Source organism: Apodemus sylvaticus, chromosome 13 (genome assembly GCF_947179515.1).
Source record: "Apodemus sylvaticus chromosome 13, mApoSyl1.1, whole genome shotgun sequence".
Classification (NCBI taxonomy): Eukaryota; Metazoa; Chordata; class Mammalia; order Rodentia; family Muridae; genus Apodemus; species Apodemus sylvaticus.
This window is the reverse complement of record NC_067484.1, coordinates 62,901,411-62,973,499: the sequence shown is the minus strand read 5'-3', so window position 1 is coordinate 62,973,499 and position 72,089 is coordinate 62,901,411. Positions and strand designations below refer to the sequence as shown.

Genomic DNA, 72,089 nt, shown 5'->3' with positions numbered 1-72,089 from the left:
TGCTTACAGGACGACAGAGAGCTCTGGCGAGCAGAGCCATAACAGGCATAGCCTGAAGCTAACAAACCGGGGGTCTAGGCCCCAAAAAGCCCAGGACTGACCCCAAGAACTGGGCGGCTTGGTGGGCCATCTGTGAGTCAACCCGCCCAGGAGGTTGTTAGCACAGCAGACTCTCCCGGCGCTTTTGGGGAGCGCGAGCGCGCACACCCACCATCCTGGTCACCTGGCAGACCTAATTAACAGTCATAGCCCTAGGGGAACTTTGCTCAGACCTTGGCCTCCCAGGCTTTTGCCTGGACTCAGGGCCTGGGCGGCCAGGCTAACCTTGTGTGCGCCAGCCCGGTTGGGGAATTGGCTGCCCAGCGGAGTGATCAGAACACAGGGGAGGTCCCGGCAGCATACACCGTCGGCGCTCCCTGGGGGTGCACACGGGCTCCATCTGGTCCACAGACACAATCTGGGGCAAGGCCTCAGGCGGGAGCCCTCAGCTCAACTCTCTCCGCTTCCGGATCCAGATCAGTCTGGGCGGCAGCACCACATCTCCAGGTCCTGCAAGAAGCTAGAGGGGCTTCCGGGCGGCCAGCTGGGAGAAGTCAGTGTGCTCCAGTGAATCCAGCGGGCCCTAGCAGGAGCCTTCGGGTGCCTGCTTCGGGATCTGAACAGCCTGGGCAGCAGCACCCTGTCTACAGGCAGAGCAGGAGGTAAGCTGTGCACCAGAGGCCAACTGGGAAGGGGCAGCTTGCACTGGTGAGTCCAGCACTGACAAGACAAACTAACACCAGTGAGAACTAGATGGCAAAAGGCAAACGCAGGAACGTCACTAACAGAAATCAAGGCAATATGGCAACATCTGAACCCAATTCTCCTCTACCAACATGTCCTGGATACCCCATCACACCAGTAAAACAAGATTTGGATTTAAAATCACTGGTCATGATGCTGGTACAGGAACACATGAAGGACATACTTAAAGAAATTCAGGAGAAAATGGATCAAAAGTTAGAAGCCCTTGCAAGGGAAACACAAAAATCATTGAAAGAAATCCAGGAGAATACAAAAGCCAATAATGAGGAAACGCAAAAAACACTTAAAGAAATACAGGAGAACTTTGGTCAACAGGCTGAGGTCATGAAAGAGGAAACACAAAAATGTCTTAAAGAACTACAGGAAAGCACAAACAAGCAAGTGAAGGAGCTAAACAAAACCATCCAGGATCTAAAATCAGAAGTAGAAACAACTAAGAAAACTCAAAGGGAGACAACTTTGGAGATAGAAAGCCTTGGGAAGAAATCAGGGGACAGAGATGCAAATATCAACAACAGAATTCAAGAGATAGAAGAAAGAATCTCAGATGCTGAAGATTCCATAGAAACCATGGACTCAACAGTTGAAGAAAATGCAAAATGCAAAAAGCTTGTAACCCAAAATATCCAGGAAATCCAGGACACAATGAGAAGACCAAACCTAAGGATTATAGGCATAGATGAGAGTGAAGATTTACAACTTAAAGGGCCAGCAAATATCTTCAATAAAATTATGGAAGAAAACTTCCCTAACCTAAAGAGAGAGATGCCCATGAATATACAAGAAGCCTACAGAACTCCAAACAGACTGGACCAGAACAGAAATACTTCCCGTCACATAATAATCAAAACACCAAATGTTCTAAACAAAGAAAGAATATTAAAGGCAGTAAGAGAAAAAGGCCAAGTAACATATAAAGGAAGACCTATCAGAATCACAGCAGACTTTTCACCTGAGACTATGAAGGCTAGAAGGTCCTGGGCAGATCTCATGCAGACTCTAAGAGAACACAAATGCCAACCAAAACTACTATATCCAGCAAAACTCTCAATCACCATAGATGGAGAAACTAAGATATTTCATGACAAAACCAAGTTTACCCAATATCTATCCACAAACCCAGCCCTACAAAGGATAATAGGAGGAAAACACCAATACAAGGAGGGAAACTTCACCCTGGAAAAAGCAAGATAGTAACCTTTCATCAAACCCAAAAGAAGTTAACCAATCAAATTTAAAAAATAACGTCAAAAATGATAGGAAGTAACAATCACTATTCCTTAATATCTCTTAACATCAATGGACTTAATGCCCCAATAAAAAGAAACAGACTAACTGACTGGATACACAAACAGGACCCTACATTTTGCTGCTTACAGGAAACACACCTAAGGGTCAAAGACAAACACTACCTTAGAGTAAAAGGCTGGAAGACAATTTTACAAGCAAATGGTCTCAGGAAACAAGCTGGAGTAGCCATTTTAATATCAGATAAAATTGACTTTCAACCCAAAGTCATCAAAAGAGACTCTGAGGGACACTTCTTGCTGGTCAAAGGAAAAATACAACAAGAAGAACTCTCAATCCTGAACATCTATGCTCCAAATGCAAGGAGTAAAAGAAACTTTATTAAAACTCAAAGCACACATTGCACCTAACACAATAATTGTGGGTGACTTCAACACTGCACTTTCCTCAATGGACCGATCAGGAAAACAGAAACTAAACAGGGACACAATGAAACTAATTGAAGCTTTGGACCAATTAGATTTAACAGATATATATAGAACATTCTATCCTAAAACAAAAGAATATACCTTTTTCTCAGCACCTCATGGTACCTTCTCCAAGATCGACCATATAATTGGTCACAAGACAGACCTCAACAAATATAAGAAGATCGAACTAATCCCATGCCTCCTATCAGATCGCTATGGAGTAAAAGTGGTCTTCAATAGCAACAAAAACAACAGAAAACCCACATACACGTGGAAACTGAACAATATTCTACTCAATGAAACCTTGGTCAAGGAAGAAATAAAGAAATTAAAGACTTTTTAGAACACAATGAAAATGAAAACACAACATACCCAAATCTATGGGACACAATGAAAGCAGTGCTAAGAGGAAAACTCGTAGCCCTGAGTGCCTCCAAAAAGAAAATGGAGAGAGCATACATTACCAGCTTAATGACACACCTGAAAACCCTGGAACATAAAGAAGCTATTTCACCCAGGAGGAGTAGAAGGCAGGAAATCATCAAACTCAGGGCCGAAATCAATCAAGTAGAAACAAAGAGAACCATACAAAAAAATCAACAAAACCAGGAGCTGGTTCTTTGAGAAAATCAACAAGATAGATAAACCCTTAGCCAGACTGACCAAAGGGCACAGAGAAAGTATCCAAATTAACAAACTTAGAAATGAAAAGGGAGATATAACAACGGAAACTGAGGAAATCCAAAAAATCATCAGATCCTACTACAAGAGACTGTACTCAACACAACTGGAGAATCTGGAGGAAATGGACAATTTCCTTGACAGATACCAAATACCAAAATTAAATCAGGACCAACTAGACCATCTAAACAGTCCCATAATGCCTAAAGAAATAGAAGGAGTCATAGAAAGTCTTCCAACCAAAAAAAGCACAGGACCAGATGGTTTCAGTGCAGAATTCTATCAGACCTTCAAAGAACAGTTAACACCAATACTCTTCAAACTATTCCACAAAATAGAAACAGAAGGAACACTACCCAATTCCTTCTACGAAGCCACAATTACGCTGATACCAAAACCACACAAAGATCCAACAAAGAAAGAGAACTTCAGACCAATTTCCCTTATGAACATCGATGCAAAAATACTCAATAAAATTCTTGCCAACCAAATCCAAGAACACATCAAAACGATAATCCACCATGATCAAGTAGGCTTTATCCCGGGAATGCAGGGTTGGTTCAATATACGGAAATCCATCAATGCAATCCACTACATAAACAAACTCAAAGAACAAAACCACATGGTCATTTCATTGGATGCTGAAAAAGCATTTGACAAAATTCAGCATCCTTTCATGCTTAAAGTCCTGGAGAGAACAGGAATTCAAGGCCCATACCTAAACATAGTAAAAGCAATATACAGCAAACCGGTAGCCAGCATCAAAGTAAATGGAGAGAAACTTGAAGCAATCCCACTGAAATCAGGGACCAGACAAGGCTGCCCACTTTCTCCTTATCTTTTCAATATTGTACTTGAGGTACTAGCTCGGGCAATTCGACAACATAAGGAGGTCAAAGGGATACAAATTGGAAAGGAAGAAGTCAAACTATCATTATTTGCAGACGACATGATAGTCTACCTAAGTGATCCAAAAAACTCCACTAGAGAGCTCCTACAGCTGATAAACAACTTCAGCAAAGTGGCAGGTTATAAAATCAACACAAGCAAATCAGTGGCCTTCCTATACTCAAAGGATAAGCAGGCTGAGAAAGAAATTAGGGAAATGACCCCCTTCACAATAGCCACAAACAGTATAAAGTATCTTGGGGTGACTCTTACCAAACATGTGAAAGATCTGTATGACAAGAACTTCAAGACTCTGAAGAAGGAAATGGAAGAAGACCTCAAAAAATGAGAAAACCTCCCATGCTCATGGATCGGTAGAATCAATATAGTTAAAATGGCCATTTTGCCAAAAGCAATATACAGATTCAATGCAATACCCATCAAAATCCCAACTCAATTCTTCACAGAGTTAGAAAGAGCAATTATCAAATTCATCTGGAACAACAAAAAACCCAGGATAGCTAAAACTATTCTCAGCAACAAAAGAAAATCTGGGGGAATCAGTATCCCTGACCTCAAACAATACTACCGAGCAATAGTGTTAAAAACTGCATGGTATTGTTACAGTGACAGGCAGGAGGATCAATGGAACAGGATTGAAGATCCAGAAATGAACCCACACACCTATGGCTACTTGATCCTCGACAAAGAGGCTGAAAACATCCAATGGAAAAAAGATAGCCTTTTCAACAAATGGTGCTGGTTCAACTGGAGGTCAGCATGTAGAAGAATGTGAATTGATCCATCCTTGTCTCCTTGTACTAAGCTCAAATCCAAATGGATCAAGGACCTCCACATAAAGCCAGACACTCTGAAGCTAATAGAAAAGAAACTGGGGAAGACCCTTGAGGGCATCGGTACTGGGAGAAATTTTCTGAACAGAACACCAATAGCGTATGCTCTAAGAGCAAGAATTGACAAATGGGACCTCATAAAATTACAAAGTTTCTGTAAGGCAAAGGACACCATCAAGAGGACAAATCGGCAACCAACAAATTGGGAAAAGATTTTCACCAATCCTACATCAGATAGAGGGCTAATATCCAATATATATAAAGAACTCAAGAAGTTAGACTCCAGAAAACCGAACAACCCTATTAAAAATGGGGTACAGAGTTAAACAAAGAATTCTCACCTGAAGAACTTCGGATGGCGGAGAAGCATCTTAAAAAATGCTCAACTTCATTAGTCATTAGGGAAATGCAAATCAAAACAACCCTGAGATTTCATCTTACACCAGTCAGAATGGCTAAGATTAAAAATTCAGGAGACAGCAGGTGTTGGAGAGGGTGTGGAGAAAGAGGAACTCTCCTCCACTGCTGGTGGGGTTGCAAATTGGTACAACCACTCTGGAACTCAATCTGGCGGTTCTTCCAAAAACTGGGCACCTCACTTCCAGAAGATCCTGCTACACCACTCCTGGGCATATACCCAGAGGATTCCCCACCATGTAATAAGGATACATGCTCTACTATGTTCATAGCAGCCCTATTTATAATTGCCAGATGCTGGAAAGAACCCAGGTATCCCTCAACAGAAGAGTGGATGCAAAAAATGTGGTATATCTACACAATGGAGTACTATTCAGCCATTAGAAACAATGAATTCATGAAATTCTTAGGCAAATGGATGGAGCTAGAGAACATCATACTAAGTGAGGTAACCCAGACTCAAAAGGTGAATCATGGTATGCACTCACTAATAAGTGGTTATTAACCTAGAAAACTGGAATACCCAAAACATAATCCACACATCAAATGAGGTACAAGAAGAAAGGAGGAGTGGCCCCTGGTTCTGGAAAGACTCAGTGAAGCAGTATTCAGTAAAACCAGAACGGGGAAGTGGGAAGGGGTGGATGGGAGGACAGGGGAAGAGAAGGGGGCTTACGGGAGTGGGGGGCTAGAAAAGGGGAAATCATTTGAAATGTAAATAAATTATATCGAATAAAAAAAAAGAATGCTCAGGGCTTTTCTTTGTCGGTAAAGGGGAAGGGGGCATAAGCAGACCATGTTTATGCTTGACTAGATCACTGTGGTTAAATAGAAGTGTGTGTGTGTGTGTGTGTGTGTATAAGAGAGAGAGAGAAAGGCAGAGAGAAAGGCAGAGAGAAACAAAGAGACAGATACAAAGAGATACACACAGAGACAGGGAGACAGAGACACAGAAGAAAGGACAGAGATGATCACTACACGCAGAGTTACAAACAGAAAGAGACATACACACAGACACAGAGACACCGAGACAGAAAGAGACAGACACAAAGAAAGCACTATATATACAGAGAGAGACTGAGAAAGTGAATGGCTGTTAAAGAACAGCTCCAGGCAGGAGAGCAGGTTCCTTAAACCAGAAATTAGGGGCTGGACTAGGGAACCCTGGAGAGAAAAAGCAGCAGGATTTGGTGGTTTGTGTTTGAATGGAATGTACAAAGGAAGAACACAAGTTTCTACTCCAATGAACAAGTCTACACTGTTCCTAGTCACTGACATAGAACACTGTTGGTAAGAAGGATCAGGGTACATGTGGTTTGGAGGCAACCAGACAAATTAAAGTCACACTGAAGCATTGATACACTGATAATTTTGGTCTAAGAGACTGAGAGCTGAGGTGGAGGTAACATTTAGTATCACTGGAGCACAGGGTGGTTAAAACAGTGGACTCACTCAAGGACAAAGTTGATGTCAGGGTTAGAGTTCCGGTGAACACAGCAATTACCACAGGGAAGAGGAACTCCACAGAGGAATTCCAAGAAGGGAAAAAATGAATTCGTTGACACTGTGGGAGTAGAGAATTTCAGGAGAGAGAAATTGATCGACAGTATCAGATGCAGTAGCAGTATAAAGCAAGACATGAACTAAAAAGTGTCTCTGAGATTTGGCAGAAGACATTTGAAATTGGGTTTAGTGCAAGAAGGAAAAACAAGATACCTTAATGTCTGCTTCTTGGAAAAGATGATGTCATGCTAACAGATGACAGAGTAAGAGAAGGCTCCAGCTTGTCTGTTGCTTATTTGTCTAAGTATGTGTGGGGGGAATCTCCATTTTGGAAAAGCAGAACCAATGTCACCAACACACAGACACAGAACCCAGTCAGAAAGCAGTAAGCATTATCAAAAAGGATGTCAATTGTGGTAAAAGCCTGGAGGTAAATAAAAGGAAAAGGAGTTCAGAAAAATATGTGTTCAAACATATAAAATGCTATTAATATTATACTACACAGGAACATTTATTCTGTATGACTTCAGAAGATAGAACAGTGAAGGATAAATGTTCAGAGGCAGAGTCACCTAATGATATGGGATGGCTCTCCGTCAACCAGGCGTGAGGTCTTTTTAGGCAGTAGCTTTTTTTTTTTCCCTTGGAAATCTTCACACTGATCTGTGAGCTGTATGGGATGTGACTTGGGTCATAGACTTACCTCCCTTTGAAAGGCATCATTTTAAAAGACATCTCATTTTTCTTTTTGTGATAAGAAAGCAAATTATAATTATTATCCCTGGATTATTTCTAAGGACCCTTCTAAGTGAGAAAAGTCATGGATCCAGAGTATAGAAACTATAGCAAATATTGATTGGTAGTGAAAAGAAATAGCCTAGCTGATTAAATTATTTGGAACCCCAAGAGGACAGAATCTGTAGCCTTCTTGAAGGGGGGTTGAATTAGACACCGTCCATGCTGTCTTGGGCTACCTGATTTATAGACAAATATTTAGTGATGTCCTCTTGATATCATACACAATGCTAAGTATGGTACTATGGATAAAGTATAAAGTGTGTCAAACCAGACCCTAGGCATACTCAGAACAGAAGGTAACACTGTTATAAAAGACTGTTTATCATGTCCCTTTAGGCCAGTAAAAATGAATTAGAATGATCAAAGGCATTAGCATTGAGTTCTTGCTTTGTATAGTTCAGCCTACAAATCAAATACTGCTCTCTGTTTATTACTGCGCGAACATAATTCACACAGGAAGGTTCAGAGAGGTCAGTATTTATGGCTACCCAAAGTGTTTCATTTGCAAAAATTATAAATGGAAAATCTGGCACTTAGTTAGAAATGTAGATCTCTCGATACATAAATTTGCCCCATTGATTTTTATGTATTTCTTAAACTGTGCACTGCTGCTTTCAATATTGCTATGGAGCAGATTGACCATAAATATTTGAATAACTGCTGTTCAACAATCAAAGCTACTCACAACAGTAGGTGAAGTTACAACTGTGATCTGTTGAGGTCAAGAAAAGCAAGATAAAATGGGAGCAATCCAGTCAATTATTGCTTAGCCTTGTTCCATCAGCTGAAACCAAAGAAGGTTCTTAAGGTCATGCTTGTAACTTGTAAGTGGAATTTATGCCACATGTTTACTATCAGCATGGAAATGGGAGATAAATAATTTTTAGTTTCCTAAACCTCTTTAAGGATAGACCCCCTAAGCCCTGATAATGTGAGTTTTAAGTGGTCAAATGGCTTTATTATGCTTTTTATTTTATTTTTAATTGGATATTTTATTTGCATTTTAAATGTTATCCCCTTTCCTGGTTACCCCCCCAGAGCCCCCTATCCCATGCCTCCTCCCCATGCTTCTATGAGGGTGTTCCCTTACCCATCCACCCAATCCCACCACCCCACCCAATCCCACCACCCCCACCATGGATGGCATTTCCCTACACTGGGGCATCAAGCTTTCACAGGACCAAGAACTGACAAGGCCATCCTCTGCTACATATGCATCTGGAGCCATGGGTCCCTCTATGTGTACTTTTTGGTTGGTGGTTTAGTCCCTGGGAGCGCTGGGAGGTCTGGTTGGTTGATATCGTTGTTCTTCTTATGGGGTTGCAAACCCCTGTGTAAATAAACTACATTGAAAGTACAGAGTGCTTTACATCAAGAGTCCTCTATAAAAATAGAGTAATGGTCTTACCTTGACAGCTTATCCAAATTTTTTTCATCTTGTGCTTTGAGCACCTAATTTCCCCCACTGCAGCATGCCGTGCAGTCATGTAAATTGTTTTGAATGGTCTTGGAGGAGCTATTTGCCACTTTCCAGAGCAGTTCTTATTGACCCATGCTTCAGCTTTGAGAGCACATGGCTCAGATCTGTCTTCAAGGGAATAGTACTGGTGGAGTGACATAACTTAATGTGGGTAATGGACCTGGTCATTCTTTATCCACAAAGGAGTTCTTTAGAAGGTTAACTGTTGCTCAAGGGCTCATCCAAAACCTGATGAAGACATTCTTAGAGCTATGATAATGAAGTCCCTGATAGGTTATTCAGTCCCAAGGGGCCATTCCTAAACAGAAGTACATATGGCTAACACTGAATGGACTCAGTGGGATATATGTGTATATGTCTGTGTGTGTGTTTGTGTGTGCATATGTGTATAGATATGTGTGTGTATATATATATATATATATATATATATATATATATATATATATATATAAAACTTCATTACTTTTTCTTTCATTCTTATTGATATGTATATATCAATTATATATGATATATATGATATATAATTGATATATACATATCAGTAAGAATGAAAGAAGAGGCAATGAAGTTGAGAAGGAGTAGAGGGCATGAGAAGAACTGAAAAGGGAAAGTAGGAGTAGAAATGATATAAATAAAAAACTCAAAAAAATTAAAACATAATTAAAAATAATTATTTTTCTACTCAATATTCCTTTATTCACTCTTACTTATAAATATGTAAGGTTTATATCATTTTCCATGGCTATCTCAGTTTTGGTTACTTTTTTTATATTTTCCCTTATTAAACATTGAGTTTCATTCAACTCTTTGTTGGCATTTGATCCTGGAGAGTCTAAGGCGGATAGAAAACTAGATGTAGTCTCATAGCACCTTCTACTCTTTCTTAAATGGACAAACACTTTATAATCTCATAAAATACAAAATATAGTTAACTTATATATTTATATAAGGTTCTGCTAAATGATCTCCTCCTATGAGAATTTGGATTTTTTTTTTAAATTGGAATCATATTTACTTCATCCCTAGAATCTATCTACTAAAAATTATAATTTATTTATCCAAATTTTATTGGTTGTGTAAATGAATGATAAAATAATGATATCCTATTTGATCTTATCATGGAAGGTTTTGGGTTTTCATCAAAGAAGACAGAACAAGCTAGCCACCATAGACTATCAATAGAAGGAAGGGAAGGGTGATCAAAGAGAAGGCAAGGGAAGCCAGTAGTGTCTGTAAGTTTACTTAGCTATAGCCTTCTGCTTAGGGGTTTTGTTCTGATTAATGAATAAACTGCCTGATATTACAAGGCTCTCAGAGCACAAAAAATTAAAATCTGAGGCTATTCTTAATACATTAATTTGAATGAGTAAAGTGCCAATGAGTCTAGTCAATATTAATCAAACCCACTAAATTGTACAGATATTTAAAAAAGAAAAAGATCCCCAAACTAACCAAGCAGATTCTATGAACACTGAGAGGTTAGGAAGCTCTTTGAGAAAAGCTGTGAATAATTGGTTTCTAGGGGACTGGAGCATCACATCTGATATATTGCAACCAATTTTTACATGCACTGTGAGGCTTGGGAGGTCTCTGATGGCCCACAAAGTTAGTAGGTCATAATTGTATATTATGGATATGAGATTTTCATGTGAAGGCTCATGTGTTGGAAGTGTGATACCCAATTGGTCGCTCTGTTGAGAGATCTGGCAAAGGACCATAAGGACATGGTAGTGATTTCTTAGTTCAATAGGCTATAAAAAGGTGAGGCCTCATTGGAGGAAAAGGCCTCATTGAAGATGTGTCTATAAAGTGTGGGTTTGTCCTGAGATCTTCCTTTTAGGCTCCTCTGCTTCTTGGCTACAGTGAAGTGTCCAGCTTTCCTCTACCAAGCCCTTCTGCCATGATGTCAAACCCATTAAGTCCATGTGATTATTGACTTGAGATGAGCAGTCCTCTCTGCCCACCCCCACATTCCTACTGTAATTTTAAACTGCTTCATCTTGGGCAGAATCTACAGGTACAGCCAACTTTGCTTGGATGCCTCTGAAACAGTGAGGCACGCTAAGCCAAGCCACCTTCCAGCTGTCTAATGTGTTTGTAGCAATGATGAAAATTGCTATTTTCAAAAAGTTGACAAACATATATGATCTCTGGAAAAGTATGTAGACATTGAACATAAGGAAATTGCTAGGGAGAAAATTAAAAATGGGCAGAAATATTATGCAAATAATAGCTAATCACAGATATTTTTCCATTCACTTCGTTTTTACACAGATATTTTTTAAAATTTAATAAAATAACATGAAACTATATAATTAGGAAATTCAATAAAATACACTTAGTATCAATTCAAGAAAACTTTATCATGCATATCATAGATTATTAAAAAATGGTTATAAAGAAATCAGGTTTTAAATATTCAGAAAAAGGCCAAGCAAAAGATTATTTAACAACTGTAAATTATTGAAATAATGAAAAAATCACCTCAAAACTATAATACTAGTGTCAATAAAAATATCCTCATGTCCTTCAAAATTTCTTCCAAAGTATAATAAAAGGTAAGTTAATTCACCATCACATATAATTTTTAGATGTAATTTCAGTTCTATGTGGAAGAACAGAAAATGGTAAATACATAAGTAAATATGGAAGAACTGTCTATTCAATTCATTTATGAATTTAAAATTATTTATTAAACTAAAATTAATGATAATGAATGTTACATTACAATAATACACTATTAAACATCATATATAAACAAAATGGTAAAAAGTCAGGCATGGAAACACTTAATTGCTGTTACATGCTAGAGAAGTGGTATAGTACTGTGATGTGTTATAGACACTAGCACAAACTCTAGAGAAACCACTAAGCACAAAACTAAGTGATATAGCTGATGAGTCAATACAGGAAAAATGCTAAAAATAGCCAATTAATACAAGCAAAGTGAGGAAACGTGGAAATAGGAGGGAAGAACAGATGGATAAACAGAAAAATAGCAATATGGTAAATTTAAAAATGGAATGAGCACACCAATTAAAAAGCAGAGATTGACAGACTGGATAAAATGTGGGGCCAAGCTAAGTACTGCCTGAAAATACTTTTAGTATAAAAGGATAGGTCAAAAGCAGAATGATAGAAAAAGAGAAGCCATGAGAACAGTGGCTAAGAGTGTGTGCTTCACACGAAGACCTACAGGAATATCTTGGCTGTGTTAGAGGGGGAAATTCATGCTGATTAACTTCATCTCTCAGCCTAATTGGTTAAAGTGTATTCAGGCAGCTGCGGGTATTCTCTCTCTCTCTCTCTCTCTCTCTCTCTCTCTCTCTCTCTCTCTCTCTCTCTCTCTCTCTCTCTCTCTGTGTGTGTGTGTGCAGTGACTTGGAAGAGGATGAAATTTGAATCCTCTTGGATTGGTCCTTACCAATATGGGTGGACACATGCCAGTCCTCCAGGGCAGGCAGAGCACAGTTGTGGACTAAAGATAAACTTACTGAGTTTTTAGGATATGGTTTATTATTCTCCTGTTTTCCAATGTCAGAGTCACAGGCCTTCAAAATGCAGGACTGACTGGTGGCCTCTTAATTTGCAGGTGATTGGTTTCTGATTAAGAATCCCACCACTTGCTGCCCTAGATCAAGCCGTTGTCTTCACATTTAATCCCCCACTAACCTTCCTGGTTCTGCAAATAGTGGACAGCATATAACAACATTCCTCAATCTTCATATTTGTGTGATTTCCGTATAATCTCTTTTTACATGTTCCAGGGTTCTGTTTGTTCAGAATACACTGGTTGAACACTGACAATGAGGTTACTATCTCAGAAAGACATACGACTACATTGGCCATAGGCCCTAGGGGAAAACTATTATTCTGCTAAAGCATTAAAGTATTATACAGACTCTTATTGACTCATTATTAGTAGATTAGTACATCTTTCAACCCTCATCCTAGAAACTTTTTTCAGTGGATGATGATTAATACAGATACCAATGACTGGTCAAGGTGCAGAAAATAAGAGACTGTAGAGAGCTTAGCCCTGACTGGAGTATCTGTATCACACTGCTCATCCCAAAGCTCAGGGAACATTGTGGAAGTGAGGGAGGAAAGATTGTAAGAGCAGGAAGTGGTGGACAACTTCAACAGTGTTTTTAGAGCAGGGTAACTGCACAGAGCAGGGTAACTCACAGCAGTTGTGTTACAAGTCCTGTGCAAACTCAATCTAGACAAAACCCCAGTGTGTGTGTGTGTGTGTTGGACAGCAAGCTTGATCTTTATCTAAAAAAACTCTTGGAAACAAATAGGTGCTGAGATTATCTTTTTTGTTTAGGGTGTAGCCCTTTGTAGATCAACCCCAAGGGAACGCCACATATCCAAGACTATATGGGCATGACAAGTTATATTTGATGGGTTGAGAACAGCAAACAACAGAAAATACACATTTGGGTTGGTAGTGAATAGGGGTGGATCCAAGAGGTTGGTTGGGGAAGGAGGTAAATATGATTAAAACATAGCATCTGGTTTTTCTAAGAACAAATAAAGTGGAGAAAAAGACCATAAACATATTAAATGTGCGTAGGCACTACAACATAGCTTTTAAAAACACAAATAAGAAACAACCCAGAAAGAAAATGAGAAATGACAAATTCGTTATCACAATTAGAAGTCTAAACGTTCTTCTCTCAGAAACTAAAAAAAAAAATCAATAAATCTGACGAAGGAAACAGCACCATCACCCAACTCTCACTTAACTGCCTCCAAGAAACACATGGATAGCTAAAATACCCACGCATCCTTTCTAATTGCACATGGATTATTCCCCAGAGGCCGTCATGTAGTGGGTTACAATACAATGTTCCATGAACTTAAAAAGTTGAATATTCTGTAGAGAATAAATTCTGGGTCCAACAAATTAAATTAGAAGTTAACAGTAAATGTAAGGCCAGAAGGCTCCTCAACATGAAGACGTAATTACTATGCTTTTAAATAATTCATGGCTTTAAGATGCCAGAAAAGATATCAACACAACATTTTTAGTTGAATAACACTGACAAAACATGCCCAAGTCAAGAAATTGCAGATAATAAAGCACTTAGAGGGAAATTCATAGCTTTAAAGTCTTGCATCAGAAAGTGTGAGAGTTTAAATGAATCTATCCATGATCCCACCTTTAGATCTACAGAAAGAAGCCTAAATAGACTTGCCTGAGGAATAAAACTGAAACTGGCAACAGAACAGACCATTTACATAGAAGCATGAAAGTTATCTGCCCGAAGTTGGGTTAATAAGTAGAGGGAGAGAGGCCAAATTAACAGTATCAGGAATGAAAGAACATTCATTATAGATCTTATAGACATTATAAGAAAAACAAGGCTGGTGAGGTAAGAGGGCTTAGGGGGTTCAAGTCTTTGGTCTGCAGTCCTGAGGATCCAAGTTTGATATGAGCAGTCACATAAAAAGTCAGGCATGGCTGCCTGTGCCTGTAGGTCCAGTGCTCTGGAACAGAGACAGGCAGATCCTAGGAGCTCACTAACAGGTAGCCTAGACCAGAATAGCAAGTTTGAGAGTTCTGCTAAATTGAGAGACTGTCCAAGATAGAGAGCTATATGAGATGATGTCTGACATCCTGTTCTGGCCTTAACATGTGCTCATACAAGCGTGCCACCTGTGCACTCTCATGAATATAAGACACACAAACACATGCACATGTGTGTGCATACATGCACAGGCACATACACATATACACATACTGCACAACATAAAAAAAGATGTTATTTTATGTGCATGACTGTTTTGCTATGAAGATGAAACTGGAATTGTGGATTGTTGTGAGCTGCCATAGAGGTGCTGGGCAAAGACCATGGCTCCTCCAGAAAAACCAGAGCTCTTACATTTTTTTAAAAAAAAAGTCCGTTTCTTGGGTCTGGAGACATGGTTAGGGGGTTAAGAGCACTAGATAATCTTCTAGAGGACCCTGGTTCAGTTCCCAGCACCCATATGGCCATTTGCCATGGTCTGTATCTCCAGTTCTTGGGGATCTGATGCCCTTTCTTCCCTCCACAGATATTAGGCATACAAGTACATAGACATCTATGAAGATAAAAGGCCCAGATAAATCATTCACCACTCAACTCACTCACTCAATCACTTACTCGCTCGCTCACTCGCTCACTCACTCACTCACTCAATCTAATGCAGTGTGTGTGTGTGTGTGTGTGTGTGTGTGCGTCTGAGAATACCAGAAGAGAATATTGGTTTCCTGGAAGTGGAGTTGCAGGTAAGCTACCTAATGTGGGTGCAGGGAACTAAATTCGAATTCTACTCCTTTATGAGAACAACACATGGTTAACTGCTGAGCCACTTCTTAAGTCCCAAGAAACTGAATTTCAAAAAAAAAAAAAAAAAAAAAAAAAAAAAAACTCAAATTGTGAGTCTGAATTTTAATAAGAAACCATTCTAAAATGTTGGTCCATGTGGTTACCATGATAAAGTCTATCAAATACTAAAGTCTCAATCTTAGGCAAGGCTTCTCAGGAAATGCAAGAGGAGTAAACAGGACATCACGTGCATCCACATTCTCTGACACTGAGAACAGAAGGGAAAACTCATTATAACCTTGAGCCGGGCAGAGGGTTTAGGTAGAGCGGTACCTTATGCTCTATGATGCAGACACTCGACTCCATCAAAACTGAAATCTTCCACTTCAAAAGGATAATGTTAAAATGCAAAGAGACTAACCAGAAAGTATTTGCAAATCATGTACCCAATAAAGGACACATCTGTAAAATAAAGAACTTTCAACAATCACTTACAAGGAGGCAAATGATGTAAATTTAAAAAAAAAAATGCAGGCAAACATTTCACCAAGAAAGATACACAGGAAATAAATTGCAGAGCAGGCATGCCAAGTCAGCACAGGTCAGTAAGAACAGGAGATGAGGAGTACTCATGTATTCCTAGCTCTGAAGTTTCCTCCCTATGAGCTCAGTGTACATTCACCATTTCACCTTGTTAAAATAATGGCTGCGCTACAAAGCACAACATACATCTATTAATTAAAATTTAATTTATATTGAATGTCAGAAATCACTTCCTGTTCGGTCTCACAGGCCTATGCAGAAATGAGCTCAAGCTGAACTTCAGAAGGATTTCTGGGGGTTAGATAAAAAGCCAGTATTCCCCAGGAACTTTCTGTGAGATGGGCGTTCCATATGGCTCCCCAATTTACATATATACCTGTGGCACCTACCAGCACATCAAACCCCATGCTGGCCTGGAGGCTCCCTCAGTATCACAAATAATATTTTACATTTTAAACTCCATACATTTTACATTTTAAACACCCCGGCTCTTCCCTCCCCCAAGCTACTCACCCTCTTATGACCCAGATGATTTGTATACCTCTCTGTTTCTGTCTGTCTGTCTGTCTATCTGTCATGTGTGTTTCTGTGCATGTGTGTCTATGTATGTGTATATGTGTGCATATTTATGTATGTCTGCATGTATGTATGTTTGTGCATGTGTGTGTGTGTGTGTGTGTGTGTGTGTGCACATTACTGGAGATTGAAGCCAAGGCTTCGCCATGCTAGGCAGAGTACTGTATTACAGGCAACATTCTGAACTTTCTTAGCCTTTTATCTTGATTGGGGTTAATAGCATTTCTTGAATTTGGAGCTTAATGACTTTCATAAATTTTAAACAATCTCAGCCAGTGTCTCATTAAATATTGATACTGCTTATTACTTCTCTCACTTACACTTCTTAGACTTTGATTCAAAACATGTTATCCCTTTTAACTTGGGCTCATGCATCTTTTAGGTTCCTTTTTATTTCCTATAGTTTTTACTTATTGCTTCAACCTGAATATTTATTGATCTGGCTGGCCAGTAGTCTATGGAATTCTGAGTTGAATTTTCAAATGTTTTTTTTTCTTCTAAAAATTTTCTGAGAGCTATAACATGACTGTATATGATATCTGTGCTTCTTTCTGTCCCTACCCATATTTCCTACTTGATCTTGTTCCTACTTGCACCTGGGCCTCCTGGCTCCACAGGATTGACGGAACTGAACTGTCCCTAGAAGCCTTCTTCTGTTGTTTGTGTTCCCCTAGAAAAGAGCCATTATGTAGCTTGCTTGGAGTAATTAGATATTATTTGCAAATCAGACAGTTCTTTGTAAGCCTTGGAGCACATTGCTGGTCTATAGCTGTCTGCTGGCTTAAAAGTGGGACAATCACAGCTGATTTCAGTGTCCCCACAATGCAGGGCCTACCCTCCCTCCATCAGCAAAGCAGTTATTTTCCTAGATGACTTGGCCTGGATGGATTCTGATCAAGAGGGTACCATTCTGTATTGGTGAGAGCGGGAGCAGAGCTCTACTCCGAGACATAATGGTAGTTCCTCACACACATTTTGTTTCCTGTGGTTTGTTATCTAGTTGATCATGTCTCCAAATTACTGAATGAGACATTCTAAAATTAACAATTTATAATTGTAAATCACTTTTATTATCGTCTATTATAACCATCTCCTGTTACTAGCTTATTATTTATCTTTTACTGTGCTTAATTTATAAATCAAAATTCATCAATGGTATATGTCTTAGTCTGCTTTGATAAAACACTGATAAAAATCAATTTGGAGAGTGGGAGGTTCATTTGGCCTATCACAGTACATCATTGAGGAAAATCTGGGGGTGCGGGCAACTCAAGGCAGAAATCTGGAGGCAAGGACTGATGTCATGGAGGACATTGCTTTGTGGCTTGATCTCCAGGCTATAAGAAAGCATGCTCAGCTTGTTTTCTTACAGCACCCAAAATCACCTACCCAGGAGTGATTTACCATGAGCTTAGATTTCACACATCAATCACCATTTGAGAAAATAGCACACAGATTTGCGGTAGACAAATCTGATGGAGGCAACTCCTCGGTAGAGCCTTCCTATTCTCAGTTGACTCCAGTTTGTACCAAGTTGAACGCAAAAAGCAAAGCACAGTATACACAAAAAGTTTAGGATGTACAGAGTATGCTACCACTATAGGTACCTTCCTGCGGTCTTGAAACTTACATAGAATTCCACCAAGGAGGGCGCAATGAGAGGAAGAAGACGGGAGAGGGGTTCAACTCACCTACTTAACAGCAGCATAGTCCTCAGTCCTCTGACTTTGCTTTCACCTAGTTACTGCCATCTCCTTTGGTGGTTTTTCCATTGTCCAAATGATGACAATTAGGGTACCTCCAAGGCTTGTTCCTGGACCCCCTTCGTTTTTCAGGTTTTGCTGTTTCTCTCAATGATCATCCAGGCCTATGGTTTGCTGTATCATTTAGATCTTCAATTCCATACTCTTTCCAGTAATCCAGTCTCTACTGTCTATTGGCCTATTTGATATCACCATACTGGTGGATACACAACTCAAAGCTAAACTATCCAAACAGAACTCTGATACCTTGCAACAGAGGTCTTGCAAACACCTGTTCTAATGCAGCAATCCAACAGCCATCGCTGTATCACTTTCTCCATAGTTCACAAAAGTAGGTTTACGTGTCTGACATTTTGTGATATTCCTTGTTTTAGTTTATCTATTTCCACTGGGATATTGGAATAGGGATGGGATTATCCTATCTGTTCCTTCATGGCACAGACCCCAGTATCAGATACTGGAAGGACTTATGGAATAAACATCAGGAGGTATTCACACTAATCTCAGTCTCTCATATTTTTGGACTGAGTCCTAATTTATTATTTAAAGTAAAATAGAATAAGTAAATCTGAAAAATCCATGCTTGCTTTTTGTCTACATGTCATTTTACTATAGAACTACTATGAATTTGTTATACCCAAAAGTAATGTAACCTATTCTGAGCTCTTATATATTCAAACAGGGTACTTGATTATATAATGTATTTCTTAGGTTCACTCTCTGAATAAGGTCCTGTTGTTGCCTTTATTCTATATACAAGGTACTTGAGCTATAGGATGCTCCTATTTCATCCTGAAGTGAATGCTAACTGACATGCCATTTGACTATCTCAAGCAAACATCAAACATCAGCCACCTATGATAAGGAAGATGTTGACTTGTCTGTAAATGCTTTCGAATAAACCTTCTAGTGATTTCTTATGGTAATAGAGAGGGGAGTGGGGGAGCAGTAAGTACCAACTTCTTACAAAAATGGCCTGATGAAATATTGGTAGTAAACCCTGAAAAACTTCATTCAGTATCATTACTGGAAGGAATGGTGAGCCAATGAGCAAAGTCAGTTCATTTTCCCATCTTCTGTTCAAAAAGAAATGAGGGGATTACCAAGGCTTTACAACCAGGAAAATTAGAAAGGCCAACTTTGCTGGCCAATCAACCCTGGATAATAGCTTGAGAAATTTGTTATATTATTTAGGAAATAAAATTACACCTAAAATTGAAATTATATATTTCTAAGGCATTTACAGTTTCAAATGGGAGGGGAAAATTAGGAAAATAAAAGATCACATAGATTAAAAGACTTGAGTGACACATAATCTTAAATGTCTGAATGAAATTAAAGCCACTTGGGATCTTATTTCCAATTTACTGCTATTGGTTTGTGGTGTGTGTGTGTGTGTGTGTGTGTGTGTGTGTGTGTGCGCGCGCGTGCACATTACTACAGGCATGTGTTGGATGAGACTGGAGCCACTGTGGACTGTGGGAAAGTGTGTATGGCTGCCATCTGATAACAGTAGAATGCTACTTGGAGTACCTTCTGAGTGGTGGAAGAGAGTAAGTCATGCAGGAACATCATTTTCTCTCTGCCTACCCATAGGCATATCATCAAGTTGATTTATTCTTTAGGTTCTAGACCTCAGATTCATAGAAAAGAATGGTATTTCTGAGGCCGCTTGTAAGATAGTTCCCATAAGAATTAGAGTGATTATTGAAAAAGACTTCACTCTCCTGAGGATAGGCATCGTCTACTTTATTTGCCATTGTGTACCAGCAACTAATCTGCTGTCTGGAACAGAATCAAGACCTAATAAATATCTGCTAGTGAATGGGTGAATAATAAATGTTTTGGTTTTGCTGGATCAGTTTCTGTCTCGAGTCATTGCTTTCCTGGGTCACTGAGATGCTGGCAACTCAGATTGTGTTGTGGGATATTTTTAGAACCAAGGTTCTCTGCCCTTGTCTTAGCTATGTTTCTATTGCTTTGATAAAACATTATGACCAAAAGCAGCTTGGGGAGGAAAGGGTTTAATTCATCTTACAGCTGATCAACCATCCTCCAGGGAAGCCAGTGCAGGAACCTGAAGGCAGAAACAGATGCAGAAACCATGGAGGAACACTGATTACTGGCTTGCTCCTCTGGGCTTTTCCAGTGTGTTTTCTTATACTATCCGGGACCACCTACCAACAAGTGGCTGCACCTATAATAGACAGGCCAGCCCACATCAATCATCAACCAAGAAAATGCTCTACGGGGATCCCTATGGGACAATCTTATGGAGGCATTTTCTTAATTAAACTTCCCTCTTCTCGGATGACCCTAGCTTGTATGAAGCTGACAAAAGAATCACCCAGCACAAGCCTATTAGCAAACACACCCCCAATTATATTTTTAGGGCTGTGTAGAGACATCATTAAACCAGAAGGGTTTAAAAACAGAGAATGGACTAGGAATAATTCACAAAATAAGGCAAGCTGTTATTCTCCTAGGGTTTATAATGTTTAGGTTAAGCAAGAAAACAAATGACAGCATAACACAGCTGCTGGCAGCACATATTAGAGAAAAACAAGAAAAGTAGAAATAACATGAAAGATGTGCCCTAGATAGAATGGACCTAATGATCAATCTTTCTTGGAGAAAGTGCTGTCGAGATCCTAGAGGCAATTTAATGAGTGTTTCAGAAGGCTTGCTCCTATTAAATCAAACTTTTCAAGGATTTCAAGGATACTGAAATCCTAAAGCACAGGGGAAATTATTTTTTGCTGTTTGCTTGCTTGTTTTAGCAGTGTAGAATCCAAAGATTGACAAAATTGAAATTCTGGAGGACACAGCTAGGAGATTAGAGAAGGTAACTTGAATCGGGTACTTAGGGCTTGTATTACACTAATTTATCATAAGAACCACTATTCATTTGAAATACTCTTATGTCTTTATATCACATGAGGCACAGAAAGATCCACAAAGTAGTAGCTTAAATCCATTTAGTCAGAGACAGGAAACCCAGAATGCAAACACCTAAGGCCAGACTACTTCCTTCCAGAGTCATCTGGGGGTTGCCAGAATCTGAAACCTGTTTTAAACCTCTAAGATACACGGTTTCTTTCAAAAGTGAAATAAAATATATGGAATTAACTTTTAAGGAAATTTTCATTTTTAAAAATAACACTGCAATCCTGATGGTAGTGGCACATACTTTTATTCCAAGCATGCTTGAGGTAGAGGCAGGTGGATCTCCCTACATAGTGAGTGCCAGGACAGCCAGAGATACACAGAGAAACTCTTTCTCAAAACAAACAAACAAACAAACAAACAAACAAACAAACAAACCTAAAAACTCTGTAATAGAAGGATATGGTATTCCACACAAAACTTTTATTTCTTGACTACATTAAATTACTCCAGTTTCCAGGACTTCAAGTTTATAGGTCCTTCAGCCTAGACTGGCCTTCCCTGAACTTTTTATGTGGCTGTTTTTTCTGCCCAGATGGCTTCCCTATCTAGTCTATTCCCACTGCTCCCCATCCCTTAGTCCCTTTCCCATCTCCATCCTATTTCTGTGTTCTTCCCTCCCCTTATCCTGATTTAACTTTCTGGTGTCTGATGCTGCCCGTGTTTGTCTATTTCTCCCATTGAAGCACCATGAGTTCAGAGGCAATGGCAGCCTGTTTACTGAAATTTCTCAAACCACTCTTCTGCCTGGCACATTACAAAAGCTTCAGACACATTTGAGAGTAAAAAAAAAAATGTAGGCAGACAGTGGATAACTACTATGGGGGGGGGGGGTAACTAAGCACTCGTTGATTGGATTTGAGGGCTATTCCACAGGGAAGGATCCATGTCTGATACCGGAAAACCCATCAAACACTTATAATTGGGGAGATCATAGTCCTCGAGGGAAATACATTATTGTTGCTTAGCTCTATGGTAAGAGTTCAAATGGCTCGTAAATAACTGTTTGTACCCATGGACATATGCTACTCTGAGCTTTAATCAGAGAAATGTCTCTTTGAAGTAAGTTATAGTGAATGCAGACTTAGGGAGGCCCCAGATGCTGAGGATAAGTGAAGTTGAGGCTTAGGCTCAAAGAAGATATTTATATCACCTACTTTAAGGCTCAGGGCACACTGCAGCAGTGGGTGCTGAAATGTAAGAGCCTGAAGACATGGAATCATGAACTCATAACAGATGTGGTTACTGGCACTGGGCCTGAATGGAGATTGGCCTTGCCAGCAATCATCTACGGGTAGGGAAGTGGATCATGGCACCCGTCCACTTAGTGATGATCTATTAGCCTCAGAAAGATTCTGAGAGGAGGGAAGTCATTGTCTTCAGATGTGTATTCATTGGTGAGCCCACCAAGCACCAATAAATAGTTTCAAATCCACGGTCTCAGATACAGCCCTGGTTAAAAGTAGATGAGTCAGAAAGTAAAACAAAAATTCATGAATGTGGCAAAGATTTCTTAGTAGGACTGGGTATATATAGAAGGGTGTTATACAAGGGGAGTACAGAGGGATCAGAGAGGGCAGGGAAGGAAAAATAATCCGAATGGAGTGTATACATGAAAAAAAGATAACAAGTGGGGAAAAAGAAACCTTGCATGTTGAAAGTGGGGACACAAACTAGTCTGATCACTATGGATATCAATATGCAAGTTCTTCAAAATCTTTAGGTCTCTCATGAGCCCACTGCAGGGAATTTTCCCACAAGAAGCCCAAGTGAACATACCATAGAGATATTTGCATATGAATGTTTATTGTAGCACTGTTAACAGTGACCAAGTTATGGAGCAATCCAGGAACCTATCAACAGAGGGATGGGTGAAGAAAATGTGGCTTAAACACACAATGTCACTTTTTAAATTATACACAAGAATAAAGTTATATCATCAAAAGGAGAACAGATGCTACTGGGGGCAACTCTACTAAGCAAATTAAATCAATCTCAGAAAGACAAATATTCCTCCTTTATTTCATTTATGGTTTCAATATTTTTTACATAGACACGTAAAATCAGGTATGTATATATGACATGAAAGTGGAAGCAATAAGGTTCAAAGAACAACCAATGGGAAGGGCTAGAAAGAAGGTAGCAGTGAGGGTGGAGTAGTTGCTCAAAGAACACTGTGTACTTGCAGGAAATGACATATGGAACTCAGTGTAATAAGATGCAAAAAGGTGGAAGGAAACATCCAATTAGTTGACATCATTCTTTGGGTTGTAGCCTACAGATCCCAGAGACCTTTACTTATCTAGGGCATATGCTCACTGTGCAATGCTGAATGGTAGCATCAGATAGGACAGGAGAGGCTGACAACTGAGGCCTGAGAAGCCCTTGGGAAAAGGTATCTATAGTGAGTCACATCAAAGGGACCATTATTGTAGGGTTTAATGAAAATGGCACTCACTGGCTTATAGATTTGAATCCTTGATCTCCAGCCACTGGCTGTTTGGGAAGACTTGTAGCCTGTTGGAAGAGGTATGTCACTGAGGGTGAGCCTGAGGTTTGAAAGTCTCCTGCCATCCCAGGGCACTGTTTCTGCCTCCTCCTGGTGAGTTCTGTTTGAGATGTGAGCTCTCAGCCTTTCCTTCTGCCATGCTTCTGCTCCTGCACGAGGGACTCAAATCCTCAGGAACCATGAGCCCAATTAAGCACTTCCCTTTATAAATTGCCTTGGCCCTGATGCTTTATCACAGCAATGGAGACTACGTAAGGTGATTAGGATGCCTATTTACAGGATGGATCTATATTTAGGTACATGTGAAGTTACTGGTTTCATTTTATCTGAGTCTTTTTATGATTTACCTCCTTTTCCCTTCCCTTCTTGCATGTATGTTAATGTGTGTGAAGATGTACATACACATGTAGGTACACATGCATGTGAAGGCCCAAGGTCTACTTCGGTGTCATTCTTCAGGAGCCATTCCCCTTAGTTTTTGAGACACACTTACTCACTGGGGCTCTGGGGTTCAGTTAGGTTAGCTGGGCAGCGGGCTCCAAAAATGTTCCTGCCTCTACTTTCCCAATGCTAGGACCACAGAAGTTCACCACCATGCCCATCTTTTAGAGTGGGTTCTGGGGCTTGAACTCAGATCCTCAAGATTTACCCTCCAAGCCATCTCCCCATCCCATGAGTTGTTGACTTTTTTAGCTTTCACTTTAACTTGTACCTAATACTTCACCTGCCTCCCGCTAACAGAATATACAGCATGAAAAAACACACACAGCTTTACCACACAAGAAGCATTCAGAAGCATTCTCAGGGAATATTTAAGAAATGAACTGAGAAATGGGCTGGCGGTTGAGTCTGCCTGTGACAAGACCAGGAGGGAGAACAGAGGATGAAATGGGGCCATACCAGCTAAGCTACACACACTTATTCCACGTGCTTTTGTGTTCTTTCTTTCTAAATAAGCTAAAGCTCATTTAGAGGAGAAGACCACCTTCCCCCTTCATGATGTGAACTAAGGTCACATGAAGCAAGTAGTCCTTTAATTGAAGGTTGCATATTACTGGAGCCAGTGAAAAACTCACCAAACTCACTGGGTCAGTGCAATACCGTGACGGTGCTGTATCAATGTTGTGTGATGTCCAGGCCCCCATTCTCATCTACGGGATCCTTTCTGGTTATTATTTCAGCTTAGATTTATCTGAACAGGAGCCAAAAGAGTCATTTCCAAATAGAAGAGTAGGAATGACCACAAAAAGTAGGTCTAGAAGCGGCTTCTCCAAGCACATACAGCCAAGCTCAGCGTGGGTCGGGGAGACAGGAAAATGCAGGTTGGCACAGTGTCGAGCTAGAATCTGAAACAGGAGAAACTGCATGGTGTCAGTGCTGATACTATATAGCTGTACTAAATTCCCAGGCTGAGTTCTCTTCAGACTGGCTCTAGAACTAGTGAATTTAGGAACTCCCTGGGAAGAAGCATGAGATAAGCAGTCTGGTGTGGAATTTGTAAGTGCCCAATATGAGGAAGGAAGCACTTAGGAGAAACTTCTAGAAGGTTTAATAACTTTTCAGTTTATTCTGTGTGTGTGAATAGGGTCACTTTCAGAGAGCTTCCTTTACAAAATTGTAAAGTAATAGTGCCATTGCATAAACTTTGCTCGGCTATTTAAAAGTAGCAGGAAGCTGAAACCGGTTCATTCCCCAGGGATCATCAAAATGTATGCCAGCGGTGTGAAGAGAAAGAATCTTTATAGCGCATCCTTGGAAAGTTTTCTTGCCCTGAAGGGTTTCTGCTGGTATCAGAGTATCACGGGTTGGTGGGACAGGATTGGGAGGAATAAACTGCAGAGCGGAGGGTGCATGAGGTGGGTCTAAGCACAAGCCATTTACAGATGAACTGTGTGGTTTAGGTAACTCAAGTAGATCTCTCTAAGAAATGGTGGATCCAGCTAAACAGCATTCTGCACACCCTTCCAATTCTGGCTCTGTGATGAGAATTTTCTGGAGTCCCCATGATATGTCTGTGCCACTGAAAACTGATCTGTGCACAAGCCAGGGAGGAAATTAACCCTGCCCTTTGGCTTCTGGGTTCAACTCAAAGGCTCTTTTATTAGGAGGACTTCAGCACTCTCTCTTACTGAGATGTGGAGAGCAGAGTGCCTGTCTGTGGAGGTCACACCTCAGCTTCTTTCCCCCTCTGTTATCAACACTACACACACACACACACACACACACACACACACACACACACACAGAGAGAGAGAGAGAGAGAGAGAGAGAGAGAGAGAGAGAGAGAGAGAGAGAGAGAGAGAGAGGTGGGGAGATCCCTGATCACATTAACATTAGGACCTACTAATTCTAAGAGGATATTGAGGGAAGTTTCTTTTTGTCTTTTAAAGATGTATTTATTCTTATTTTGTGTGTGGTTGTTTTGCCTGGACACAAGCCTGGGAACCATGTGTGTACAGTGCTGATAGAGGGCAAAAGAGGGTGTTAGATGGAATTGGTGTTACAGAGCCCCCATATCTGTGCTTGGAATTGCATCTGCTTCCTCTAGAAAAATAGTCTGTGCTCTTTACAGCTGATCCATCTCTCCAGCCCTGGAGGTAAGCTTTGAAACCAAGCCTTGTTGATCATTCTTACATATGCCAAGCAACAGTTGGAAAGCATTATCCTAGAAGGGGCCAGAAATTCATAATTCCACTTGCCTACGCAGCTAGCTTCTTTCAGTCAACACAGAAGCATCATCTCACAATCCAAGGGCCAGATGATGTGAGGGAGAGCAAAGGCATGGGGGGCCTGTTCTCACGGAGTGCGTGCTCTAGTGACAGGAAGCAAGTGAGTAGAAGGATGATCTTCGAAAGAAAGAAAGAGAAAGAAAGAAGGAAGGAAGGAAAGAAAGAAGGAAAGAAAGAAGGAGCAGTGGCATCCAGTAGGAATGACATCGTTATGAGAAATGAAAGAGACATAGGAGTGAATATACAGAGTGAAGACTCAGGGAGAAGGCAGGCACGTGTAGGTACAGAAGAGAGGCCTCTCTCTATGCCTCGTCTCTGTGAAAATTAGTCTTTTGGTTTATCTCTAATAACTTCATGCATAAAGGTAGGGCTGGGTGGACTTTGCTTGGTTACTTTCAAACATATGCATCTAATCAGCCTTTCCTGAGTACCTTGTATGTGCTTTGCAAACATTTCTTATTCAGTTTCTCAGTAGTACTGAGATGGAGCTTATGAATGATGTCCTACAGGTAAAGGAATAGAGGCTTAGAGATGGGCTGCTGGCTAGGGGAGGTACCTGTGTTTCAGAGGCAAGACTGATCGAAAAGCCCTCTGTATATCGGAGGTGGGAGAATGAAACCTGAAGCCAAATGCCTTGGGTTCACGTTCTGCTCCTACTGCTTGCTAGCTGTCTGGCTGTGTGCAGGTTGTGTCTCTGGTACTCAGTGTGTATAAGTATCAAACTGGGGAAAAAAACTTTCCTTTCCAAGGGATTATTAGAACTGAATGCATACTAAGCTGTGGCTTGAACTCCTCAAGGTTTGAACCCTGGGTCTCCAGCTGGCGATGCTGCTCTGCAAGGCTCATGAACCTTTAAGGGTGGGGACTCTGTGCAGGAACCAAGGCACTGGGGCAGAGCTTGGGGTTTTAGAACCTGGCCCTATTCCCTGCCCTGTTGCTGCTTCCTGACTGTGGCCACTATGTGACAGGCCAGCTCATATTCCTGCGACCGTACCTACCTCCCAGCTATGATGGATTTTATCCCTTCTTAAGGTAGGTAAGAGCTGAAATAATCCATTTTTGAGTTGCTTCTTGTTAGCTATTTGGTTACAGTAATGAGAAATGTGTCTAATACAATGAGCTAATTAATTGAGTCATTAGAATTAGATGTGGCACCTACATTCTCCTAAATATGACTGTCTTAGTTAGGGTTTCTATTGTTGCTATGAAACACCATGACGAAAAGCAAGTTGGGGAGGAAAGGGTTTATTTGTCTTACACACACACACACACACACACACACACACACACACAGGTCGTAGTCCACCACTGAAGGAAGTCAGGACAGGAATTCAAACAGAGGCAGGAGTGCTATAGAGGCCATGGAGGGGTGCTGCTTACTGGTTCACTCCTTATGACTTACTCAGCCTGCCTCATTATAGAACCCAGGGTTATCAGCCCGGGGATGGCCCCACCCACAATGGCATGGGACCTTCTGATTGATTACTAATTTAAAATGCCTTACAGCTAGATCTTGTAGAGCCCCCTTTTTTTTCTCAATTGTGTTAAGCTTTCTAGTTTGTGTCAAGTTGACATCAGACTAGCCAGCACAACGGCCATGGCTACTTGAAGGAATTTGGGACCACCTAGCTTCCCAAATGACCATCTGCTCATCTGTTTCATAGGACCCGGTGAAGACAAAGTGATAAGACAGACATTTGCTAGCCTTTGCTTTCTAGACAGGCTTTTGGTTCTTCCTCCCTGGAGATCCCATCTCATTGTCTACATATGAACACACAGCTGCGCAAAGGTGCAGTGCTATCTGGTAACATTGGTACAGCATCTCTGGCTTCCTAAATAAACAAGATCTGAAAGCATTCTTGGGGATTCTGTCCCTACGACAGCCTTTTCTGCCTTCTAAATTTCATGCTTTTAAATGCAGAGCCTGGAAGATTAACCTCTATTCCATGCCTGGAATATTTACTGACTCTGTCAAAAGGAGAATAGAAATTCTTCTCCCACTCATTGAAAATAGAAATCTCTCTGGATGTCAGGACAAGGGACACGTTCCCATATTATTCAGTCATAGTTACAAACAAAATTCAATCATGTGGAGCACACATTGAACCCATATATGTCTGTTTACTCTAAGGAGACAGACAGGACCCTTTTTAGAGGCCACATATATCTGTTTGGTATGTCCCCTCCATGAAGTGTGTTATACGTTCTTTTTCTCCTAATCTTTTCAAAACAGTTATGACATTTTTTTCAAATCTGTTATACAACCTAACCATTGTTTCCTGAAATGTATACCCTGACATAATTTCCAGTTCCTCTTTGGTTTGAGTCTAAACTTCATAACTTATACCTGCACACACACAATGTTATATGGCTCCAGAGCCTTAACCTTCCCTCTTGGTCTCTGCATGCAGACAACTGGCTTTCCCTCAATCTTTTTGTGCTTAACTTTTTTTGCCCATGCCAAAGATCTAACTCAGTCTTAGGCTTACTAAGCACGGACTCTGATGCTAAGCCCCAGCCACGCCCTTCCTTTCCTCTTGATTCACCTTTGCTCTCTGTTGATTGGACCTCAAACATGTTCTCCTTGACCTGGAAAGTTCTCTCCTTCTGCCTCACTAAGTTCTATTCGTTCTTCAGATCTCAGTGCAGTGAGTTCTCATCAGGGTCATCCTCATCTTCCTCTGCATAATCAACAAAACTTCCTTAGACCTTGCCCTCATGCCAACACTCTTCCTCACAGTGTTGTCACAGGGTACAGTGATTTTATCTGCCTCCCACAATGGCAGGAGCTACATCTATTTTTAGTATCCACTAACCATTACCTAGCTGGCATCTGGCACATGATAGATATGTTCTTTACTTGTTTATTTATAGTTTTTGAATGGACAAAACAGTATAGGAGTGGCTCTGCTTACAAAGAGGCTCACCGGCTTACCATTTCCAGACCAGTGGCATCCTGTGAATCACCAGCAAGACCTGTAACAGGCTTCCCTAAAGCACATCATCAAAGCTGTATGTAGACATATCTCCCATTTGATTTTCTTGCTCACTGCCTTTTCAGACACTCAAGAAGATAAAGGCCTTGGCCATCTCAGCCATCTTTTCTCTCAGTCCACTCTGCTTATGAAGAAACAATGACTCAGAAAACTAATGGGCCAGACTCCATAATGACGACAATGATTTCACTGTCTGTGATTTTCCTATTAGATTTCTAAAATTGGGTCCTGGTGAAGAAAAGGCCTAAGGGCACAAGTATCAGGAAGAAAATATGGATCCAGAAACATAAATCAGAGCAGCGCTGACTAGTGTGGGGTACAGATGAATGCCAGAGAAAGTCAAAGAGTTTGAGAGTGTCAAAAATGAAAGCAAATTCCTTTGGATGAGGACATGGTGGATTGGGAGGAAGTCTGGCTATGCAATCAGACAAGCTAGGCAACGTCCCAGGAACGACCTGGACAGAGAAGCCCTGGGAGGAAGCAGAGGTACTTAGGTGTCCGCCTGGCACATTTTGGTCAGCATCACTTGCCTTTACTTTATTATCACGATAAACATTAAAAGAGAACATAGTTTCTTCCATTTTAAAGTTCAATAAGCAGACACCTAGAGGACAGGTAAGTCTGAGTCAAAACCAGGGCTCACGATATTCTTATTGTTTCCAACTAAATACATCATCCACTTAGTTACCTGTGCACTATGAGTGCCACAATTCAGGACTGCTGTGAACGTTAACCTTCATGAAACAACACAGAGAATCAGGACCATACAGTTGGCTTTGATTCAAGATTTTTTTGTTCTCCGTGTTTTTTATTGAATTGTGAGTTTCTTATAGATCTTATTATACATTTTTGTAAATATTTACTACTTCTTGGTATGGGAAGACATAGACAGAGGTTGTACTTTACCCAGGGTATGTTCCATTACCCAACCACAATAACACCGCTGTAACCTGACTATTACTGTCTCAGATATCTGACACAATCAACTTATGAAGGAAGAAGAAAGGCTTCCTTCACAGCTTCAACCATCTCAGGATGTATACCATAGTACATATTATCTCTGTTGCTGATGGCAGCATTGCCTGCCCATCATCTTTGTAATCAGCTCACTTTGTAACCAGGGATTTAAAACAGGAAGAGGAAAGGACTGGGGGGAGTCCTTTCCTAACAATATAAACCACCATGAGGTCTTACTTCTTAAAGGTTTCACTATTTCCTAATAGTGACATGGCAGGGGAATCAGACTTTAACATGAGCCTTTGGAGGGACATTCTAGATTGCAACTATAGCAATGAAGTTTCACTTTATTCCAAGGGACCTCTCCAGCACAGAATTTGTTAGCTTCTGAAGGTAGTGTTAGAAAATAACCCGAATCCTGCTAACCCCAGGCCCTTTCCTGTCACCACACCATATCCAAGTGCACAGGCAAGCGTTGATACCTGGTGTCTGTGGAGACAACCATGAAGAATATTAATATTAATAGATAATTTTTCTCAAGTTAATCATCATGGGGTGACCCTCCATATACTTGAAGTGAATAATTATAATTACTCACTAGAGCTACTGTTTGTTATATGCATAAATTTTATTCCTCTTTTATGTGTGACAAAATTAAAGTCCAAGGAATTGGCTTTTTCTGTAACGTAGACATTTCAGTCAATACCTAAATAATGAGGCTTGAAGAAAACTCACAGTTACCTTGTAGCAGACCAATACTGAACAGAAGGTAACTGGCTTTCCAGGAGCGTCACACTGACCTTGATTCTTCCCAAGACAGATTCTCTCAGGTATCTTTAGATGCCTTTACCAGATACAGAATTTCTTTACTTGCAAAATTTTACTCTATGATTTCAGGGGAGTCAGTTTATCAACATTTTTTCTTCTAGGACTCTCCCTGCTGTGGTTATTGAATTCCCATCTTTTATTCACATATTTGCCTGGGAAAACCAACAGTATATATCTAGAGTTCCCACATCCAGGAAATCCAGCATCACTGAGCTATGATGTAGTCATATGGATTGGCCATGGGTGAATCTTACGCACAGTGTGTGTGTGTGTGTTAGCATTTTAAAGTAGGAAGAATGCCATCTTTCATTTCTCCATGTGCTGAAGACAATTACTGATACATGGTGGGGTAGATAATGACCTGCCTTCAGTGTCAGTCTGGGCACAAATTCTGATAGACTATGTTTTAGCCTCATGGCTTTAGATGCTTTACCTAACTAACCATTCCTTACCTTATTTCTTCATCTGACCAAAGATACAAAGGTGATATATTTCTGAAGTAGTAAGTATATGCCTAACAAGGGCACATAACAAGCTTCTAGTTAATGCTAATTTTGTAGGTAAGCCCCTCCCCCAAACATCAATAAATTAGAATCTACTAATATCAACATATGACTCCTACTGTGGCAACTGAACCGGGGATAAAGGAAATGACACAATATATATTGTTGCTTTGCAGATCCACTTTTTCCATTTTCATAGCCATATGTTGCTATTGTTAGAGAAGGAATACACTAGTTTAATAACTGAAAGCCAGTAGGTCACTATCAGTGTAATAGTTAGATCTCAGGGATGTCTGATTTCAAGCACATTTCTCCCCACATCATACTAAAATGTCATGCAAATACTCATTCATATGTTCATTCCTGCATCACCCAAGTGCCCATTATATACTCACTATGGGCTAAGGACCATGCTTGGCTGGGAACCTTTGTTATGGTAGGTGTGTAGTTGGGGAAGGCAGGCAATAATTAACTTAATTGGTTCATAACAAGCAAGGTAAGATAACTGCTATAAAATAAGACAAATTAGAGCAGTATAAAGGGAGGGAAGGGGAACGAGAGGTGGGGGGAGGGAGGGAGATTAAGATGGAAGGCCTTAGATGGAAGGCCAGAAAAGGATTCTCTGTTGTAGAAACATTTTGTGAGATGGATGTGATAAAGCATGATTGGATTGTAGGTATTTTTAGAAGGTTAAGCCCAGGGGGATTTACCACAGAATTGGAAGATGAATATGGGAGAAAGCAAGGAACTGTGGATGATTCTAAATTTTTTTTTTTCCGTTTGGCCAGAGTGACTAGAAGAGTGGAGTTTGCTCTTATTTCTTAAGCTGGATAAATATGCTGGACAAACAGGTTTTCTCCAGGGCAGAAATGAGTTTTGGTTTTTTTTTGTTTTGTTTTGTTTTGTTTTTTTTTAGATTCCTACTATGCTTTCAAGTGGAACTGTTAGGCAAACAGCTAGGGACTCTACAAAGGGCTGAATAGAAAGAGAGAGAGAGAGAGAGAGAGAGAGAGAGAGAGAGAGAGAGAGAGAGAGAAGAAAGCAGAAAGTTTAAACCTAGAAGGTAAGACAATACGCTCTTAGGAAGGAAACAGTGATCCTATGATCCCGTGTGGGGGTTTCGGAGCTTTGCTCAGAGGAGACGCGGGACAGATGACCAGATTCACTGGTGTGAGAGTGTTTGACATCCCCTTGTAAAGTGATGCAAAGAGGAAAGCAGAGAAACTAAGGGGAGATAGCAAGTGTAAATGACTATTCCAAAGCTTTTTAGTTTTAAAGGTGGGCAAGGATATCAGATCATGGCTGAAGGAAGATGTAAGATCCTGGGATGACCAAGGCCAGATGACTTACCATGTGCGCGTGGCATGCACACAGTGTTTCTGTGGAAAAAAATGGGGTGGGCACAAGTGCAGGTCTAAAGTGAGTTAAGAGAGGGAATGAGACCTTCCTACAGTGGATGATCAGAAGGCCCACTCATCTCACCAATTTAAACAATATGCTTGAGACATAAAGTAGTATCAAATGACAACACAATCTTTCCCGATTTGATGGTAACAAAGTCCCCTTGTTGTAGCTATTATCATTTTTATGTTATGGAGAAACACACCATGCTTTGGGACGGGTTTTAACTGCAGGTGTACATTTGTGAAGATGAGGGAGATTGATTAGAAAAAGAGTTGTCAGAGAAAGCTGTGGGTGGAGGTGAATTTGATGTGGGCGATGATGAGTAGGAGGCTTCTAAGTGCAAAGGATTTAGAAGAGAGTTTAAGAAACATGAAAAATAAGAAATTCTGTAAATAACAAAAAAAAAAATTCAACCATGAGTCTTTTTTTTTGTATGTACTCTGGCATTGGACTGCATGAGTTCTAATCCTAACTTTTGTTCTTAACGGGAAGGAGGCCACAGACAAGTTACCCAGCTTCTCAGAGACCCAATAAAAACAGGGGTCACCTAAAGAGACTTGTGAGAAACAGACACAATCATGCACATTTACATCAAACTGCACACACAGTAGAATTCCAACATCATGTCTTTCACTTCTCTTTACATTATAATTATTTATGACATAGAGTTTCAAAAACATGCACTTGTATGCACAAAGGAAGTAACTTCCAGCATGTTTTTTTTTTAAGGGTGTCATTTAAAGAGACTCTGCTCCAAGTTGACCCTCTGGGTGAAGAGTCATTATGGACAGAATATGGGTGAGTGTGTTCATCCACTTTCCAATTCAGGTCTTAATTTTAAAAGGTTGTCTTGGATGTCTAATGAAAGAGAGTGGGCAAAATCTAGGTGGCTCCTAGCTGTCAGGCATACAGATAAGCACATAGAGAAGGAAACCCTTCCACTACAATAGAGAGACTGTTCTCACAGAGACTCAGAAGGAAGTTTGCAGGGTGATATGAAGGCTAGCAGGGATCTAATGTTACGGTCCAAAGGCTTAGTATTGGATCTTGGCTCTGTTGGCTTATTAAGTTTGGACTGAGGCAGTTCCTCACTTAAAACATCCAAATAATGTATTTAATAAGAATGGTTATTGTGAGGAGCAGGCCAGAGACTCCGGACATGGAGTTGGGAGCCCCAGGCTTCCTGTTGGTTGTTTGTCTGTTTGGTGACTTTACTTGTCTTATCAATTCTGTGACTATAGTTTGTGTGACACATGTATCTCCAATTTTAAAGTCTTGAAGCTTTCCTAGAAAGACTTCTTTGGGTTTGGGTTTTTTTTTTTTTTTTTTTTTTTTTTTTTTTTTTTTTTTTTTGGATTTGGTTTTTTCGAGACAGGGTTTCTCTGTATAGCCCTGGTTGTCCTGGAACTCACATCTGTAGACCAGGCTGGCCTCGAACTCAGAAATCTGTCTGCCTCTGCCTCCCAGAGTGCTGGGATTACAGGCATGCGCCACCACCGCCCGGTGAAAGACTTCTTTTAAATAATTTTTTTTTTCCAGAATGAGTGAGGGTTTTGTACACAGGGATGTGACAAGGACAATTCACATTAAAACCCCAGGGGGTGGGGGACAGGATATGCAAGACACACCCCCTTGTTCTTTTAGGAAAGGAACCCCACTTGGATTGGTTAATAACCAAAGGTCTTCCAAGTCTGCTCCCAAACCAGGGTCCAAAAAATATCACCACATCTCCTTTTATTCACTGGCCCACCCATTCTTTTGGCCTTCCCCTCTGGCATATTTGCTCCCTTGACTAGTTTCTTTTAGCTATAATTTAGTTATCTCCCCAATTCTGAAGCTAGTTTTTTCCTCTCCTATCTAGGAGAATAAGTAAAGTGATCCCTTAACACAGTTATATAGAAGCAAAGACAGCCCAACAGCATTATCTCACTGTTCTTATTTCTGACTACATCCTCCTATCTCAAGGTAAAAAGCCACAGGACTAACTCAACCGCTCAGTCAGTAAGGTACACATATACAAACGTGACAACGTGTTTGATGTCCAGAATCAACATGGTAGAAGGGAAGAGCTGAGTCTACATGTACCAGGACACATTCTCAAACAAACAAATAAACATGACTTCAAAGAACAACACCACAGTAAACCCTGTGTCTTAAAGTGTATCTACTTTGTAGCACCCCAACCTTCAATAAGTAAGACAACTTGTGTTTATGTGTTTGTTTTCAGGTGCTCTTCACAATATATACACATGATTTTGCATTTCATCTGCATGATATTGCCATATGTGTCATCCTTTCAGTCAGTGAAAATCTATCCATTGTCTGTTATGGATGCGGGATCATCTTGGTGCTGGAAGTATAGCAGGGAATACAGTCATGCATGGGCTTGCTTCCACAAAGCTGTCAGGCAATGTAGCAGGGTAGCAAACATGTCATAACAATTTATTCACAATGACAAACTAGGTATGTTCTCTGAAGTCAAGAAACACAGTCTGAAATAGCTATGATGAGCTGAGGGTCAGGGATTATGGGCTGGAACTAGAATAACAGTGCATTGTGGCAGAGGGGATTCCTAAAAGCCTGTGGTTGGAGGGAGAATGTTGAGGGTTGAATGGACTGTGTGGCCAGCAGCCAGACATGATGGGGATGCTTAAAGCCAAGCAGGAAGAGAGGTTGGACAGGTAGCAGGACAAACAGGATTTTAAATACAGATATGTTTGAGAACACAGGATGGAAGGAAGGATATTTGTTTATTTACTTAATGTAATTCATGCATGTGAATGCATGGGTACATATGTACACAGAGGCCAGAGGAGTATTTGGGCCACTTTATTCTATCACTCTCTGCTTTAATGCCCTGAGATGATCTCTATGAAACCAGAAGCTTGCTATTTGGGGCAGTAAGTGAGCTCTTCCTTCCCCAATTCTGGGATTGCAGATATACATTGCCATGTCCAACTTTTTATACAGGTGATTTTCACCTATATAAAAAATAAATTCTTTTACAGATTTTGTAAAAATAAAAAAATTTACAGATTTGAACTCCAGCCAGTTGTTTACAGAGCAACTTTTCTCACCTATAGGGCCATCATCTCTCTGTCTGTCTATCTGTCCGTCTGTTCGTCTGTCTATCTATCTATCTATCTATCTATCTATCTATCTATCTATCTATCTATCTGTCTGTCTGTCTGTCTGTCTGTCTGTCTGTCTGTCTGTCTGTCCGTCCGTCCTTCCGCCCACCCGCCCGCCCGCCCGCCCATCTATCTATCTATCTATCTATCTATCTATCTATCTATCTATCTATCTATCTATCTATCTATCTATCTTTATGTATATGGGTGTTTTGCCTGTATTTATGTCTGTGTGTCACCTGCATGCCTGGTACCTGTGGAAGCCAGAAGAGAGGGGTCACATATCCTGGAACTAGAGCTACTGATATCTATAAGCTCCCATGTAGATGCTGAGAATTGGATCTAGGCCTTTTGCAAGAGCAGACAGTGCTCCTAACTGCTGAGCTATCTTGTCAGCCCAAGGACTACATATTTTAAATAAATCATTCTTAGTACTCTATAGAGAAACAAGCTTCCACCTGCTGGATCAAACAACAGAGAGAGAGAGAGAGAGAGAGAGAGAGAGAGAGAGAGGGAGGGAGGCAGGGAGGGAGGGAGAGAGAGAGAGAGAGAGAGAGAGAGAGAGAGAGAGAGAGAAAGAACTAATTTATACAGCTCATATTCTCAATCCACTCTCTATATGTGAAGTGCTATTTTGTGTTTGGGCCAGCATTAAATATAACAGATTCAATGTACATGAAGGTCAGTTTGCCATTACTATTATTAATACCCTATCTGAGACATTCTGAATGTTTTTCTTTGAAGCTATGCCAGAAACCAAGGTTCAGAGAGGTAACCACCTAATAGCACCTTGCTGGCATGCAGCGTAGGTAGGGTCTGTCCCAAACCATGATCTTCCTTGTGTGGAGAAACAGCAGCACCGAAGTGACATGAGGAAGATCAGGCAGGTCTTCAGAGTATGATGATTCTTTCTCTTAAGAAGCCCAGAGCTGCTTTAGATCCTAAACTTGTTTTAGAATTACTTGCAGGAGAATTGGGGGTGGGGGTGGTAGTATTTAAAACTTAACTTGCATTTCTGAGGAAAATTCAAAAATTATTCATTCTTCCCTTACCAGTTAAATAAAAGATGGAATTCATAGCTGGAAACAAATAGGTTCAAGTCTAGAGTAACCCGGTTGCTAAAATGAGATACACATTAAGAGAAAAGCAAAGCAAACTCAGCATCAAGGTTGTGACACACTTTTCTCCTCAGGTGAACGATAAATAAGTTAACTAATTTGGGAAGACACAATGGTGAGCAGGAGGAAGCTGCTTGGGACAGGAGATGGCAGAGTAGGAAACACAGGACACTCTAATCAAAGTCAGACAGTGCTTGCCATGAGAAAGTCTGTTATCTGTCACATTTCATTCTCAGCTACCACAGGATGAGGGCTTCTTATTTCTACATCACAAAAGAGATTGGGTGCAGAGCAATTAAGTATAGTAGGCCAGCTGCCTCAGTATCTGACTCATGTCTTTTTCACTGTGTTCCAAGGCCTTGTCCGTGATGTTATTTTGATGAGTGCTAACCTCCTATCTAATTCTCTCTACTAGATTCACAGTGAATTCAATTCAAATATGCAACTCCTTATTTTCATCCTTAAGTCTGTTCATGGGGGTGAAGCAGAAGTTCTTTGTTTTGGGACAAAGTGATGTTTCCATTTTGATAGGATTAAGTAAATTGGTTTGAAATCATTCTTGTGTTAGCAGTTTTGTCTATATGACCAGAGTGTTTAGTTTGATTAGTGCACAAAATACCAACTAAGATCAAGTGTTTGGGTTTTCAGAGTCTAAGCTGGGAGGAGAGAAGGGAGCCAATCAGAATAGGAAGCCGTTTAGGACCCTCCCAAATGGCTTTTGGTCTTCTGAATGTAGACAGTTCTGGAGATTCTGATCCATGCTACCTTCTTCTGTCTCCTTCCTCAATAGACAGAGGAATAAATGTAGATATTTATTAGGTTTTATTCCACCCATGGGGAAGAAAAAAATCCATTTGCTTCTTAGCTATCAATATATTTAAAGGGACACATGGAAATATAAATCATGTAAATACCACCCCATCTCAAATCTAAAGTCATCCCAAACATGTACTTCCTTTTCCCATAGGAAGTGATCAGATATCCACTTCATTTAAAAAAAAAGTCTGCTTCTCTCATTTGCTATACACAGCCCCAAGTCCCAGACTCCTTCTGCAAGGATAAGGGTGGTTTTAGAGCAGGCCAGTCACCCACTCCATCCAGGAAGATGATGGTTTGACTGAGATGGACTCTCCCTCAGAGTCCTTCTTAATTCAGTTCCACTTTTAGGATGACCCCTCCAGCTGAAAACTATCTGGTGAATGAAATGGCACTTTCCAGAGAGCACCAGACCCAAAGGCACAGGCAGATCACACAGGCAAGCTATACAACCAGCTCCTCGCTGGGGAAATGCTGAGACCTGCAGTGCATAGTGGAAGAGGTACTGCCAGATGTTTACAAGGCACACATGTGCACACAGAAAGTCCACACCCATATATACATGGCATGTCCGGCTAGAAATCAACAAGGCAGTCTAATACAGAAACAGAGACCAGAGAAATTCTGTACAAGGCCCAACCCATGCTCCTCTCATGGAATTAACTTGGGAACCCCACAAGACAGATTTCTAGAAAGTACCCAAGTCAGCAACCCAAGTCCAGACTCAAGTACTCCAGTGTTCCACAGTCACCAACTAAGCTAATTTTATTTTGTTAATTGCTTTCTTGGGCATGCACCAAGTTATTAAGCAGACATTGACAAAACAGAGCTAGAATAAATGTATGTGGCAGCACCCGCTGATTCTTTTCCCCAGCACGAGTTCCACTGACTTGTTTGCATGTTAAATGGAACAAGGGAAATTGACGAAATATTTCTGAATGATTCTCAGAACCGCTGCCAGCTTAGAGATCACCTTTGCAACAGTATCCTGCTCTTCAGAGAATACTTCCCTCTCCTTGGAGGAGGCAGGCTGATTTTCGGAACAGATCTATATGTCAGATGCAAGCTTTCCCAGGGAAGACAGTCATCTAGTAAGCTGCAGAAGCCAGCAGCGTCAGCAGAACCTGTGGGAAGTCAGACGCCAGCCCACTTTGTCCCACCCACCCAGACACTCTCCCCCTCTCATCTGTACCTTCAGTGTGGCAGCTGGAAGAGAGGATGGTGTTTGGAGGTCTGAAGATATAAGGCAGGTAACGAGAGAAGCATTTCATCTTCCAAAGGAAAAAGAAAATTCTAAATGAAAAACCAGTCTCCCGAATCCATAAGGATTCTCTCAGCCTTGAAAGCTGGCTACATCACCAATATGTTTATGTAGGCTCTCTCCCAGATCTGCAGAGCTGGGGAGCCCAAGGAATAACTGGAGATGGGTCCCATTTTGCCATCAGCGCCAGGAAGCAATGCCTTACATTTCTGCAGGCAGCTCAAACTCAGAAGCCCCCAAGCAAGCTGGGATAGAGCCTCTTCATTGGCTGAAGCTCCTCCGAGCAGGATTGCTGAGTAAGTCAGTCCTGCCTGTAAACACACGCTGAAATGTTCTGTCTGAAGCCTCTACCTTTCCCGGTGCGTCCGTTTCTCAGTGATAGCGATGCAGCCGGACACGGGAGTGGTGAGGATAAGTGACCATCTCCTATTTAGCTGAAAGATCAGATTAAACAAAGACAGCATAGTGTTCTGCCCTGGAGGGGCTGGCTATTCAAAGGAGCCACCCGCAAAGCCACGGATCTCAGGAATATTAAAGTACAGTGCAATGAAATGGGTCTCTGTCCTGAGCTTAATCTAGATTTAGTTCTTTTCCCTCCCTTTAATTCTAAAGATCAAACAATAGGGCTATTTATCATTTAGGTGAAGCCAAAAGCTGTGTTGAGAGTCAGGGGTGGAGGGCTAACACAGAAAGATTCTGTGTTTCACTAGAGCACCCCCTGTGCCTGATACCCCCCCATCCCTCAGCCACAGCACTGAAGCACGAATTTGGTCCTGATCTGCCCTCTATACAAATATAAAGCACAAGGGACAAGGGAAACTCAAGGGAACTGACCCTTCAAAGGCTTATGCCCCCAATGACATAGAAAAATACAGAAAATACCCAGAAATTATACAATTTTTCCAAAATTCAGAGAGACAGATAGAGGGAGAGAGGAGAAGAAGGGAGAGAGAGAAGGAGAGAGAGAGAAAAAATATTAAAAGATATGACTGATCACTGGACACTAATTTAGGGTTGGTTTAATTTTGGTGCATAAAATAAAGTGACTTCAGAAACCTTGCCACTGGAAGGCAAGCAAGCCCTGGGCTGCAGCTTGGGATTTATAAGTTCCGTCAAAGACGCCATTGTATATGATGAAGAGAAGGCGCGAATGTCCTTTGTGCTGGATTCAGACACACAAGGGAATGATTTAAATAGTCAGTGAAAGGAAGCAGATATTCCCCTGAGAGGGGCTTTTAAAAATAAGACTTAAAATAAGAAATGCCTTAGAAAACCTCAGGACTGTTTTTAAGACATTACAGGTTCTCTACTGTATTTAACTGAGCACTGAAGTAGGATGCTTGCATGTCTAGAAGAGAATGTGACAGAGGAACTATAAAGCCAGGCAGAACACGAGAGTGTAAACAGACACTCCCACTGCTACCCTGCCCCCATCTTCTGGTCTATCACAACCTAAACACAAACTCCTGGCTGAAAGAGCCAGCCCATTTAGTACAAGGATTACCACAAAAGTCTCCTTCAACCCACAGCCTAGCATAGTAGGCCATTCCTAATAAGGTGCAGTTTGAAAATGCCTAAGTCAGTGGTTCTCACCCTCTGGGTCACAGGACCCTCTAGGGGTTGAACAACATTTTCACAAGGGTCACATGTCAGAAATCCTGCAGATGTTTACATTATGACTCATTACATTATGACAGCAGCAAAATTACAGTTATAAAGTAGCAACAAAATGCTTTCATGGTTGGGTGTCAACACAACACAAAGAATGGTATTAAAGGGTCGCGGAATTAGGAAGGCTAAAAACCACTGGTTTAAGTGGTCTAGTTGCCCTGTGGATGATTTCAAACTCAGAACACAGGAGCGTGGAGTGGGTGGGGGTTGGTTCTTCCTAGGAGACACTTCACTTTTAGCTTCTGATCAGCAGTGAGGCAGAGTGTGGCCATTTAACAGAAGGCTTCTGTTTTTCCAACAGAAAACAAGGTTTGGCATGTGTATTCTTGGAGAAAGTGAGAGAGTTAAGTATAAAACACATAGCACATTGCAGGCATTTGATAAACTCCCACATTGCTGCTGTGACAGCTTAATCATCTCTGGCCATGTACCCCTCCCAGAGCCTCCGAGTGGCAGGTGTGGTTAAGACTGTGGCATTGAAGTTGGACAGCTTTTGGAGTCAGATCCTACCTTTGACTTGGACTCACAGTGTGACCTTGGGCAGTGTGAAGCCAAATAGCATGCTGATAAAGGTAATGAGAGAATTTCACATAGTACCATGAGGGTGAATAGAAATTGTACCTGTAAAGAAATTAGAACATTGCAAGCTGTCCAGTCTATGTATGGCCTCCAGGGACTTGCAGCTGACTAGGGTGACAGGGGAATGAAGTCAAGAAAAACACAGACAAACATATATACATACATATAGACAGACAGACAGAAGGCTGGAACTGGGTAGCCTCAGTTCTTGCCTGGAGAAACCTCACTGCTTTTCTAAGCTCAGCACGTTTATTATATAGAGTTTACCAGAGAGGCTGTTATTATGCATAGATAAACAAGAAGGCAGGGTTTATGGTATACCGGCATTAGCAGTCTTCAGGAGGGAAATGTCTTGGGGGTGGGTGGAGAAAGTCTGGTGGGCATTTTCTGCATTCTGTCAACACCCACACACCAATCAAAAGGGAAGGCTTTGACATTTCCCCCATGCTTCATCCTTGAGGGAGAAGGCTTTGTTGTTTTCTCCATGAGTCCAATGCTCTGGAACACACAACATGGCGGTGCCCATGCAAACTGCACACAGACACACAGGATTCCACACACCCAGAAACTCCTTGTTCCCTGAAGTAAGTGCTTCATAAGCTTGGTTCTTTGTATTCTTAGTAGCAAGAGCCACCCTCAGCCTGAGAATAGTGCTGTAATTACTTGCCACACCTATACAATCATATGAAAACTACTCCAGGGAGACATCAATGTCTAATTCATCTGTGGAACCAGTACCTGGCACAAAGCAGATACCTATCGGATTTTTAGTTCAATAAGCAGATGACTACATAAAGCAAAATATAGAAGTGAAACATGGATGATTCAACCAAAGCCGTTATGGAAGGCTTGGACCCACAAACTCCCAGTCTGCACTAGTGTCAGATGAGCAGTAGGCTTGTATGCAGGAGGTACCTTCTGAATCAATAGCAAGGGACAAGTGGAGAGAGAGAGAGAGAGAGAGAGAGAGAGAGAGAGAGAGAGAGAGAGAGAGAATGCAGGAGGTGCCTTCTGAATCAATAGCAAGGGACAAGTGAAGAGAGGCAGAGGGGGGAGAGAGAGACAGAGAGAAAGACAGAGAGCAGAGACAGAGAGAGACAGAGACAGAGACAGAGAGAGAAGAGAGAGAGAAAACTGCTTCATCCATATCTATCTGCAGCAAATTAAATAAATACAAAAGGAAACAAACTCTTTCCTCCATCAGAAGGGGGAGACCCATAGGCCTGTGTCCAAGTCCCAGGAAAGCCACGGCTAACCCTCAGCCACTGCTGAGGCTCTCAACACCCTTTGGCCTCAGGTGAGAATAAATTCTCCAATAGAAATTTAAAATGGTTGACTTAGTGTCAGACCCGTATTTCCCTCCTGCTCATGTAAATAGAAAGGGGGAGAAAGAACAAGACACTTCCTTGAGGGACTGTCCCTCAGAGAACACGCCAAGCATCCTTTGCCTCCATGCGCTTTCTGCTTCTTCCCTCTTTGGTCCTCTCATCACGCTTATCCCATTGTACAGAAAACAGGCTGTGAGGTTGTGATAATTTGTTGGAAAGGGGACAGGTTGCTGTCCTGAAATCATCTTGTGAAGGCTTGCTTAGGTTCTTACAATGCTTGACCAGTGGATCCAGACCCTTAGGGCGTAACAAAATGCTTCCAAGTTTCAAGAGCCTGTTCAGGAAGGAGTTTGCTTTCATGCTTTGCTTTTAGGGGTTAACATAGCTAAATGCTTCCCCCTAATACTCTTGTCCTAAAACATGCTCTTTGCCATTTTCATTCAGTAGTTTAAAGCCATTGAGGTGGCGGATCAGGCTTTAGAAGTGATAGTTAGGTTCTGAGTATAAGGTGGTATCCCTGCTACAAAGGATTTCACAGTCCAGATGAGAGCAGGCTAATGCAGGCTCATGGTGGCCTTGACTGTAAGAAGGAGGATATGGGGGGGATCCACTGTGTTTATATAACACTAATGGGTAATGCTAGATATCCATACTCCTGCCTTAGGTGCTATTCACAAATGGCCCCTTTCATTGGGGGAGGGGAATAAAAATGAACAGCTAGTAGTCACTAAATTATAAGTAGAATTCCTCCTGATATCTCTGATGTTAGCACAGAGAGAACATTGTGTCATTGTCAAGGTTTTAAGTCATAAGAAGAGATAGCAATGGCAGAGGTGGAGTTGTCGGTATGTCTGGGGGTTAGAAGCCAGAGTAGAAAACAAGTCTCCAATAGGAAAATTACAGGTTTAGAAGGAAGAAAAGTTAAAGTGACCTATCTTAGGTTCTACTTGAGAAAGTTCTGGAGTCCCGTAGAGTAGAGTCCAGAGAGAAATTCCCCCTGATGTTTTATACCAGAGAGATTCAGACATCAAAGAGGGGAGAAAAAAAGCAATCAAGTTTCTTGAGTACTGTTATAGAACTGACTGCTCCAAGCTTCTGTAGATGGACCTCTTGGGAGATCAGAAGCAATCACTTTGTTTTGACAGGTCTCAGCTGGATCCCCTGCTTCAGGGCCTACGGACTCTTGGCCTCTTGACTGCTTGATCCCACAGGAGCCATCCCCACTGCCTGCTTTCAGTGAAGCAGGGCCTTGACGGGAAAAATAGGAAGACTCTTCCTGCACCATGCTTTTAAAGCCCCCTGTGGGGTTAGATGCATTGTTTTCATTTTTCATCTTCCTAGAAATCTCATGGGGGGGGAGGGGAAGGGAGTTTTTCTGACCAATCCAGAGGAGCCTGCTCTTGCTTTTACTTTCAAGTCAAAGCAAGTTACCATTCGACTTAAGTAAACCTTAAGTAAAATGTCACACCTTGAGAGACACGTTTCATAATGCATTGGACAGGTCTGTATGCCCTTGTTATACTCTATCAGGTACTACCTACCCCTTCCAAAACACTTGCTCATTAGTGAGTATATTTATTGTGCATCTATTTATATCAGAAATCTATAGAACAGAAGACAGGTAAGTCATCTGTCCTCTTCTTCAGGCATAATACTCATTCTGAACATAAAGGGTGTAACAAATAAGAATAAAACAACTCATGTGTGCATTTAGACACATGAAGAAGAAAGCCCTGAGTTTGGTCCCCAGCACTGCATAAAACCAAATATGATGATGCTTCCTTGTAATCCTGGTATTGGGAGGTAGAGAAAGAAAGATCAAAAGTTCAAGGTCAGCCTCAGATATGAAGGAGTTCCATGGCAATCTACAGGAGACCCCGCCTCACAACAAATCAAACCAAACCAAACCAACCAAAACAGAATCACAGATTCACATGAGCTTTCTAACAGCTATTAGATACTCGACCCATCTCCTAGTCAGCAGAGACTCGGTGGATCGAATGAGCTTTCTCAATGAGTAAGACAGTGAAAAAAATAAGCATTCTACCAACAATGAGGTTTCAGATGGTGCATAGGAGAATGAGGAAATAAGGCTGAGGGTGTGGAAGACTGACTGAATGCTTTACCCAGGTAGTCAGTAGTCAGGGGTAACTTCTCCAACTAAGGGACATCTGAACTAACACCAAGAGAGAGGCTGTAAATTATTTACCCTAGCCAGTTTACCTTCATGACAGTCCTTCTCTCTGAATTCAAGTATTGAATTGTTTCTAAAACAATGCACTTGTTTTTCTTCTCTGACTTTTATGTTTTCTTTGTTGTGCAGGGTGCCAGGGCATGAAACATGCTAGGAGACCATATCCCCAGCTCTGTTCCATCACTGTAATGCAAGCTCTGTCGAGCCGCAGATGCTATCTGTGCTCATGCTCTCCCAGTACCACTCTTAGACCAGCCAGGGTCATCACCAGTGATGTAATTCATATGTTTGATTGGCAGTCTAGACCAATTATCCTGCTGGCTCCCTTGGCATGTGACAAAAGTGACAGAGAAAGGGCCAGCTGAAGGTATGATTAAGGGGACTTGAACATTAAGTGCAGGCTCATTTTAGGGAGCAGTTGTACCACACAGAAAAGGAAGAAACAAAATGCAGTTGGTTTTAACTGAAGACTATTGGCTTTCATTAAAAAGCTATAGGAGGAGAAGCCTAGTGAAGCTGAACAGGTTTCTTACCAACATATATAACCATCCATCTCACAGAACCTGTAGGGAGCAGCTAAATAGTACTTCCTAATTGATGGAGAGATACCAGTGCAAGCCAAAACTATGCTGTTTACAAGCTCTGAGATATGGCAATATGATTCAGTTTTAATAAATGATGATAATAGTTGTGATAAGAGTAACCCTCAGTTCTGAGTTCTTCCAAGTTCTTACTAGGTCCTAGTCACCCTGCTAAGCACACATAGCCTAGAATATCCCCTTCAATCATTTTTTTAAAACTTCATGATAAAATAAAGAACCACATCAATTTATACATGAAGGATCTTACAGAGAGGTTACACAACTCTGAGCCCATGGAAGACTGAGGTTCCAGTGTAAATGTCTCACTCATACCTACCCAGGGCTGTGGGGACAGGGTGATACTTGGCTGGGTGAGATGATTTGAAATTACCTCCCTTTAGTCTCCACCAGAGCACCATGAATCTGATTGAACTTCATATCTCTGAGTGTTTGACCAGGCCTGGTGAAATTTGCATTTGTATCCATTTGAAAGACAGAACTTGTTAAAGACCACTATTGTCATGGAGAAGTATTTAACCCACATACCTACTGCTTCAGGGGTTCAATATGTACTCAGTGGTGTCAGGGAACATGGGGTTGGATGAATGCATAATGTATAGAACATAAAAATGAGGAAGAAGCATGGAAGCAACCAAGAAAAGAAAGGGAAGGAGTAAGAGACAGAGGGAAAGGAAATGAGGCACTGAAAACATGAGTATAGTAACAGATAGAACACAGATTAAGAAATCCCTCTGCCTAATTAGGAAATTAGGCAGATTTCATGAGTTCCTGGAATTGGCAACATTTTCAATGAGCTTTGAAATAAGCTTCAAAGTATTCGGACAAATTTTGAAGAATGTTCTGGTAATAGGAGGTAATGGGAGAAACATTAGTTTGGCTAAAGTACTCTAGTTCATTCATTTCCCTGCCCCAATTTATTCTAAGCTAATGTATAATAGAACATACCCTAAATAAATAAAGCAAATTCCAACTGCTGTGTTTGGACTATGCATTAATTATTTCTCATTTGGAAATAGTGGACTCTGACCTCCCTGGACAACAGCTGTCTGGGGATTCAGTATATACATCACCTCAAAGCCTTTCCAAAGAAGGCATCCCAAGGTTAGAATGCATGTTCAGCTCCTTGAGGGGAATGGCCCCGTCCACCTCCTTCTTGCATATCCCTGGGTCTTAATTAAATAACGAGTAATATGAAAAGAATCCCCATGCTGAGATAATAACAGCATTTTTCAAGGAGTTCTCTCACTGGGATAGCTACTGTGACCTCTGAGCATTCCCTAGGACTCAGCCCATATCTCTTTGTGGACAGGGGAGAACATTAGAGAGAATTTTAAGACAGGCCAATCCATGAATCCAGGTAGAAAATTTTCATTTTCTGACCCCTCTAGGCACCCTTAAGAGGTGTAGAAAAGGCTTCTCAGAGATTGGATTTAATAGCTTTTCTATAAGATACTTTTAACCCATATTTTCCTGTTATTTTGAAAAGGTATAACAGTAAATCCTTCAGTAAGCCATGAAGGGGGAAAAAAAAACCCTCCACTGTTCTTCAGGGATGATTTCCTCATTCAGAGAGAACTTTTCTCCTGCAGGAGTTATCACACTGCCCCCACCAAACTGTAGGTGAGTTCTGTTTGGCTGCAGGCTATTCTATTTTGTAACTCAAACTTCACATACCACTCTGTCTGCATCTATACTACATCAGAGGGTTCATGAAAGTTCATCTTGCTATCTCAGACTATGAGTTTTGCTTGACATCTGGGCCCACATAACCAGCATCAATGATGATGTTTTAAGTAGGGGGATGGTGCACTGGACAGGGACCATTCTGTGCATTGTAGGATGATTAGTGATATTCTCCTTCTTACACCAGGTACCACATGTATTACTGCCCAATCAAGTCATGTCAATCATAAATGTTTTCTGACATTGGGAAATACTATCTGGTGATGGGAAGGGGAATCACATTTTGTTGTCCTAGATAGGGAAGAAGTCTGTTTTATAGAAACACAGTGTCCAAGACCTAGGTTGAGGATGGAGCACACTAGCTGCATAAAGATAACAAAAATTTGGATTAGAACACACCAAACTTTGTTTTCTCCATCCTGATTTCCTACACATGTGGTATATAAATTCTATGACTCAGTATTTTTAAGTGCTTTGACATTAAAAAAAAAAAACCCAAAAAACAAATGAGTGTCCCTTTTAGTCTCTGTTAGCCTTTCAGTAAACTGTTAAAACATGGCACATTGATGGCTATATTCTTTGATTAATAATTTAAAAGTAAAAGCATTCTACTAACCAAATATACTGATGAAGAATTGAACTCACTGGTAAGAAATGCCACAAAATGAGTTTAAGAGTCTCTTCTCTTTGGTTTTCGTGTTGATTATAGAGATGATACCAATACAAGTATGCATCTTTATTTTCAATAAATACTTGCTTTAAGCACTACCATGGGCCAGCTACTGTGCTGCACACTAGAAAGGCTTTCCTGCTTTGTACAGTAGATTGGAAGTGGTTAAGATAAAGAGATTTGGGGCCTATCAAGATTGAATTCAAAGCAGGATGGTGACCAGATGAGATGGCAAGGTGTTTGAGAGTTTCGAGAGACTGTCATGTTTATGAGGCAAAATGTACAGGACTTAATAGGGCAGGTGAGTATTTAAGTATGGAAAGTTAAGAGAGCAGAGCTTAGGATCACTTTTAGCTTGAAGAGGCTTTTGGAGTAAGCGTCTGGAGTTGACTATAGCCATCACCATCAGTAGCAGGTGAGAGTGGGTAGGGAGTTGAAGGCCAGTTCCCAGGCTCAGTGCTCAGATGGAGGTTCTCATTTAAAGCTGGATACCCCTCTGTGACATATCATCTATTATTCTTGGGACAGAAGGACTCTAAAACCTTTTAAACAACCATTGTGCAACAGTTTCCAAGGAGATTGAAACATTTTGTAGTCAAATTCCTTAAACACAAAGGCAAACAACTCAAAATAGCCTCAGGAAGTTCCTGAATCTGACTAAACCCACTAGGCCCTTTCCTTCTGGAGTAAATAATAAACACTGAGAGTCCCTCTCAGCAAAAGAAAAGAGTCAAGCTGCAAATCAGATTCTCATCCAGGTTACAAAGAAGAATCAGACCAGCCTATATGACTTGAAGAAGCAGAGACCAGCCATATTGTCTGGAAGAGATTTACACTAAGTCACTTGGAAAAGACTCTTTCCAACAGGTTGAGACACCTGAAGGCTATGCAGTGTGCTTAAAGTTTCCTAGCTTTTATGACCTGTCACTCTTGCTGGGGTAGGCTTTGGTGAAACAGCTGTCTTTGAGTCATTTCTGTTCCTGTAAGTAACCCCTCACCCATATTCTTATAAACCCCAATAAAACTCATGGTTTACTACATTGTACTTTGGTGTTATTGGTACATAGATTTGTCACGGATTTCCTATATAAGCTGAATAGATGTATGTTGCATTTCCCCAGGAAAAGTTTTACTACACAATAATAACACATACTAGGAATCTCAGAGCCAGGCTCACACTTACCAGGCTGACTCCAGAACTTGCGTGGTTAGCTGCCTCATGTAGTCATTATGACTTTCATTTCTAGGTTTCAACAACAGGTCTCCCACATTAAAGGTGATAGTTTTGGAGAAAATTTTCAGTCATTTAAGATGTTGCAGTCTCAATTTCCTCTACCCCAAATCTTGGTATTAGGAAATCTCCTTTACTGTGCTGAAGGAATGAGAAAGGAAGCATTGAAACTAACCAGGGATTGGGCATTTGTTGAGTGCTGAGTTTGTGCTTTATGCTGGACTATTAAATACCTCACATGAATTAGCTAATTTAATTCTCACAAGGGCCCTGGAAGCATCTTCACACCTTGTTTTTACTGATAAAGAGACAGAGACATAGAGACATGGACTGCCATACTCAAGGCTTACAGAATTTGGTCACAGAGCTGGCTGAGTTTGTCTGGATCCTGCTGAGTCACTGCTGCTGCTGAGCTAAGGAAGCCTGACTCGATTAGTTCCCAGGACCTACAACGCTACACCTGCCCAGCGTGGAGAATCAGTCTTAGTATTAAGATTGTCAGTTTTTCAAGAATTCCAGGAATGGTATGGCATGAACAGGATAGATAGACATCGTCCGTGTCCTGATGACTTTCTTGGGCTTTGGAAAGATGCTTGGTGATTAAAAGCACAGGCTGCAATTCCAGAGAACCAGGTTTGATCCCCAGCACCCACATGATGGCTCACAACTGTGTGTTCCATCCTCCACAGGTACAAAGCATGCACATGATTCCCAAACATATATGCAGGAAAAACATTCATACATATAAAATAAATTTTAAAAATTTAAAACTCTCTTAACTCATTTTGGCTCTCTAGATGAAAATGTGTATTCTATGATCCATTTTCTCAACAACTCTTAACTTTAAACCTTGAAAATACCTTACTATTCTACTTTATGCTTTATGCCTTTGACTTTCTGATATCTTACAATAACATGATGTTGTGATGGTCTTTCTGAGCTTGGCTTGCTTTACATAGCATGGACGCAGGTTCATCCATGTCATGACACACAGTGTGACTTCATTTTATTTTTTAAAATTATTTTATTTGTTTATATTTCAAATGTTGACCCCCCCTTCCCGGTCTTTCCTCCACACACCCCTCACTCCATCCCTCTCCCCTTTGCCTCCAAGATCGTGCTTCCCTACACACTCCTGCCTCATCCCTCTAGCATTCCCCTTCTCTGAGGCATCAAGCCTCCACAGGACCAAGTAAGTGCCTCCATTGGGGCCAGATAAGGCAGTCCTCTTCTACTTATGTAACTGGAGTCATGGACCAGCCCATGTATACTTTTTGGTTGGTAATTTAGTCCCTGGGGGCTTTAAGGGGTCTGGTTAGTTGATACTGTTATTCTTCCTATGGGGTTGCAATTCCCTTCAGCTCCCTAGCCCTTGCTAACTCTTCCATTGGGTACCCAGACTCAGTTCAATGGTTGTCTGTATCTGTGTCTTTCTTAGTCAGGTGCTGGTAGAGCCTCTCAGATCAAAACCTCTGAGAACACAGGTTCCTGTCTGAAAGCACATCTTGGCATCAGCAATAGTGTTGGGGTTTGGTGTCTGCAGATGTGATGGATCCCATGGTGGGGCAGTCTCTGGATGGAAAAATTTGGAACACTTCACAAATTTGCATGTCATCCTTGTGCAGGAGCCATGCTAATCTTCTCTGTATCATTCCAATTTTAGTATGTGTGCTGCTGAAGCGAGCATAAGTACTTCATTTTAAAGGCTGAACAGCTCTGTTACTTTTTAACTAGAAAGGTCAGCAGACCTTGTCTAACTGTTTCATATCCCAGGAGGACCTGAGTGATAGAAACATTACCAGGGACTATTGTGCCCTTCCCCCAGCCTTGAGCAGGCTAAATAGACCTTAAGTGTTTGCCATAGTTGGAAGACCAATTCTGACCTAACCTAGGTGGAGTATTCTGCCTTGCGGCACCTGCAATTTCCTACAGGACTGCCTGCTGAGCTGGCTTTGCAACATAATCCAGCTAAAACAAAGGATGGGTCTGTGGGTTTTCCCTATATAAACGCAAAGCTGAAAATTAAACTTTGAACCTTGATTAGAAACCTTTGTCTCCGCTTCATCCTTCTCTTGCCCACCCATCCTTTTTCATTTCTCCAGCCTCCCTTTCAGGTATAACCAGTTCATCCATGGCTGCTGGAAGAGTATGGAAGAGTAAACTCCAGCATTGGTTGTGTCTATTGTTTCCTGTATGCAGATTCTCTATCCACAACATGAGGAGAGTTTGCACTCATCTTCTAGGTCTCTTCAACCTAGCAGCTATGAACCTAAGTGTTTAATTCACATTACGCTCTGGCCCAAAAACACTATGTGGCTAATGGCATGTTGATTAAGCATATGAAGTGTTAAGTAACTGTGTGTGCATACTGACAGCTGGCTGTGTGATTTCTCTTCAGCTTTCATAGCACTAAATAGGTGGGACTTGAACCTAGGATCCTTCTCAGATGTTGCCATTGCTTGTTTCCTTTAGTGATCACTGGATCTGAAGGCTAGTTGTCACACATTTAGCCAATTTGACAAGCATATCAAATACAAAGGAGTGACAATACACCCTTAAGTACACTGGGTCAGCATTTGATTTAGTGTTTAATAGAATCTGTTTCATCACTTTATGCTTTATGTGGGTGATCATTTCATCCTCACAAGACTCTGAAGGAGCAAGCACCATGTGCCTGCTTCACAGGGGAGTAAGGTGGAGTGGCCACATAGTGAGGTTATATGCAACCTATTCGAAGTGATGGGAAGAAGGCTTGTCAGGATCCAAATCCAGGCAACCCATTCACCGTAATTCAGTCGCAATTATGGTAAAAATTTTCCCAGTTCCTTCAAGTTTCTCCCAGGGATTCACAGTAGAGAGTCATATGAAAAAGAACATATATATATATATATATATATATATATATACACACACATATATATGTGTATATATATATATACATACACACACATATATATACATATATATATACATATATACATATATATGAATATAAAGTAATATTAGTGTTGGTTTTTAAAACTAAAATTTGTAATTTTATGTGTGTACATACATATGTGTGTGTGTGTGTGTGTGTGTGTGTGTGTGTGTGTATGTGGTGTGTCAGAGAGAAAGGCAAGGAGGGGAAGGAAGGGGGAGGGGGGAGGACTGTGTGAGTGCAGGTGCATATGCAGAAGTCATAGGGGGATGCTGGATGTGGTCCTCTAATGCTCTCTAAATTAATCATCCCATGAGATGAGTCCTCTTACTTAAGCTGGAGCTCACTGTTTCTCTCCTAAGCTGGTAGGAAAACAGGCCCCAGTTACCCTGCTGTCCCAGTTACATGTTGCAACACTAGGGTTGCAGGTATGTGCAGCCATGCCTGGCTTTTTCTATGGGCGCTGGGGATCTCAGATCTTAGTGCTTGTGTATGGAAGTGTTTTACCTGCTGCACCATGCCCTAGCTCATATGAGTTACCCATTTACAAATACCCTCGGCAGTGATGAGACAGGAAGGTGCTCTCTACATGAATCATACACTCAAAAAAGTAGCAAGAAGGCAAATTCTGAAGCATATATAATCGGTAAGCTGTTAAAAATTGCCAGTAGTTTTACTTGGAAAACATGTGGTTACTATTCATACTCCAAAATCATTACCACTTGAATTCCATTTGTAGAAACCTGCCAACACTGAAATTACCTGTACAGTTGATTAATGGTATGGATGAGCAAGAAGCACTCACTGAAAAATGACTTATGCCATGATATTGTGAAAGGTTACTTCAACTTGCTAGAGGATTCTTGATAATAGGTGGGGATGACTCCTTAAAAACAGTTAACAAGGGGTCAAAGAGATGGCATATGGATATGAACACTTGCTCTGCAAGCATGAGGATCTGAATTTGAGTCCCCATCACTCACATAAAAAGCTGGGTGTGGCTACGCATGCCTGTAATCCCAGCATTATAGGGCAGACACAGGCAGATCTTAGGAGACTTTGTTGACCAACATCATTCTCAAGCATAAGGATCTGAGATTCCCCAGCACCCACAGAAAAAGCTAGGTATATACTTGCAAACCCAGTGTTGGTGGGTAAAGAGGCAACAGGGTCACTGGTGCTTAGGATAGATTCCTAGGCAATGAGGCAGAGAACATAAGGGTGATAAAGGAAGATACCCAACATTTTACTCTGGACTCTGCATAGCCCAGGTCATGTGCCCGTGCACATTCATGTGTCTGCATCACACACACATATATCACATGCATGCAAACTTATGGAGATGATATTCATAATAACCAAGCAAAATTATGAAGATAATATTCATAATAAAAAATGACCTACGAAGTACAATCACTGAATGTAGAAGCCCAGTGGCTCTGACACAGTCAAGGTGCACAGACTCTTTAGCTTGTGTCACCAGCTGAAAAATCACTCATGTGCTGTGAGCTTTCCTTTGCCAGAGCTGACTGCCAGATCAGAAGGTGAGTTCCACAGCACAAGAGACTTGGGAGAATTGAAGTATGCTTTGTTTTCAAAGTCTGCCCAGTTCATGTTTATTGATAAAACAGATGAATGAAATTCAAAGTTATATTTAGTGATACAGCTATTTGAAACAAAATCACCACAAACTAGATTAAAAGTTAGGAAAAAAAAACTGTGGAAAAGGGAAAGGTATAACACTTCTAGAAAAGCTTGAACTTGAAATCAGGAGCTACCCCCAGAAAGACTATATGATTAGTTATTAACTGTGGGACTTTGAATACCATGAGCAAATATTAGAGGCAGAATGCTCAATGCACTTAATTTGTATTACTAAAAAGGCAAATTGGGCTGGATAGCTTGCTATCCAGGGAAAGTAACAGCCATGAATGTATGTGTGAGGGCCTGGGTTTGATCTCCTGCACCCACGTACAAGCCAGGCAAGGCGATGCACATCAGTAACTCCAGTGTTTATCTTGAGCACGGGATATTTTGTTTTTGTTTTTTTGTTGTTGTTTTTAACAAAATCTCAATCTTTCAATTTTACCAATAAATACTTGGGAGTCAAGATGCTGGGGTGAACGCCTGCTAGCTTAGTGAGGCAAAAAACCCACCTAGCTGACCTTCCTTCTCAGCTGATGACCCAAAAGGAAGTTCTCCATTTCTACACTATTTCCAACCCCACTCAAACCAAATGTCCCTCCCTTCTACTTCCTGCGCATCTCTCTATCCATCCTCCTGACTCCCTCTTACTCTCTATGGTTTTTCCTCATGTTCACTCCCGATCAACTGCTTGCTAGCTCCACCTCTTTGGCTATGGTTGACTTCATTTAATCTTATTTATAATAAACGGAAAGCTCTTGGATTAAAGGTGTGTGCTAGGGCTGAGCCACACCACAACTAGAAGCAGGTTTTCCCAGTAAATGACACAATCTCGAGTGCATAGTGTGATCAGATATCCTGTGACAGAGACAAGCAGATCCTTGCTTGCTAGCACCCTCCCCCACTTCAGCCAAATCAGCAAGTTCTAAGTTCAGTGAGAAACCCTGCTCAAGAAAAAAGTAGAAAACTATTGGGAGAGATACCTGCTATCAATTTGGAGTTCTCTCTCTCTCTCTCTCTCTCTCTCTCTCTCTCTCACACACACACACACACACACACACACACACACACACACACATACACACACACACACACATACACACACACAAGACAAATACTCTATCTCATGTATTTTAAGCAGTAGTTGCAAGACAAGCTAGTCTAGAAACATGGTGATCAGACTAGCCTGTGATAAATGCACCATAAAGAATTAAGTAATGACCCCTGTAACCCACTGGAAGAAATACCACTGATTAAGCCACACCCACCTTTGCCCGAATCTGATACTATTGTTGAGCCAACTCCAATTGCACCCCATTCCTCCTCATACAACCCAGACTTTGCTGTGATGTCCATCACTCAGGCACGATGAGTCTGATCTACAGACAAATGAAAGGTTAGTTCTATGTGTAAAGTACTTAAGCTAATCCCATTCTCCCTAGCAGTAGCTGATTGAGAAGAGTGCAGATGACTCAGGGCACGACCAAAGAGTACCAATATAAACTTGCTATGGGCATTTGTGGAAAAGGCTCGTTGTTCAGAAAAATAAAAGCAGGATATATTTTCACTGGATGTTATCTGGTCTGAGTGTCATAGCAAGAGTTGTCTTGAGGCAAAGCTGACATTAGCAGGGCAGGAGACATAGAGAATCTGGGTCAGGAATGGAATAGATAAGTTCTGGCTGTTCACTTTCTCAGTAATTCTATAAAACTGAACACTAGAATAATCTTGTAACTGGGCTCCTTACTCATCCCATTTTGATAAAAGTCCAAATCTGTAAATAGTTCATAGGATCCCTCTGTAGAGAGCCTAAGCTCTCTACCCCTGTCTCTCCCAAATTTCTCCTTAGCTTGGTCAACTTCAGGCACATTGGCCTCCTGCCTGATCCTAACATAGCTAATCACTCACTTGGGAGCTTTCCCCTCTAGCTGGAATTCTCAGATATCCAAAAGACTTAATCTCTTGCTATCTTCACAGGAAGTTGTAGCTATCCTATTTAAAAGAGAATTGCATCCCCTTCTATCCCTTACTGTGTTGTTTACTCCATTACATTTACCTTACATTTTTTAATAGTCAACTTATTAACCTCTAGAGTTCTGAGTATAAAGTAAATGCTTAGTACATGTTTGCCAAACTAGATAAGAGATAATAATCTTTTTTTCTTTCTAGGTATTCTGGTAGGCGTTTTCTGTTGCAGCTCGAAGCATCCTTCAAAGTGTTCTGTTGAGTTGCCAGCATATTCAAAACAACAGGCTACTCTTAATTTCACAATGAATGTCTCTCAAATAGAGCATTCCCACCACTTTGTATTGTGTAGGTGGTAGACAATTTGCTAGTGTGGGATTCAGAAGTTTGGTTTGGTTTCTATGAGATCTTGAAAACTAGACAATTAATATCTATGCCTTGGTGTCTTCTTGCCTTCCACATTTGTGCTTTGGAGCCATTACCCAATTAAGTAAGGGTTAGTTGAACAGAAGGGCTGAGATACCTCTACAGATGAACACCAAATGACTAAGGGGTGGGTCACCTACACAGGATGGATAGGCTGAACAATCTCAAGATGGAACAAAGTGGGATAGCATAAGATTTCATCCTGATACTCAGGTCAGCATGCACATGGAATGTATATATCATTTCTGTCGATCTTCTGTTTAATATTTTTGGATCATGGTTAGCCATAGGTAACGGAAATCATGGAAAGTGAATATCTTTCCAGAAGGGAACAACTGTACTTATTCAATAAGCATTCAAAGCTCATGTTTGGTGTCAGCATCCTCTTCAGGAATGCTCTAAGGCTAAGGAAACCAGTTCTATAGCAGCTGAGAATGGGGCTAGGGTAAGCAGATGAGCTTCAATTATCCCCACTCAGAAACGAGGTGTGAAGATGCACTGAAGTAGTTTATTGACATAGTTTTTGAAGAATGGATACCATGATAGAATTTTCATTATTTTTTATTCTGGGTTGGCCAGATATGGTACAGAGATCTCAAGATTTTTCCCATACTTAGCAGGGAGTCAAAGGAAGACAAAGTCAGTCAGTTCAAACACGTGGCTAAAGCACGTATCTAAACAACCCAGCTGATTCTTATCCTTCTTTTAGGTAGTAGATTGGCTGCTGGTTGTTCTGGGAGTCTTTCCTACACCCAGACTGTAAAGTGTTAAGCAAATCACCATTTTTCCAGAACATTTTATATTTACTTGGATCATAATTGAACATCACTTGTTGGTATCCCCAGGAGGCTACACACTGCTTACAGGACTGAGGGCCAGTAGCATCTCGTGCATGACAGTGTCTTCATTTTCCTTCTCTGTGACTACTTTATACTAGATCTTCCAGAATTCTACTAGTACATTAAATCTGTTTAACATAGTTAGCATTAGGGAAGGGATGCAAAGAATTCTTTCTTCTTTCCTTTTTTTTTCTATCTGGTTTTTTTGGGAGAATTTTAATTACCTAATGTAATTTTCATAAATGAACATAATGCCTGGGCTCAGTGTGGCACAAAGAACCGGCTCCCATCCTTTTCAGAGTGCACATCTCACCAGGTGCCTGCATTGTGCTGCAAGCCCTCTCACATCATGACATCCCCTCTTACTGCTGAGAAAAGGGCTTTCATCTTGTGGCAAGTTGTTCGTAATCAGACCAATTTTGCTTCCAGCAGAGTGAAGCCCCAACAAATCAAAGTCACCTAGGAAAGCCTTTTGTAGACTCCTGGGTGCTGGGAGAAAACTCCAGGCTTTACTTTACACACAGAGGGGAGGTTTTCACTCCTGTCAGTGCCTGGGGCAGAGAGCAAGGTTGTACTGTGACCTCTAATTTTTGGTATTCTGGCTTCCTTTGAAAGTGCTCAAAATACATTCTGATCTTCTACTTGCTTTGTTCTCATAAAAGCTCTCTGATATACGGAATGAAGGAAGAGAATTTCACAAGTGTGTCTCTTGTGTCAACCTATGTTAGAACTACTTGGGAGGGCTACGGAATACAAAGTTCACTGGCCTTATACCAGACCTTATGAATCAGAATCTCTAGAAGTAAGACCTGGGAGTATGCCTTTGAAAGCCTTCCCAGGTGATCTGTGTGTATCCTGAGGTTTGAAGATTGGTCAAAGTCCCATCAAGGTTCAAATTTGAAGCAAGGGATAGTCTGGCTTCACACTAGCCTGATTACTAAGCCCTTGGGGTAGTTGACTGTGAAATCTTTAGCCCCAAAGTTTTCTTCTTTCTGAAATGAGAGTCGTTTTCAGATCCTCCATTTTACCCTGAGACCAGCAGAAGAAAGCAGAAGGCAAGAAAGAGGCTCCATTTTCCATCTTTCATGCTTGGATGTGTCGGGTGATGCTACAATCATCCCGTGACACTGATGCTTCTGAACATCTGGAAAGGTTACTGTCAATCACTGAATTCTCTTTGTGAAACGGGGTTCACAAGTGTTCATACTCACTAAAACAACCCAATCAGTACTTTTCTTTTAAGTCGTCAGGAGAAGAGTCTCAATCACTGAACAATGAAAACTGTTTCCACTATCCTTGAGTCTCAAACATCAATGCAGAGCTAAGACATTTTTGCACATGTTATCATCAGAAGACCCTCTTCCCATGGAGTGTCACCTGCAGCAGCTGCCAGCTTTTACATTAAGGTGTGTGGAATGCAGCTCACATCAACAGCCAATTTAATGGTTTTTTTTTTTTTTTATCTCTCATTAGAAATCTGAATCAATAGAACACCTCCTCATTCCTTCCATATGAGAGACCTTTTCAAATGAAGGGAAAAAAGGTTATCCCCATTTAGCAAAACAGAATAAACACAATTATTGCCCATGAATAAAATGAAATGGCCTGTGTGAATGGACATGGAAGAACAATGAACAAACAAAAGGAAATCAATTACTTGCTGTAGCTGGAGGAGGGAGACACACAAACCCTATCAAATGAGTCTGAGTTTTCCAATGCACAGAATTAGATATTGAGTCTCAGGGTAGTGTTTGATGGCCAGAGCAAGCCAGGCATGCAGTCTGCAAATTATTCCTAATAGTAATAGTGTAAAACTTTATGGAATTAAATCATATGTCATATGAAATATGCTTGCTAGACAGATCAAATTCAAGGATCACAGAGAACTGGAATCATTGGCTGTTAGGCATACTTAAACAAAGCTTGGGAGGCACGCTTAGCATTCTAACATCAGGAAACTGGAAGTGTCACCACATTTTTCCACAGTGCATGTTGCAGAATCTGCACTTGCCATGGTCCCCATGAGTTACAAAATTGTGTTTTTGGTCATGGTGCTTTATCATAACAATATAAAGCTAAGAAGAATTGGTACCAGATCACGGGGTACTGCTGTGATAGAGCTGACTGTATGATTTAGAAGGATTATGGTAGCATTTACACTTCAGGCTAGAACAGCCATTGATTATTCAGACCTCAGCAGGTTCTTGTTCAGGAGCTTGGAATGTAAGAATGTTGAGAGAAATACAGATAGTTTCAGGGGGCAGTTTGAGATTCCTTTAAAGACTAGAGGGCTCATCTGATATTTTGTGGTTCTATTCAGCTGGAGCTGAAGAATTGGCTGAAGTTAAGAAAAGACCAGAATCAGAGACAAAACATTGGGAAGTATACCCTTGGGGTCAGCACACAGAAGTTGTGCTCCAGAGAGGGCTAAATCTGTACCTCATGCTGACACTCAAGTTTGGGTGATAAGTAAGATTCTCCTACACCATCTGGTTTTGAAGGCATGAAGGGACAGAGGCTGAAGTCTGACACTGTAAGAGGGCAGTGGTGACAGTACAGCCTCAGTTGCAGCAGAAGGCCTGTTATTGAGAATGATCATAAGGAAAGTTTAGGTTTGATACCATGCAGCAGGGGCAGTCCCTGAAGAAAACCCAGGAAAGATTGGTGGTGAAGGTGTAGCCCATTTGCAGTGGAGACCCCAGGATTTTGGAGATACCAATAATACAGGATGATCACCAAGGATAACAGCTATGGAGTAGAATTATCCTAAGCCTAGGAGATAAGTTGTGTGTCCTCTCAATGGCGAAGTTGGCAAAATGGACCTAAAAAGGACCTTTCGAATCCAAGATATCATAAGTGGGTCCTGGACACTGAACACAGAACCTTTTACACTGTTGAAGTTTGGTTTGACCTGATTGTCATGGTTACCCAGGTTTTCTGTTTGAAGTCAGAAAGTATTTAAAGTAGTTTTGATTGTACAGGAGCCCATAATTGAGAGACTTTAAACTTTTAGAGACTTTGGACTTAGAGAGATTTTGAATATTTTAAAGAGACTTTGGGATTTTAAATGCTTGACTTTTTAAATACAGTGGGATCTCTAAAAGTTGGAATATCTCACTGGATACATTGAACATACTTAAGGGTAGATACCATGCCCAGCAGTAGATGAACTCGAGGATATGTTCACTGACTTTTGTCTTATCTTATTTTTGGGGCATTGTCTTGTGAGTCTTTTGCTTGTATACTGTGGTTTCTGATTTTGTTTTTTGAGTTTTGGATTTGTTTCTCTGTGTATATGTGCATTTCTTGTTCTTTGTTGTTGTTATTTTTTGTTTTGTTTTAATTCTGGTCTGTTTCCTTTTTTGTTTACATGTTTATTTGTTTTCTAAAGAGGATGGAGTTGGGTGGGGAAAATCTGGCTGGAGTTGGGGCAGGGAAACTCATGACCAGAATATATTGTATAAAAATGTTTTCAATATAAGAATTTTTTAAAAATTGGAATATTTTTATTATGATGTTAACAAGCATGTTCCATTTTAGAGACTAAAAAGAAAGACAAGGTTGTTATGTGTGTCAATTTGAAAACAGGTTAAATGTCCTGGTTGGTTTTTGTCAACTAGACACAAAGCTAGACATATCTGGGAAAATGAAAGTTTAACTAAACCAATGCCTCCATTAGGCTGGTGTGTAGGCAAGCTGGTGGGAACAGTTTCTTAATTAGTAGTGGTTAAGAATGGAGGGAATACCACTCCTAGGCAGGTGATCATAGAGGTGAATAAGAAAGCATTCATGACAAGCAAACTATGAGGGACAAGCCAGTAAGCAGTGCTCCTTCATGGTCACAAGTGAAACAGATTCATGGACATCACTCTAAAGGACTCAGTCAGAATCTTTATGTTTCAAAACGATGTGGAATGGTTAAAGAATGGGAGTTTTGGAATCCTAACAATGGGGTTTAAGTCTTAGCTCACCAGTTCACTGAAAAAACATTAGTAAATTGTTTACTATTTTTGTTTAATTTCTGTATCCTTATAGGTAAAGTGCAAACAAAACCCTGCCTCTCAAAGTTACAGTCAAAGCCTAAGTACAATAATATTTTTAACATTACCTTATAAATAATACACACAAGGTATTATTACTATATTGTAAACATTTAGTGTACCGTGGTAAATCCCCCATTAAAATAAAGACATAGCTAGTCAGAATACTAGACACTGTAGTTGACAAAAGACAGGGTTGCAGTCTAGAGTCCGAGAATAACAGACAGCGTAGACTAAGTCATTTATCCCTGCTCCACAGATGCCAGTGTATCAGGATTGTCTGAGTGAGTTCATTAGCATCTTGTATCACTAAGTTCCTGAACCCCCAACACTTGGGGGAATCACTGAGATTCTGTTCTGTTGCTTAAGGCAACAATGATTTGGGTTCATGCCCAACATTTAAAATAACTACTTATCTTGAGTTTCTTTTTTCTTAAGCTTCAGGTATGTACAGGTGTGGGGTAGGGGTGGGGCAGGGGGGTTATGCCATCTGCCCCCACTTTCTTCCATGTTTTTCTTTTTAAAAATATCCATTATCACTTTCTCCAGTTGAGCCAGATGACCAAAAGAAAAAAGAACAAGGGAGAAAGGCACCCCCAATGTCTACCCTGTTGAAGAAACATGAGGCAAAAAAGGTGATGAAAAGTCCCTATAAGAAAAGCCCTAAGAATTTCTGCATTGGACAGGACATCAAGCTCCAAAGAGATCTCACTCGCCCTGTCAAATGGCTACCTTGCACCAGGTTGTAGAGGCAAAAGGCCATCCTCTAGAAAAGGCTCAGAGTACCTCCTGTCATTAACCAGTTCACAGGCCATGGACCCCTGACAGCTACGGAGCTGCTTAAGCTTGCCCACAGGCACAGGACATGCTAAGAAAGCTGCTGGCAAAGGGGATGTCCCAACTAAGAGACCATCTGTCCTCCAAGCAAGGGTCAATATAGTCACCACCTTAGTAGAGAACAAGGAGGCTCAGCCGATGCTGATTACCCATGACATAGACCCCTATGGTCTTCCTGCCTGTCCTGTGTTTCAAGATCCTTTACTGCATCATCAAGGGGAAGGGCAGGTTGTCTGCAGGAGGATGTGCAGCATAGTTGCCTTCACTGTTGCCTTAACTCAGAGGATAATGGTGCTCTAGGTAAGCTGGTGAGAGCTATCAGGTCAATTATGACAGATACCATGAAATCTATTGCCACTGGGAAGGTAATGTCCTGCATCCTAAATATGTGGCACTCATATCCAAGCTAGAAAATGCAAAGGCCAAAAGAACTAACTTCTAAACTGGGTTAAATGTATACTGCTAAGTTTTTTGCACAAAAACATCTGGTTTTCACTCACATACTAGCAGACTGAGTAAAAAGATGAGTTGCATCAATACTGAGAATAAACTACCTCCTTTAAGTTACTCTGATTTGTTTTTACCCAAATGTTTTTTGTTGTTGTTGTTGTTGTTGTTGTTTTTTACTCAGAATTAAAATTCTGCAGAGTGACCCAAAGTTCCTATGTCCTCATGCCTATCAGGTTCATATTAAAGTTCAACCCAGTCAATGGCTTGTTCTTCATTCATTTAAATAAATCTAGACCTGTGTTGCAGCACATCTGGACTCCACACCTGTCATCAAGGCAATGCAGTCTGTTAGAGGTAATCCTTACCGTTTTTGGACCAAAGCATATCTAAATACCCAGAAGTATTTAAAATACCCAGAAGTGCTATTCCAGTTCCTCTCAGTTGCCTAGCACTCAGCTGTTTTAAAAGGTAGACATCCTTGGGGAGAGTAACAGAAGTCTTATAAGCTGACAAAATAAAGAGAATTAAACATAAACTTTCCAGGAGGAGAAAAATCACTGTATAAGAATAGGTAAAGCACGCTAAAATGAGAAAACTTCCTCAAAGTTAGAAAAGCTGTTAAATGTAGATGTCTGGACTCAGTGTTTCCAGGAGTCTCATGACTAGACTGGGATTTTCCACACTCAACTTCCCTCCCTGGTGCATCCTGGGTAGCCAGCGATCCTCTGCTGTGCAATGGGAGGAAGAAAGAGCACACAGTTCATGGACTCTGAATTCTCAAGAGCCAAGGAAGCATCCTGAAGCAAGCCTTGACCAGATCAGTGATTTTTATTTTGCTGAAGTTCATTCTAGGCTGCCTCACTGTTGAGAATAGAATAAGTATCACTTGAAAACAAACCAAAACGAAATGATTAATCCACTCCACCTCAGAAGGGTCAGAAGACACTTCTGGAATGTTTGGGGACTTACAGTGGAAAAGCAAAAAAACAAACCTTTTGAAACTGAAAGCAGCACTCCCACCTCCACCCCAGGAGCGGTTCCAGGGCCCAGGGAGCCCCTCCTACCTTCTGTAGTTCCAATCTCATCTCATGGTACCTTTCACTTGACAGAAACACCACCGTAGATCCTGGGTGAGTGTCTCAACTCCTAAAAGCGATACAGGGAGACAGGGTAGGTTAGGAAAGTGTCCTGGTCTTAAGTGGCCAAGAACAGAAACACTTAGTTAACCCTGAATTTCTAAGAGGAGGTGTGCATGCTGCATATTATCTTCAAAGAGGAAACTTAGTGAGGATGTGGCCTGGAGAATGGTTAGTCTCTAGTGTCACACCCTGGCCTGAACCACTGCTTTGTCTCCTCTCTCTTACCACAGCAGGGCTAGTCTGAACTGGAGCAATTGGAGTCTGTCCCTGCTCAGGCCCTGGCAGCATCCTAGAGCTACTGTGCCTTTGCACCCTGTTTGACTGGCCCTTTTCATGAGAACACTGATGCTTTCTATTGTCTTTCTTCTGTCCTGGTGGGAGAAGCCAAAACAGCTTTTTAGAGTGGTGAGAAAAAAGGGGAGTGACTTTTGTTTGGTTTTTGCATGGTTACACAGCATGCAAGGTTGAATGGTCTGTTCAAACACCCGTCTCTCTTGTAAGCCCCTTGACCATTGCCCAAGTCATATTGGTGAATACGGAAGAGTAAATAGAAGAAAGAAAGTAAGAGTAACAGATGAGGCCAATAGTTGATACTTGATTGAAGAGGCATATGCTAACAAATAAGGATCATATCTTGCATGCAAGTTTCTGTTTTAAAGTCTTATTGGACATTTGGTAGGGCTACGTTTCATGGCTTATCATGATCCTTGATTTCTATAGATAGATTTATCTACTACTAGGATACATAGTAATAAATGTGCTAATTTTTCTTACTAATGAACAAATTCCAGTCAAGGAGTTTTTAAAAAAATTGCTGGAGAGATAGCTCAGGTTGTAAGACATTTGTAATGCAAAGATAAGGATCTGAGTTCGATCCCCAGGATGGTAGTGCTTGCTTGTAACTCAGGGATGGGGAAGTGGAGACAGTATGATCCCTGGGGCTTGCCGGCCATCCAGGCTAGTGTACTTGATGAGTGACAGGCCAGTGAGAATCCCTGTCTCAAGAAGGGAGATGGTGTTTGGAAACTACATCTTGGGTTATCTTTTGGTTTGCACATAGGCATATGTACCTGCATGATCTCATGTGCATGCATGTGCATATGTGTATACACATATGTGTTCATGGATGCGAACACACACACACACACACACACACAAAACGATACAACTTCAGGAGAGTAATGGTGATAGGTTCCTTTTCAGCTTCAAGGATATTTCCTTCATTTATACTATGTCTGGCCATTCTGGAGAAGTCAAAGTTTGGGTGAGTATACAAATTTCAGAGTGAATCAATTCAATCAGAGGGGAAGAAAATCCATGAATTGTCAAAATCCAAACTAGCCTTATAGAAAAATACAGACAACTAAACAGTCATCTTGTGAGCACAGGTCTTTATTGGGTTTCTAAATAGAGAGCTTCATTTCTTTATCTCTTTTTTCTTTTTTCTTTTATTTTTTTTATTGAATATTGTCATTTACATTGCCAATGGTAAAACCTTTCCTGATTTCCCTCCTCCCCAAAGACCCCCAACCCTTTCTCCCTCCCCCTGACTCCATTTATATGCCCTTCCATCTGGCACAATGCCACCTACCCCCCTCAGTTTCCCTTTGTTGGGGCCTCATTTCTTGAGGCATCCAAAAGGATAGGCTTGCCGTCCATAGATGCTTCTCACTGCTGTTGGAGTATTTGAAGGAGTTCTGTAGGGTCATCCTCAAGACTGTATTAGGCCTGCTAAACAGACCATGGATTGGTTTCCTCATCTTTAAGGTAGGTGTCTGAGTTGTAGATAATGAACATGATTACCACACCAGCAACGTGAAAACTTGTATTATGAGCAGAAATCTCAAATGTTCAGTGGTAAGAAATAAGAACATGGGTGGGAAAATGACCAGCTCTGTATAAGGCAACATGTTGGGTACAGCAACAAAGCACTTTTGTCCTCATGCAGACCCATGAAGAAGATGCTTTTTATCATCTCCATCTTTATTGTAAAGGAATGGTAACTCCTTCCAGGTCATACCTAGGAGGTCACCGAGTAGCGATTTCTGAATCACCTTCATTCCTAGTGTACAGAGGTCTCTGCCTATTTAACTGTAACATTTCTGGGCCAGAGTAGTCTCCCTACTTAAACCCAAGTCACATTTGGATGCTGAGCTAAGATAGCAAGTATCAGAATGTAGATGTTCCTGTTGCAGTTAAATAATGCTAAAATTTCCCAATAAAATTAGTACCTGAGAGACGATGCAGCAGGGCTTTGGCAGAATACACAGAAAGGCTGTGCCTACAACCCTATTGCTACCTACAACCCTATAGCTAAACCTCATTGCATTTCTGACTCTGATCTTTGTTTTCAACACGAGATCCTCTTCTGTAGGCTCTTAATCTTCCTTGGAGCCCATGTAAGCAGTGCCTATTGTCTTGGGGACTGGGACTGCATCCACCTTAGGAATGTTAGCCATGACCATTTTCAGTCCATCACTGTTCTGTAGAAACTGTACACAATATCACAAAGAATCCACCTTACAAGAAACGGATATGTATCGGTGAATTAGTTAAACTGTTTTGGCTCCCGGTGGGTCACACTGGGCACACCTGCCCAAGAGCTCTCTGGATTCCCAAATGAAAGGCACACATATGCCAGCTAATTTTGATATACCTTGACTAGCTCAATAGCTGGACATTTCTAATCATCCCCACAGCTAGCATTCATTCTACCCACCCCCCCACAACTCTCCTGAATCAACTTGCTAAATCAACATTTCATATCTGCCACCCCAGACCCAGTCTAGGGAGTGGCTGCCTAGGGCCATTTTCCCAAATTCCTACGTGGACGTGGACGGTTGCTTTAGCTTTCTTTCCTGAAGCTCTTGGATCTGATCCTTCTCCTTCCTAGTCATGGCAATATTCTCTCCTCCTACCCCATCCTCATACCCGCACAATCTAAAAGCCCCCACTTTCTTCTTTTTGCCCAGGTATTGGCTGTATGGCAGTTATCAATCGAAGCCAGCTGGGGGCAGGGACCCTCAGTCTGGAAGCATGGCTTTTGGGGAGCCAAAAATGAGACAAAGCTTTAGAACTAATCCCTAACAGACATATTTGATCCTGAAGCACACACACACACACACACACACACATACACACACACACACTGTTGATTGAAATGTGAGTTAAATATTGATTATGAAAATTTTGTCTCCAGAAGGAACTATCCACCTTTGTGTGAAATCAAATCATTTTATGAGTGGAAAAACCAAATCACAGAGAATTATCATCTGGCTGAGAATTGCCAAGTTATGAGTAACCTACTAGTTATAGCTTCTGATGTTTAGTTAGGGGCATTGTTACCTAAGACGTGTTTAGAGGATGAGATCTGTCAGTATCAGTTACTGGGAGTAGTCCTGTTCAGAGCAGGCTGGGGTAGGACTCAGTTGTTGCCTCCACATAAAGTCATTGATATCTAATGGCATTAGTGATATGGGGCAATTTATACCATGCCCTCTTTAGCTTTGATGTGGCAACAACAGGAGTCTGGCGAGGTGGCTCTCAGATGGTGAGATGGTTAAGTATACTTCTCTTGCTGAGGACCTGGGTTAAGTTGCTAGCACCTACATAGTGGATTCCAAACATTTGTTAACTCCAGTTCCAGGAGATCTGATGCCCTCTTCTGGGCTCTGTGGGCACTGCACATGTTGCAGAGAGATATAGGTAAAAGATAAAATAGAAATCAGTAAAAATTTTTTTTGAAGAGATATCAAAAGCTGGGAGCATGGGTACAGGGTTGAGTGAGGATGGGCACTGGAAAAGCTGGCCCCAGGAATTAGATTTGGAATGAGTTGACATTAACCTGCCCTTAGGAGTCAGGGACACAGTGGGAACTGAAGGACTCACTCTATTCCTACAGAGAAACAGTTACTCAGTTTCAGTTAAGGGTTAGTAGGAAGGATTTCATCACAGTCCTTACTGACTGGCTTATTTTGTTCAGAAGCCAAAATTCTGCATTATATTGTGAATAATATGATTATTTTAGTAACTCCAAGTGTGTGCATGCACATGTGTGCATAGGGATGTACTGAGTAAATTGCTGAGGATGCACATGAAAATGCATACATTTGTATATGTGTGTGTATGTGCATGTGCACAGGTGTGCATTGGCTACACATACTTGAGGGGTATACATACCTCTCTCTCTCTCTCTCTCTCTCTCTCTCTGTGTGTGTGTGTGTGTGTGTGTGTGTGTGTGTGTAAGTGTAGGGGTCAACCTTGGGTGTTGTTTCTCAGTAATACCACTAACCTTGCTTTTCCAGGCAGGATCTCTCCTGCTTGTGAACTCACTAAGTATGTTAGGCTGGCTTGCAGTGAGCCCTGAGGATACTTCTGCTCCACAGCACAAGTGTGATCCACTGCATCCTGCTTTCTTACATGATTCCTGGGGTGTCACTTAGGTCCTGATGCTTACACAACAAGCCCTTTACTGACTGAGCTGTCTCTCCTAACATAGCTCATTTACATGAGGATTTACTTTGAATACTCATGCAGCATGGCTCATATAGCATGGGCAAAGGCAGCACATCCACAGGCTGTGTATGCTTTGAGCAGTCAATTTGCACATCCCCAGCTAGAATGTTTATGCTGAAAGACACCTGATATTATATCTACCTCTTCCATACTACTTACAGATCAGAAGCCAGGTCCAATTGGGGAAGATGGACAATGGAAAAAAGTTAGTTCTGCAGCAGAACTGTCAGATATTGTCATTTGTGACCATGACAACTAGGTGAGGGCCAGGTGTGACAGCTGTTTCTATTTAGTGCATGTTCTTTGAAGTTGTGTATTAGATTGCTAATATGGCTAGCTAGAGAATTAAGTCAACACACCAAGAAAGAAAAATTTGTTTTTCTTAAATTACAGCACCTAACAGCTTCTTCCAACCCAAGTGCCAAATGACACTCCAGTTGCTATGGCAACAGTGTCAATAAATGACATTTTCTACCACAACACTGGTAATGATTTAGTGGCTAGACATCCTGGAAGACGTGTATTCTGTTCTCCTTCACTCTGGTTGAAACCAGATCCAATTCGTACCACATGGCCAGGATGTAAGCTCCCCAATGACACCCGCCTTTATTCTAAGTATTGCACAATGGCTGGCTTCTGCATCTGGTCAGCCCTTGGCATGCATTTGGTCCAGTCACTTCTCTTCAAAGCAGAGGACACTGAAGCCCAATGAGTGGGGGCAGGGCATAGTCACAGCATTAGTTAGTGGCAGAACTGGAGCCAACCCAGGGCTCTAATGTCCTGCAGAGGACCCTTCAGAGACTGGCCTTTTTGCTACCTCTTTCACAACAACTCAGCTTTGTGAATGCAAAGAACTTAAGGTGTAACATGCAGCAAGCAAAATTCCTCATTAATTAGGATGTCACAGAAAATTACTTTCATTGGTCTGCTGCTAGTGGTGTTTCTCTCTGCAGAGAGTCAGGGAGAGAGAGAAAAGAGGAAGGAAGAAGATAAGACTGAAGTGCAATGCAATAGGCTGTTCATGTATATTCTACTATCTTAAAGAAGCCCACCTTAGGGTGTGAGTGTGTTGTTATAATAACGCTACAATAGTTTAGATAAACTGCATGTCTATGAATATCTTGATAAAGTACCAGTCCCAACTTTCCACATGGGAGACTGGCTTTCTAGGAGATGCCAGAGCTTCTGAGACAGTTACAACCCTGGGAACTTCAGACACTGTACAAAGATGGCCTTTTCTATTGTGTTTCCTACCTCAGAGCTTTAATATCACCCAATCACAGGCTGTTTCTGCATCCACAGTTTGTCTGTCATCCCATAAAGAACAGGAACATGCAGGAAGGTAAAGTGCCAGGTTCTAAACTCAAATTTTTCTCTGTGTAGAATCGAATATGCCACTTAGAAAGATGACAGATAAGTCACCTTCACATCAATTTGTGGGTCTAATTTACTGGAGGATTCCACTGGCAATCAAACAAATTGTTAATTGGTTACACTGGCTATCACTAGAGTCCATCTGGTGGAGGAAAGGGAAAGGAGGTGGAAGGATGCAGCTGCTTCCCCTGACTGTTAAGACGGTAGAATCAATCGGGGACCCATGGTGATATGACATAGTGCCTGGGAGAGAGGCTGAAGCAACCCTGGGCTTGTGGAATGTTTCACTTCTCACTGCTGCTCCAGGGTACAGTTTGTGTGATCTGGCATCCTAAGCATTTATTTGCTAAAGAAAGGAAGGCAACATTTGTACTTGTCTTAGGGTTTTACTACCATGAAGAGATACCACGAACTCTTATAAAGGAAAGCATTTAGTTGGAGGCTAGCTTACATTTCAGATGTTTAGTCCATTATCTCCAGGGAAGGAAGCTTGGGGGCATGCAGGCAGACATGGTGCTAGATAGGTAGCTGAGAGTTCCACATCTGAATCAACAGGCAGCAGGAGGACAGATTCTGGGACTGGTGGAGCATCTGAAAGCTTAAAGCCCGCCCTCAGTGACGCACTTCCTGCTACATAGCCACACCTCCTAACAGTACTACTCCCTAGGAGCCTATGTCAGCCATTTTCATTCAGACCATCATAGTACTTATGAGAGGAAAGGATATTAAGACGGGATAGCCCCACAGAATCAGTTCACGACTATTGCATCCTGTGCAAAGGGAAAGAAGACAAGACAAGTTCATAGACACGCAGAAAAACTGTGATCCAGTGGGCTGGGGTGCCAGATGGAGATGCTACGGACGTTCAGTGTGTTTATTATACACAGCTGAGGGCTGAGGCAGGTTTAGAGAATCCATGTGGGAGCAGTCTTCAGGTGGTAAAATCTGGGAGGAAAAGCTACACCAGACTTCTTGATTTCTTGTACACATTGTTACCATTCACACTCAGACCCAAGGAAGATTCTGCCATCCCTCTGAGCCTGATCTGGGAGAGACTTTAACATTCCCACTGGGGCTGAGACATTGGTCCTAGACACGGTCATGGTCATCTCAACAGTACACATCGATTCAGGACTTCACTCTCTCCCTACAAAGTATTGCTTCTCTTTAATTTTCTGGAGTGTTTACATATATTTGGTACTATAGAGTTGTGCAAAATTGGAAGAATTTAGTAGGGTCAACCTTGGTATAATTTTTTTTATTTGTGTGGCTGTTGAACTACATATGCAGTTCATTTACTGGGCATGGTGTTAATTAAGTTATCTAGGTTTTTTTCTTCCTGAGTGGCTTTAATAATTTCAAGGAACTTGAAAAAAATTTTCTTCTGAGTTGCCACGTTTATTGATATGTTGCTACTCACAATGACTTCTTATGCTTTTTATATCTAGACTGCAGTTGTGTGCAAACTTCTGATACCAGCAGTCTGTGTTTCCTTCTATTTCTGATTGATTAGTTAACTTTTTCAAAAGAGCAAGACTGTCTTGTGTCTGCTTTCTTCAGGCAGATGTTGAAGTCTTGGCTTAGTCACATCTGTCCTAACACAGGTATTTGCCATGGTTGGATACGATGCATCTAGGGCTTCAGGCTTTAGGGTCCTGTTTCCCTGTGTGGCAAAGTACCCATGGCAAGAGCTTTAAAAGGGGGGCCTTATGCAGGTAATAATTATTTTCCTGTCCATGGAAGTCAGAAGGTAGGGATTTTTGTTTGTTTGTTCTGTTTTGTTGCTTTGGAATCTCAGTTAGCTCCCTTCAAAGAATATCTAAGCTAGAGCATAGACATAATATCCCTGACTGCCTGTCTTGCTGTGTGACCTCTTCCATTCACCAGCATTGTTACCATGTCATCATCTGCATTTTCCACTTACCTGTGCTCCCACCATGATATCATCTGCTTCTTCCATTCACCTGTGCTCCCACTGTGACATGTGCATCTTCTACTCACATGTGCTCCCAACATGACATCATCTGCATCTTCCACTCACATGTGCTCCCACTGTGACATGATCTGAATCGTCTACTCACATATGCTCCAAACATGACATCATCTGCGTCTTCCACTCACATGTGCTCCCAACATGACATCATCTGCATCTTCCACTCACATGTGCTCCCAATATGACATCATCTGCATCTTCCACTCACATGTGCTCCCAACATGACATCATCTGCATCTTTCACTCACATGTGCTCCCACTGTGACATGATCTGAATCGTCTACTCACATATGCTCCAAACATGACATCATCTGCATCTTCCACTCACATGTGCTCCCAACATGACATCATCTGACATGATGTGACAGCAGCTGGGGGACTTCCCCAAAGTGAGTGCTATGCAGTTTAAACTTTGATGCTTCAAAACTGTAAGCTAAGTATGTTTTGTTTTA

At 41.2% G+C, this 72,089-nt stretch overlaps 1 non-coding gene across 1 annotated transcript; it reads right to left on the bottom strand.

Moving 5' to 3' along the window:
- Window positions 1-51,078: 51,078 nt before the first annotated feature.
- LOC127664304 (U6 spliceosomal RNA) lies at window positions 51,079-51,185 on the bottom strand. The gene has a single exon (XR_007973152.1). It is a non-coding gene; the product is annotated as a U6 spliceosomal RNA (small nuclear RNA).
- Between the last annotated feature and the right edge of the window lie 20,904 nt (window positions 51,186-72,089).